Genomic DNA, 72089 nt, shown 5'->3' with positions numbered 1-72089 from the left:
TCTGCTGTCGGAGCTCCAGCTCAGCCAAACAACACACCAATCGAAGTTAGTGCCGTCCCATTTGCGATAGTTTAGTGTTGACAATGCGTCTTTCAAAGCTTCGGTGATTTTTATTTATATTTAAAACAGGGGTTAATTAGTTCTGGTTCGTTTTGGTTTAAATACGTGTAATAATTGGTAAAACGTGCGTTAATTAGTTACCAAAGGATAACAGGTATTCTCAATTTTGATAATCGAAAAGAGGCCTCGGTGCTCAAATAGGTAACACAAAATGGAAACAGAAACAAATATCGTATTTTGAACTGTCAGTTCCAAAGAAAAAAATTTCGTCAATTTACACTCTTAGAATGAAAGTAGCATCTTGTTCTATTTCCTAATGTGTCATTTGGATCACTGGTGGTTGAATATTTAGAATTTAGAAAAAACCATTCGTGCCAAACCTATTTTATATACCTCTTGGTATACCTCTTTCTTGCATCTATGTTTATTATCAGTTCTTAAAAACACAAAGAATGAAAGAAAACTTAACTGATTCTTATTGTTATGCTTATCCGAATCATTCCAGAGATCTACTTAGAAGACCTAAGTTTAGACTCAAGAGATTTGGAAGCAACTCTCCGGATCTGAAATTAAATAGTTTTACCAGGGACTTTAAGAAAGATGAGCAATAAAAAACCCACCTTACTATTGAAACGTATCTACAGCGGCATGGTTTCTACGACCGCCAATTTTTAACAATTATAAGAGCGTAAATTTCGCTAGAGTAATTTCGTTTTCTTTTTATTTGGGTCATAATATTTCCATTATGTCATGTGTTACACCTTTATATATCTAATGACTTCTCAGCCTTTCTCGTCAGTTCCTCCAATCTTAGTCCTGTCTATTATTGAATATCTCTGGATAACTTCTTTCTACCGGGTCGGATGAATGGTATTGCGATTGATTGATTTGAGGTTTATATACCTCCAAAACCTCTAATTCATTGATAGTGGTTGCTTTTAGTGTACATGTTTCAGCTCCATAAAGGAGGATAACATGTTAAAAGCCTTAGTAGTAGATCTAGGCTGTTTCGAGGTTGCGCTAAAGCTTTGCGAAACAATTCCTGACTTACTTTATTCTAGATCTTATTTCAGGTTCCAGCTGGAACATGAGAGTTGATACCACAGAAGCAAAAATTTAATAGGAATTTATAAGCGTGAAGTAAATATTAATTAGATTTATAGATATTGGACAGGATATTATGTTGTAGAAGGGCATAATGAGAATTTAAATGTACACAAATTTCTTGAACTAAAATTGCAAACGTTTCTAAAGAAATGAAACAATCAACGACATAATATGAGTTCATGCAAACGTTTATTCCTAATTAGAACTAACTGTTATTAACTAGAAAAATAAGGCACTTAAAAGCATTTCATCTATATCTTCGGGAAGCATTTACTGAACAATTTTTGCCATAATTCAACTCTTTTTGAAATGGATTTTGAATTAACGATAAATCCTCGTCAATTTTCAGGCAGGGCCATTCGTTTCGACTTTTCACTGGTTGCCAATCGACAAGCGAATTATTCAACGCTGGGCGCCATACTTCGCAAAATGGTCCACATTTTCACCAGGTTTCTTATTATTTTAATGTCGGTAGGATGATCCACTGGGCGACTCACCATCATAATCATATACGCACAATCTGCAACGTGAGATGAAACATTGCGTCAGAGTATACCAAGTTAAGGAAGATACTTAAACAGTCCTCCAGTGCTTTATCCACAGCAAACTGGTAGAAGAAAATCGGATTCGCCAATTTCTGAACTGCCAGTTTTATAAATTTTGTAATAGCAGCAACAAACATTGCGTCAAAGTATAACTGCAACAAAAAATGCTAAGATGCAAGAATTATGGCAATATAACCTTATATATGAATTCCTCACTCGATTTAAAAGATTTGTTGACTCTTTCGTATTCTTCACTGCCGGCCTCCAGTTCAAAGTAAAAAGGAATGGCTTGCACAATCAAAATTCGAGTAATACAGCGTTTCTTAACCTGGGGATCGGGATATGTAGTAAATAGGCAATAGCAACAAATTAAAACATTTTTTTGAACACTTTCATATTTTCCTATAATATATAGTTTAAATATAGGTTATTTTAAAATTAAATTTAAATTTTAGATAATCGACAAGGGTTTCTCTATTGTAACAGTTCATTTTATCCATTTTTGCATATCTTTACCAGTTTGTGAGTTACTAACTTCTTTAATTTCCCACTACATTTAGAGGGTACTAATTGGGTACTTTTTAAGCTTTCAGTAAGTTTAACATTTTTTTTACCCTATCAGGAAGATTATCTTCCAACAGTGTCACATCTTCGTTCTTAGCTTGACACACAGAGTTAGCTGTCCCTATTAAAAAGTAGATTGCTATCTCATTAGTAAAATTTGCGTTTGCTTCATAAGGCAAGGATATTAGATAGGTATGCAAAAATTCTCATAAAACATGACCATTATGTGGGTTCACCACAACTCCGGTCGAAATTTCTTCTTTCAGCATGAAAAAACGTCACATTACTGTCTGGCTTTACAATACTCCATTGTATTCTTTAAAAGCATGTAAAGGGACTTCACAAAATTGAAAAACAATGTCACGAAAACTTCAATATACGGGTATGGAAGAAGTTCCAACATTTGTTATTTAAATTTTGATTGTTTAATGGGTCAGTATAATAGGAGGTTGAGAAACGTTGGTCTAAATATAATATTATATTCTTAAATTGCAGTTGGACTGAGATATTTTCCAACACTTTCAAAGAATTTGCCTCCAATTTGATGTCTTCGTTCAGCTAATTCACAACTTCTATGTTTCCGCATCCGTATGCCCATGGGTTTAAAATTCCACTCGACTGACTAATAACCCTATGAAACAAACCCTTAGCAAGCATGGAAAGTATCTACAATTTACGTGATAATAATGTTTAAATTATAATATTGTGAATAATTTGAAATTGAGAGGAGACGGCACCAGAGCTCACTCCATTACGCCATTTCAATGAAGTGATTTTAAATAAATTTTAGTGTTTTCAGGCGTTTGCACTGTTTTGGTTACCAATGACCAATGACTACCGTTGTGCGAAGAGGATGGGAGACGGCCGAAGAAATATGGTGCTCATGTCCTGCAGTAGGGAGCTTTATGTAGTTGGAAGTGGGAACCATAATCCCACAGAGAGAATATGGGATAATAATAAACTTAGCAGTATGCCGCAACAGATTTACATGCCATAGCTATGACCTTCACCATAATTAAACCCAGTACTTCTAGTAACTGCTAGATGAGTTTTCCGGTATAGGTGTATTACACTCGAAATTTGCTTTGTTAAAATTTATTAAATGTAAGTATGAATACTATTCTTAAGTGCAATAGTTTTCCCAAAATATTCGGTCGATAATTAACACCAACAAATACCACATCTTCATCTTTCGTCAGCAAATAGTCCGCTGACCCGAATATTTCCTGATCCTAATTGCGAGTTACACTGACGAATCCTCCCCATCCGTAGAGATGAACCATTTCCGGTTTTGGTGAAATTGCTTCTGACTGAAAATGCTTAGTGCCTAGTGGCGACATTAAGATGAAGACAATCTTCTGAACCAGTTACGGTTTTGGTAAATAAGTTCATTTGATAGGATACATTTCCATTTGTGGTCGCATCTCTGACGCCCTCCCATGGTCCAGCAGGTTCCAAGGCCTATAATTTAACCGTTTAAGTAATTAACTACTGATTGCCAATCAATCAATTATCAATTGGAAATAACAAATAATGTAATAAATAAATATCAATTTAAATTTTCAATTCGGCATGTGAGATACCGAAAATAAATAAATATAAAGTTTTGTTCCTCAAACACACCGAGTTATACTTATTTTTAAATCTAGTTACACCTTGATAACAAAATTTTAACGTCAATCTTTACATTGTTAACTTCGCTTGTTGTTTCTCGTAATTCCCATATATATAGAAGGATGCCATGTACTGTAAAAAAAAAAATTATATATTTCACAATTCAAAGTTGAAAATAATAAAAAAAAAATATTCATACGAATTGAATTTTATCTTCCTACAGTTTTCTTCAGACTCAAATTTAAAATTATTTTTTTTATAACACACAAAGTTTGTCAACGAAACAAATACAAATTAACAATAGAGCTAAAGTATTATATGTGATATTTTGAATTTGTTTCCCATAAAAGAATCAGACCTGCTCTCTTTTTGCTTGTAAGCACAAGACGTCTCACAAGCCGGAATCGCTCCCCTTTCGGGTAATTGCTTATAAATGTCGCTCAAATTTATTCAATAGCAGAAAAAAACAGTGTATAAAAATAAAAAAAAAACAATGAAATGTGGTGCTTTACGAAAATGATGAAAACCTTTCAAAATATTCGGACAAAGAGTAGGCTACAAAAACGTTGATGCACGTAGTCTTAAAAACGTCAATAGTCAAAAATATCATATGTCAGTAGTAACAAATCCTGATTTTTGCTCAAATATTGAAGACTCTAAAATGGAGTGTTTTATGTCAACGGTTTTCTGCAGACAGGACTAAGAATGGGTAGAAAGGTAAAAGTGATGTTACTTTAAAAATGTCAAATTTATGTTTGGGTGCATGGAATCTGGGTAATTCAAAAAGAACTGAAGAGATTTCAGGCCGTGTAATCAGATGAATAAAAACATCATCTACATATCTTTTCTGTTTTAGAGTAATCGAGCAGAACCCGATCAAAATATTGTAGAGCTATACAACATCTCCGCCTTCATCTGGGTGTAATTTAAAATTAGTTTTCACAGAACTATTTTTAGAAGAATGCTTAAACTTTTGAGTGAGGAAAATCAACTTTTAGGGCCTTAAAGCATATAATTATTTTTCTTTGGGCCATCCTTCGTGTGTTATGGTTTTCTTTTGGTTGATAGATTACTATTATCATTATTGTAATCAATTTGTAATCAATGTTTAGACCATTTAACGGTTAAAACGAAATCATTGTTGAAAAGCGAAGCGCGTAACGATTGCGAAAACTACGTGGCTGCAGGTGAAAATGTCGCTTTGAAAACCCAGTTTATTTGTCCTGTTTCAGTTCTCTTTGCGTTTCTACGTTAAATAAGTGCTTTGAGCACAAATGCAATATAAGAAAAATTATACGTATATGTTAATATTCTTGATTCTGAAGTTGATATGATGATGATGAATCGTTGTGACAGGAATATCGTCTCAATATCAACCACACAAAGTTTTCGTTAAGATTTTTTTTTGTCTCGTCCGCCTCCACAAAAAGTACGGCTGAAATCCAATGCCTTTATAAGCATATTCAAGTTCTAAGTTGGAGTGTTTAAGTAATTTTCTTTTGCGGTTTAGATACACAAACCCGATGTACAAAACAAACAGAGAGTTATCCCCTTTGCCATAATAAAAACATTTGTTTGAGGCTCTTGTCTAAACGACGAAATAGCAAAACATATCAAATATTTATATCACACTCTAAAGCAGTATTGTCGCAGCATTATTTACTATTAGAAACTGGGTACTAAGTACTGAACATAATTTCAAAGTTTTTCGAATTGCAATAATGAAATATGTTATTCCGAAATTTCACACATTAGGCCGTCATATTTTCTAATCATTTTTTTTTATTCAGGATGTTATCTTGGAGATTGTTTCTAGGCAAACGCCTCGGATAAACTGATCGCAGACAGAAATTCGTAATTTTACGTGTAGATAATCAAGGCGGTATGACTTTGTGGAAACGGATTTGAGTTTAACATTAATTGACACTTATACTGAAATTAATAACTTTTTTACTAACACCCAAGTGTTAGACCGTTGAGCCAACATCTACGCATTCTCCTACTGGTAGATAGGTAGAATATATTATTCCTACCAATATACCGAAGCCTATTAATGCATTCCTCGTTGCTACGGAGTCAGAAGCTACTACAGCAGTAGTTTTGTGAGGTCATAATAAGCACAAATATCTAATTAAGAATTAAGAATGGAATTAAGAATCCAAAATTACTTACATATTGCTAATAATGTTAAAATAATACATGCCGCTGCAGACGTACAAGCCAATTAGAAATAGTTTGTTTTAAGAGTGAGCATGAAGTTCAACAGCAACGTAAATAAAAAAACTACCAGGCTTGCATGAAGTTGGTACCTAAACACCCAAGAAGACTCTGATCTTCGATCGTAATATTATAAAACAATAGGATAATTGAAAAATATTGGTTGGTTTTATTTACAGATCAAATAAATATTTTGTAAATCTTTACCCGTAATCTGATAACGACACGAAAAATAACGTTTGAAATCAATTGAATTCACTTTTTTATATCGGAACCGGCCTTTTCGATAAAATTTTAACTGGACAAAAGGGTATTGGAAAGTACTCATTTAGTGCAGGATAAAGGCGATATAATACATGTTTCCCCGGAATGGAATTTAAATGGACTGTTCCAAAAAATATTCGAACGATGAATGTCCGGAGGGAAGATTTCCAATAAATTCGACGAATGTGCCTCGCGTGATAAGCGAGTGAGTATACGTGAAACCATCCGGCGCGTCGCTCTGGGAGCGATACAACAGTCCGACTAAAATTTAATAAAATTAATTACCGTTACATTCATGTATATACATGGGTTAGCACAACAAAATAAAGTTTGTCCCTCAAGCGCGATTTTTGAAACACATCAATTTCAAATAAAAAATAATCGAGACTTTCAGTTAAGGACGCCAACATTTTGCTGTTAAAATTTTTACAATTCCAATATTCGGGCCTTCCGCTGTAACCAGGCCCCCTATCCTTAACGCTAAGAAGACTATCTCAAAAAATGTTACCTCATTTTTCGTAAAATATTTAATAAAAGTTGCGAGTTCTATAAAATACTAAACTAACACTATAGCCAGTGTGTCCAGTGGCCTACTCCATTTTTTTTTGTAAAAAATATAATTTTTACGATACAAATTAAAGTTATGTTTTTTTATCGATATATTTTAAATATCTACCTTAAATGTACTCCAATTTACATATTACTGTTATATTTATTAGTATTTTAGAAAATACCAACAAAATATAAATAAAGTTAAAAAATAACCAATCTTATTTCCACCAACTGCCAAACACTTTAGTCTATTTGCCTATGTTGCGTAATTTGTTTTGAGATACAAACCATACCAAAGAAACACCATGTATTTTTTAAATCGGTTAAGCTTTTATACGACTTTTAAGAAGTTATAAGAGTTTGGTAATATTTAAAAAAATTAATATAGATATTTACACTTTTTGATTGTACAATACATATATTTAAAAAATATATATTCCAGATTACAATATTGTTGTAATTCATGCCCCATATTGCTTTCTGATCAAAGACATATCCAACATTTTCATAGCTTCCTCCAATTTATTTTTTTAACACAATTTCCAAACGTAACCATGACCATTATGTATTCTGTAGTTTGTATTTTTTTCTGATAATAATAACGCATTGAAGACACTGTACATATCTTTGTATTGATACAACGGCAACCAAAAAAATTTAATTGAAATAATCCTTTAAACGAAAAGCTTATTATGTTTCCACAGCCATTAAAAGTGTTCTGTTTTCTGAATATATCATTACTAAAGTCCGGCGGCTGTATTACTGTTTGAAAGTAATATAATAAGACCAAAAATATAGTGAATTTATTCCACGTTTTAAATATTCAACAGTACCTTAACCGCAGACCTCCGCAAGGCCGTGGTAAAACCCATCCCAATTCGGCATTAGGTCTGAGATTTTTTTTGATTTGATTAAGTATTGATGCTGTGTGGTATTTTCGAATAAGTAGAAGCGTTTATTTTACCATCAGGTGATATGTATCGTTCTTAATAGTTTAATCTAAATTGCAATATGTTCGTATATATTACGGAGGTATTTGACTGTAATTCTTCCAGTAAGTACGTATTCATGTACCTGATTATCGAGCTTTGATCCTAAGAGGCTGTTTTGACTAGATAGTTCTCAGAGTAAGGGTTAGTAGGTACCTGTACGCTATTTATCATAAAGGTAAGTTTGAAAATAATCATTTTTGTCTTGTGTGCCGATTAAATTTCTTGTTGTATTTTTGTATCTCCTACCTAGTTCTTCGATTTGTTAACGACAATACTATACTCCATAAGAATTCAGATAAATATTTATTAGAATCGTACAATTAAACATTTTTTAAAGGTTCCTGTTTTTTACCACTTCAAAATGTGGAGACCGTGGAATGAGGCAGATGTCCCCCTGTTTGTTAGAAGACATGGAAAACAAAGCAGAATTTGAAGACGAAGTGGAGATGGTAGTCGAACCTAATGACAATTTAGAAGACGAACTACCTCGGCAAATAAAAACACGGATCCATTTGTCTTCGGGTGCCAAACAAATTGTTTTAAATGTTTACAATTTTATAAGAAATCCACAAGGGAAAGTAGTTGCAGCAATAAAAACAAGTGACATGACCAAGAAAGTGAGAGAAGATGCTGGCACTTCGCGAGTTTTTGAGGAACAACACGCAGATCTAATTAGGTGTATAATCTACGACTCTTATAAAGAGAATAGTGTTTTAACCCTAGAAGAACTGCATAAAAAAATACTAACAGAATTAAACACTTGTGCCAAAGTTTCGTATCGTACTTTTTTGAAGAAAATAAATTTTCGGTTCTAAACAATTAATAAAACAATAATGTATTTACACGAAACGTGGTTCGATACTCACGACACAGTAAAAAAAGGATGGTGTGATAACAGTGACAAGTGTGTACTAGACGTGCCGCCTTCACATGGAAAAGGCTTAATAATTCTTCATGCTGGGTTCAAAAATGGTTGGGTGGAAGATTCCTTATTTTTGTCTGGTAAAAACGTCAAAGATTCAAGTGTGGATTATCATGAAAACTATCGCCAAATATTATTATTGTCTTGGATAATGTCTCGTATCATTCAGCTCAAATTAGAAAAATTCCAAATACTTCTTCAAATAAAGAAGAAATTTAAGAATTTCTGCATGATAATGATATTTTGAAGACACATTTTAATAAAGACTGCAAAATCGAGTCGTTAGCAAAATAAAACGGGCATGAAATCTTGAGATTACCTCCGTATCATTGTATATTTAACCCGATTGAAATGATTTGGTCTGAGTTGAAAGCGCATATAAGAAGAAATAACACCAACATTTAGTGATGGCACCATAAACGTAATTCGGCAAGTGGTAGCTAAAATATAAGTACCAAGCTGGTCCAACTGTGAAAAATGAGTAATAAAAGAAGAAAATATTTATCCCGTGGCGAAATTGATCATTGAACTAGGTGACGACAGTAGCGAGAGTGACGATTTTTAAGTGACTGATGCTTTATTATTATTAGTGTATTTAATATTTTGTATACTAATAATGATACTGTGCAGAAATGTAATGAAATAGAACGTAATACATTTTTCCTTTGTACTAGATTTTTTATGTACATGTGCCAAGAATTGCTCGGCGAAAAAGATTGAAAACATACTTATATCCCAGTTGTTACTGTAGGTCCTGGAATGGTTACGGGTGTTCTATAAGGGGCCGCGTTTTTGGAGTAATAAACAGTAGGCAAAGTTAATCACGGGGTCGGTTGGAAAAGCACTATATTTCTGGTCGAAGTATAATGTATTTGTTTTGGGAGCACAGGTTTCTGCAGCGCCAGCAGATAGCGGCCAGTGTAATTTTGGTTAGAATCAAGTACTGCGATAGCGAAGGTACTTTGACTAAGCCTACTTCTTCAGGTTTTAATGGCATACCGGTCATCACATAGCGAACGAAGTTTATTTATTTACCTTCCTTTACTTTTTTGAATCCTTAGCGATACCGTTCCAGCCTTTTGAATTTCTTATCGGTTGGTGTGAATAGAAAAAAAAACATGTTTAACCACGCCGTGCTACCAAAAACCCGGAATAACACGAAGGCGGCGAAAACAAAACCCAAAACAATTCACACACTGTTTATTTCGTAGTTGTTTTGGAATTTATTCCCGACGCTTTCTTAGATCGTGACTGGAAATAGAAAACTCTGGCGAAATGCGGTTTCTTCTAAAAATGAAATTTAAAACAAAAAGGGTCGTCGGTTTTTCTTAAATTCCTCGCTTATGATGTAGGTTGCGTTCGCCTTTGAATTTCGGAAACTTGTATAGCAACTTGTGTATTATAAAAAATTAATACATTATTATAGTCATTCTTGGTTCATTAACTAATTTTTTGCAACTCCTGAAATCATCTGATCACTAAATTTTAAATTATAAAACCTAATCGTTTGTGATTACGATCAGATTTGCTATTCGTCTCTCTTTTTATAACTTCTACCTATACTTCACGTAAATAAATGAATTAAAACATTTTATTATTTATAACATGTACGTTATCTGAAGCCTGACACTACAGTGGTGTAAGTTTATTTAACTTTTATAATTAGTCGACATCAAACCTTCGGCACTGCACTAACACACTATAACGCGTTTTACCACAAACCGAAACTCAATTTTACGTACTCGACGCGCGTTTCGCCAACCAAGTTGGCATCTTCAAGAGAAGATTAAAACTAAACTTAATAGAACAAATGCTCTATATATATATATATATATATATATATATATATATATATATATATATATATATATATATATATATATATATATATATATATATATATATATATATATATATATATATATATATATATATATATATATATATATATATATATATATATATATATATATATATATACACATCGGGAAGTGGGAGAGGGAATTACGCACTGTTCACGCAACCAATCAGCGCGTATAGTGGGCTAAATGGGATTGGACCTCTGTCCTTGTTCAGTGCCTTATTCCCTCTCTTAACAATTTCTAAGCTTCGTAGGCATCTAATTTTCTACTATTATTTACATGTTTAACTAATTTTAAATTACTTATATCTGCCTTATGATTATTGTTCTACCAAATTTTAAATGAGCTAAATGTTCCTTAAATCTAACATTAATTGATCTTTTGGTTTGCCCTACATATGACTTGTCACAACAACATATTTCATAAATTCCCGACTTTTCAAGGGTATCTAGTTTATCCTTGGGATTCCCCAAGAGATTTTTTAATTTTGATCCGGACTGATTGACACTTCGAAGACCTGCGGCACTGAAGACTCTATCAAGTCCACTTGTATATTGGGGAGAGAAAGGAATTGAGACTACTTTTAAATTTTCCTTATCGGCTTGAAAGTCGACTTTTCCCGATAAATTGTCAAAATAGTTGCTTCGATATTTTGAGTTTTGACCATCAGTATCATAAAACCTCCTAAAAAAATGCTTCTTTTTGCAAACAGGACAACCAATACTGTTGGAGAGGATATTCCTGCTCTTTTTATAAAAGAGTTTTTGGCTCTACAATATAGTCACAAATTGCTACGCCCGCCTAGGTATTTTTAAGATTGTCATTTATAATATATAATATAAATATAACAGATGAAGCACTAATGACCGCCACTGCAGAAATACGTATGATAATTAAATTGGGCTCTTATCAACTAATTCTTAATAAATTCTTAAATAAATAAAAATTACATTTTATATTTTCACGTTTCTTTCTTGAGCATAAATTATGGTGATGGTATCAGTTAACAGTCCTGGTATATTAAACAAAAAATTCTATTGAATTGTATCAACATTTTTGTGAATTAATAATAAGAATATCTAAATATCGAATGTACGATATATAAGATATTAAAGGCACGTCTGAAAATATTTATCAATTTCTCCAACTTTGTTATATATTTAAAATAAATAAATACAAATACAAAAAGCAAGAAAAAAACTAAATTCGAATACAAAAATCTGGTAACTTCGTTTAGGATTTCCTATTTAATTTATAATAATAATAATAATATTTAGTAAACATTTTAAATGGCCTTTAACTGACGAAGAAAACGACGGCGAGACATGGAAAAAAACAATAATCGATACCTAACAATTACCGTCATTTGATATTTTTTTTATAAAGTTTATAAGTCATCAATCAATCATCTCAATTAGATTATTAACACAATTTTTTTAAATGTGTTTAATGTCTAAAGAAACATTGTTTTAAATAAATAACAGAAATATAGGGACCGTTGGGATTAGACAATGAAAACTGTTTTATAAAAAAAAATCTCAGTTTTATAAATTTTTCTCCTCTTTTCCATTTAATTTGTATTATTTACTACTGCAACTTTCTACACTAACAACGATTTATTGCTGTTATTTCGAAATCTACAACTATTTCAAATAGGCAATCTTATACTAATTCAACCTTTTTTTAAATGCAAATTACATTCCCTTTCTATAAAGACCTCAATTTCAAATATAGTCGAAGAAATCGATTTGAAGTTTAGAGCAGCCACTTTTGAAATAAAATTCAAAACATGTCAGTAACGGCAAGATTTCAGTATAGGATAATATCGAGGATATTATGGGCGATATACAGTGAATCGCAGCTTAAATAATGCAGTCACTATAACAAAAACTATGACTGACTGACTGACACTGAATTTATCTTTATTTATTTGCCAAAAAACATCTTATTGAAATTAAGTTAGTAAAGAGCCTTCTAAAAAGTGTGAATTACTTTTTGTCTTGAATATGCCTTACTTAGTTAACAATAAACAATAAATTAAATTATATGCAATATTAACATCACAGCTTAAATGATGGAAATATAATAACCGGGGTCAAAACTTATCACTTTGAAATTTACCAAGGCTTTTATTTATTACTGCAATTGTTTTTTGTTTAATTGGAAATTTTAAAACACACTTTCGTTCAGTAAAACGAATTTTTTTAAAAAATGGGTCGTCGAACTACAATTTCTGAGAAAAATTTAATTATTACTGGTCACAGAAATCGATACAGCCAAAGACACATAGCCAAAATACTAAATAAATGTCCGTCAACTGTTCAGCATATCATAGAACTTTACTGAAGCAAAAACAGGGCGTAGAAAGTCAAGGATAGCTCTAAATAAGATCTTCAATGAACGTGAGGAAAGATGGATTGTAAGAGAGGTAATGAATTATCAAAAAAAAAGTGCTCCAAAGATGTGTGTCGAGGTACAAAGACAGCTTGGAACACTGTATAACTCCGAAACAATTCGACGAATCCTGCAAAAAAAATAATTTACATAGTCGAACTGCTAGAAATAAGCATTTCATTAGCCGAAGAAATAGACGCGTCAGATTGGCATTCGCTAGAGAGCATATCGATAAAGATTTGAACTTTTAAAATTCAGTAATATTTACCGATGAGACCAAAACAAACTTATTTGGATCCGATGGAAGTATCAGATGGAGAAAGAATAAGAAAAGGTTAAAATTGAAAAATTATTATTCTTATGGGGCTGTAGGTCATCTGCAGGAGTAGGTAATAAGCATTTCATTGAAGGACATATGAACTATTGATAAAGCAACCCAATGCCCTCGCGAACCCTGAAACGCGGATATTGCGTTAGACGTGGCAAAGTCTATCGCCTCCCTTGATCACGCTGCATAGACGTGACTGACCGCCCCGACGGCGCCTGTTTTCCAGACATGCGTTGCGCGAAGCAGCCAGTCGACCGCGACCGCCCTTGATAATAGAAACGTGAAAATCGCCCCATCGCTAAACCCCCTTTAAGCCCCTTTCACTATTAATATATTCCCTTATAAGTCGGTGTCCTCTTTGGACTAGCCTCTCAAACGGTTTCTTTCGAGGAAATTTAATCTCTAATTTAACGCAAATTGTGTGTTTGTGATTAACTCGAATAAACTGATTTGTTAAACGCCTCATCTTTGTACCGTCGTCGCGTTGTGACTGAATATAGTTTGTGTTGTGTAAAATAAACCAGCCCCGCAGTATACAGTCCACACCCCCAACAAATCAACCCGTTAGATGGTGGTGAAGCAACGATACGTTTCTCCCCCATGAACCAAAATGTGTATTTGGATGTATTAAGACAGACCAGTCACCAGACTTAAATGTAATTGAAAATTTGTGGTTGACATTAAAAAACAAAGTAAATAGTGCCCCAATATCAAACACGAATGAATTAAAAGTAAAAATTACTGAAGTATGGAACACAATTTCCCAGGAGTATACTAGAAAATTAGTATGAATCAATACCTAGAAGAATACAAGCCGTTATCGATAATGAGGGAGGCCCAACTAAATATTAGCAGGAGTATTGCAAATTATGCAGTTGTTTTTCTCAATTGATTTGGTTATATTGTGTTTTGCATCATTTAAGCTGTGACGTTAAAATTGTATATAGTTTAATTAATTCTTTATTGTTAACTAAGTAAGGCAAATTTAAGACAAAAAGTAATTCACACTTTTTTACAAGGCTCTTTACTAACTTAGTTTCAAATAAATAAAGAGACATTCAAACCAGTTAGTTTTTGTTATATCGACTGCATCAATAATAAGTAATAAGTCACTGTATATATAGAGTCTAGAAAAATTCCAAAATTATTTAATATGCAGTGTGGTCTATTTAAAATAAAAAAGTTGTGGCTTATCCATGAACACAAAAACAAACTGTATATATAAGACTATAATATTTTAGTATCAGTATCAACGAATCCAAGCCATTTTTGTCTCTATGTTTTTCGATATTTGTTACAGATTCAGGGATTAGGTATCATCCCATAATAAACGGGCAAGCCTGTACCCTTCGTATATAATGTGGTCAATAAGTTTCCATATCGATGTATAGAATCTTAAGTTGGCATTACTGTTCAAGATGGCGACCGATTTAACAGCTGTCAAGTGATTTATTCTCAGTTTGGTTTGGAAATTCATCATGAATAGACTCACGCCTGAACAACGCTTGCAAATAGTGCAAAACGAGATTGCCGTTGTTCCCGATTTTCATAAGCGAATTTTTTTTAGCGATGAAGCGCACTTCTGGTTGAATGGCTACGTCAACAAACAAAACTGCCGCATTTGGAGCGAAGCTAATCCTCAAGTGTATGTCGAAACACCGTTACATCCAGAAAAACTGACTGTTTGGTGCGCTTTATGGGCTGGTATAATCATTGGTCCGTACTTCTTCAAAAATGATGATGGGCAGAACGTTACAGTCAATGTTGATCGGTATAGAGCTATGACTACTAACTCTTTCATTCCTGAATTGAATAACCATGATGTCCAGGAAATGTGGTTTCAATAAGAGGCGCAACATGTCACACAGCTCGTGCCACAATCGATTTATTGAAAGACACGTTTGGTGACCGCCTAATTTCACGTTTTGGACCTGTGAATTGGCCTCCAAGATCTTGTGATTTAACACCGCTAGACTACTTTCCGTGGGGCTATGTAAAATCATTGGTCTATGCGGATAAGCCACAAACGCTTGACCATTTGGAAGACAACATTCGCCGTGTTATTGCCGATGTACGGCCACAAATGTTGGAAACAGTCATCAAAAATTGGACGTCCAGATTGGGCTACATCCGCGCCAGCCATGGCGGTCATATGCCAGAAATCATATTTAAAATGTAATGCCACAAGATTATCTTTCGGACAAATAAAATTCATGTCAATCGAATAATCCATCGTTGTTTTATTGCAACTTAAAGTTCTATACATCGAAAAAAAAAACACTCATTATAATATTATATCGAATTATTCGGCAAACAAGTCATAATAGATCATTTTATTGTAAACCTTAGTTTTGGTTAGTTTCCAATTTTGCAAGTTGCTATAAATTCTTAAATTTATATTCGGCACTTCCAAGGCACAGGCGAACAAAAAATTTGACTGCTTTCGGTAAGCTTTACGACAGATCCGGCGATTGCAATCAAACAATGTAAGAAGCCGATTTACTTCAAATGATTAATAGTCACGGGAATTCCTTAAATTTAGTGTCGATTCCGATCTCATCTCTGTCTTAATCTAAATCCTTTGGATTGACGACTCCCGCGTCTGCATAAATGGAAAACGGAGTGGGTAAATCCTTTACGGGATTTTGTTTTTCTTTTTGAATACACTATAAATTTTGCTGAAAATGAATCCCTTTGCCACTTGAAGGAATTTAAAACAAATATATTTTTATTTGACCTCCTAATAAAATATTAAACATCTTGACTAGTCTTTTCGGGCATAGGATGGAGGGATTGACAAAGAAAAACGTATAATAGAAACTACGTACACAATAAACCAACTAAATCTTACATAGAATACTTAAGTTTTATTTTTATTTATTAGGCCTATGACATAATGACCTCAAACCAACCAACGCAACGCAATCTTATGTTTTTTCTTTCTTCCTCCGAACGAAAATTATTTGTTGAAATTGTTGAGAGAAAAATGACATTCAGTCCTAAGTACTTTGACTTGTGGTGTCAATGTTGAAATTTGACAGAAATTTCAATAAACCTTAAAATTTGGTATGCAGGAAGACACCCCAAATCAATAATTGCAAAAAGACATTTAAAGAAATTGAAAGATTTCAAGTGACCTTGCAAATTTCAATAATAGGTATGCACTAAGTCAAGGTTGAAAAAATGTCAATATCAATGAAAAAAGAACCTAAATATAATTTTTTATTACTGCTTCAAAATAAAATTTAAGGGTAGGTGTTAAATTAGATAGTTTTTTTAAACTAAAAATATCTAGTAATACGTTATGATTTTTTTTTTGCAATTTACTTTTTATAACCCTCCAAAGTTATAGAAAAAAAAACAATTAATTTTTTTATAGGTGTGATTTAAATTTACAACGAAGACAGCTCAGAGACCGAAGTGATCTATTATTACTACCAGAAACTAGCTTTAAAACTCTTTATAGAATGTCCAGAAAGTTGGACTACTTTGTCAAATTGGACCTCACATGAAAGATGCCGAAAGGACAACAGCTATTCCTAGATTCTAAGGGTGAATAAATATGAAGAACAAACCTTGAAATAATAATTTTTAAATATTTTAGTTTTTCGTGTCACTAAATTTTTTGTATCGTACCAAAAGGATTGGGCAAGACTTTTAACAAGCATGCATCAGACTTCTATCAGCCGATGTTTGTCAGACCTTATAGTTGGGGTTGGTCAGAATAACAGAAGAACCGCCAGAAGCAATTGTAAGTAACTGTCCATAAAATATTGGAATATTGGAAATGGATAGTTTTCCTAGTGTAATAAGACGTATTGATGAAACTCGCATAGTCATAATTGTTCAATAAATTGAAAACCCTGAAATGCCTGGAGTTATGTCTTATTGTAGGAAACAATATTCTAGTTTAAGTTCGAATAGAAAGCAACAAACAAGATCTGTCCATTATTCTCCAATATGGCAGACTTCAAGAATAAGAAGTCATCCTGAAAATTATTTTATGGAAAAAAACTAATCAAAACTTGGCAGACGACGTACTTATTAGGGAAGCTTAATTTTTCATTTTAAGATCATTAATTAGTAATCATAAAGAGCAGCAAAATTATTTACTCTTGTGCATTGATTGATTAGAAAATTTTATGTTGAAAATTTTTTTTATTATCCATTATGTTTTTAGAAGATTACGATGACCAAGAAGATTATGAAAATTTGGTTGGTGGAAGATTACTTAAACCGAATAGAAATAGAGTAGTGGAAAATTACTGTTTTTGAATAATGAATTACCGACCCATTTTAATTATAAATGATATAATGATATGATAAATTTTAATTTACATATCACATAAATAAAAATTCATATGATTTTTATTAAATTTATATTTATAAAAATCTTTTATTTTAATACACTGGTGATAAGATTTGGCATTGCTTTATTTAAAATATGGAGATTGTTTTCTATCGCACTTGAACTTCTTCGAATAAATTTCGCTTTGTGGTACAAAATTTGGGAAATCAATCAAATTACATTGTATTACAAAATATTAATGATTTCATACAATGTTTTCTGCATCTTTTTCCAAAATTCTTTGTTTTTAAATTTTTATAAGCACAGGTTTGCACTGTTGCCCTTTTCGTTTCAGTAAACTGAATCTGGAATATAAAATGATAATCTCAAAACAACTTTTTTCCTTATAATTTATTACCCAACCTCCTTCCACCCTTCTGTTTTCTTAATAACCCCTCCCATCATTGGGAATTTGTTCCCATGCCTGTTTTTTTTTTTTTTGTTCAGGGTGCCTTTAACAAATCATATGCAATTTTCTTTTGTAATAAGGTCTATAAGCATTTTATACTGGTCACTAGTTGCTTTTTTAGGAGACATCTGCAAAAACGCTAAAAGTATAATCATTAGGTCACACACACATTAGGGTTTAATTTTGACGACCACAACCCCAGCGAATTAAATTAATTTGATTATATGCCATCGGAATTGAACGATAAACATAACATACTTCATTTTCTGCACTTACCTTTGGAATCTTTCGATTTATTATTTGGGCAATCGTAAAATAAAAATGTTCATCACAGTAAATGAAACAAAAAGATTTTTTTATTTCAATGTTCTTATCTCGAGGCTCATTACAACATACCAATTTCTTTCAATGATGAAATGAAAGTTAATATTTATTGAAATAATTTCAACATTGACATTAAACTCGACGTACTTATTCCATTGCCCCTATTGTAGAGGAGAGTCGATGTATTTGTCGGTTATCCAAACGAGAAACGATTGGCAAAGCGTTACTTATCAGCGAAAAACAATTTCACCATGTAAATCAAGGCAAAGAGTAATTCATTGAAATATCCCGTTGTCTCAAGTATTTCGATGTAGGAATATTGATTGTTGTTTAGCAAAGGCAACTCATAAAATTGATTGTTTAATCTCTAACTTTTTAGAAAATTGTGGATTTGTTCCATTTACTACACATGGCAATTAATAAGACATTTTCAAAGTTGTGGATAATACTCTTCGAATAACTTTCCCCATAGTTCTGAGGTCTGAGAAAACGGATTGTCAATCAGCGTTAACTCTTCGTCAATTTTGAGACATTTGAAATTTTGCGGATCCTTCGCTGCCTCCCAATTAGCCGGCGAGCCGTCAAGGGTAGGTGTACCGTCCCTAGCGAAATTAGTCCACATTTCCACAATATTTCTCATGATTTTTATGTCAGCCGGTTCATGCGCTACGTTGCCTTTACCCATCAAAATGTATGGTATGTCAGAACCATAAGATGTTCCTCTGCCTGCGAAAATGGTAAGTTAATTTATTATAAATGAAGAAATGGAAACTGAAAGAAAATGGAAAAGCAGTGAGGGCTACAGTTTCAACGATTGGAATTCCAAAGGTATACATCTGGACTTCAATTCAATTCAATTAGCCATTTAAATAAGTATTTCTTTACGATATCGCAACTAGTAAAATTTGTTAATAACTGGAACGAACAGGGATGGACAACTTTTTTCGTTCTTTCATGAGAAATTTTGAAACTGACCTTAAAGAGAAATTACCCTAAAGCGAGGTATTTCGGACTTCTATTATATTTATCATGTATCTAAAGTCGTCCTCCTAAGGTCTTCGCTGTTTTCCATAGTAAAAAACGCAATTTATAAAATTTTGTAATAACTTCTCTCTCTACCAGGAGTGGTGACCCTTGAGATTTCTGTCGAAGTCTTCTAGTCGAAGGATGCGATTCACTACCGACTTGTTAATTTATTATGCAGCAACAACTTTCATACAGTCCACTATTACGAACGATATACTTGAATTAAAAAATTGACCACTTCGAGCCGGATATTTAAGCTAATAGATTTAATAAATCACCATATTGCCCATTAAAAATTATAGTTTCGTTTCAGACAAGTTAATTTCAAAAGCATGTACAAATATTTCAAAACTTTTTCTAATCTTTCAATATTCCATTTCTTTCGTTGTAATCTTTTGGTACTTTAGCCCGTGTCCGTGTGGCTTTGCAAGCAATAATACTTTGCAATTTATTACACTTCATTACAAATTATAAAATAAAAGGGATATTTAGCTGTACAATTAAATTGTGATACAAAATATATCCCTCAATTGTGCCTTCCTTATGATAATTTGAAGGAAAAGTACGAAAAACTCGAAGTTCTTCTAAACTAAATTCTTATGTTGGTGACATCAGGTAATATTCAAGATAAAGTGCAATGATTAATTTTATTATGAATCAGTTGAAATTTATCATAAAATTTGTTCAATAGAATCTAGCGGAAAACTCTATTTTTTATTTATTTCGGAAACTTATTCGCTGTAGAAAATTGCCAAAATAAATTTTTTGGCACAGCAACGGCAATTTGCGCGATCACCAGATACGCCGCGCCGATGGGTCAAAGGGATAAAGAAACGAGAACTAGCAGTACGCCACGATACAGCGCAGAGGGTGTTACCACAAGTACAAAATACTTCGCGACATTTTAACTTTACTTTGTTTGATCATGTAGTTAGTAGTTTAGAGTAAATAGGAACTCGGGGTGTCCTTTAACGAACAATAAATAGGTCATTAGGAAAGATAGAGTGAAGCGTGGTGACAAGGCATTGAGGCAAAAACTTAAACCAGATAGGCAAAACGCGCGTCCACAGCGATGTATAAGTTGTGATGATGTATCCATTCCATGACTTACAAATTTTATCGGAAAAATCACATTCTAATTCTACATTCTACATTCTAATTCTAACGAAACGAAAATATCGTGCCAAAAATGCGAGAATAAGCTTGCTATATCTATGTGCGATCCGGATTACTCAAAACAAAAAAACTAATCGAGAAACAAGATAACCACGTTCATTGTTCAACGACCAGTATGTAAGTGCAATTAATGTACCCCAAATTTATTTTGATCCATTAGCAGCCCATCCAGAAACGATCCAGTAGGTAATTAAAAGCTTTATTATCGACTTTCATCTTGCGGACGTGGGTTCAAATGAATGAATTATTTAGGAATATCTGTATTAACAGAGCCAATTGGTATTGGAAAATTGTAAGTGGAAAGGTGAAAAAATTAACGGAATTCTTAAGAGCAGCACAATATTTGACTGGTCAATTCATGGAGAAAGTAACGACCAAAACTTGGCAGTAAATTGTGTGAATTCGCTACCTGTTAAAGTAGCAGAAAATACCGACAGTGCAGTTGACATAAAACAATTTTGAAATTTAGAATCGATTAGGTTAAGTCATAATTAATTAATAGAATATGACAAAACCGTACCAGAGAATTTAGAAAATGATTGTGCAGAATGAGTACAAAAATGAAGCAACAGTGACAAAATTTATTACATGCCACACAAATCTGGATCATAGAAATGACTTAGATATCTAAAGTTCGTTGTGTATTTGATGCATCGACGCATATCGACAGATGCTTATCTTTGAATGACACATTATTACAATGTGAAGATTTGGTACCTTTGCTGTTAAGTATACTAATGAATTTCTGAATGATCAAAAAACCGGATGGATAGTGGACATAGAACTCAAATCTTAGCATCAGCGCATAAAGCATTTCTACAAATTGAACTTAATGAGAACTGCAAATTACAAGATTACCGTAGATTGTTGAATGGAGGATGAAACGAGTAACTTTTGGTGTCAAAAAACATTTAACTTCATAATTGTCGGATTTTCAACCGTTTGCTGAAGTGCTTCTATGATCCTTCTGGACGACAGCCACAGCGTGAATTTTGCACAGCAAATATACAATCAAGCTAAACAGATTATGTCGATGACAAACACGAACTTAAAAAAATGGCCAACCAAAAATACTACTTCCAGAAATTTGGACCAAAAATTTGATTTGGACGAAATTTTGCCCGAAAATTTGGCTAAACCATGGATCGAATGGACTAACGATCTGTTACCAATTTGGTCAAGGAATTTGATTGAAGATTGTTAATGCTATATCGATCTTCACATATTTTCCAATGCTAGCTCAAAAGCATATGGAGCAGTGACTTATTTGAAAACAATCACGTACGAAAATAACAGGCGAATACACACATGCTAAAAAATAGGGTAGCGCCAATTAATGAATAAGTGAAAAAAGTTTGACGCGACCTAGGTTAGAACTCATTGGAGCTCTGTGTGTTGCAAAATTTCAACCTCAAAATTCGAATCGATTCTTAGGTATTGTGGACAGACTCAAAAATAACTTTGCATTGGAATAATAGAAAAGCAAAAAATGGAAGCCGTACATATCCCATCGGGTGTCTGAAATACAAAAATTGACACGGTCCAGCTCAAGAAAACTGTGCTGACCTATTGACAAAGGGAGTGAAGGCGAAAAGTTTGATGAATGTACAAACATGGAACTTTGGACCTGCGTGGTTCCTCAAAAATGACCACAAATGGCCTAAAAATGACATTCAAGTAACTACAGAGGAAGTATCTGCCTATGCTATACAAACTGACATCGCAAACGATCTTCGCAACACCATTTTCGGTTTCCAAATGTACAGCAACTTAGACAAGTGTTTGAGGATTACATGTTATATCTTTTGATTTGTAAACAAAAGATTCATAAAGAAAAGTCAATAACCATTACGGAAATGCAAGAAAGCGAAAATTATTGGCTGAAAGTGACGACGAAATAAAGTCTTTAAAAGCTTGTAACAAGTAAAAATCCAGTTCCAAGCTTGAAACCCCTTTTTTCGATGAACACGAATGTTTAGGGCTAGGAGGAATAATTTTACCTAAAGCATATTCTTTGATTGATCAGCTTATTTGGAGCTCACATGTGAAAAAAAAATCATGGAAGAGTCAGCTTAACAATGACTATTTTAAGAGCAAAATATTGGATAATACATTTTAGGCAACCAGTTAAGACAATTTTACGTAATTGTTTAAAGTGTCGAAAATTAGGAGGTAACCATGCAAGCGAATAATTTGCTCAAGGTGGCTTTTACTTGATGAAAATCCATTTATCAAAATAAATAAGAACTAAATTATATATTGTGTTGTCGAAACAATTGTCATGTAAAAATATATAATTTCGTGAAAATCTGAACTTTTAGTTCTTATTTATTTTGAACATTTTGCTCCTTTACCGAGAAACCGCTTACAGGAAGCTTCACCGTTTCAAAGGAACGGCTCAAAGAGAGAAAGGGAAGTAAACTAGCAACTAGGAAGTAAACGATACAGCGCAGAGGGAGTTAGGACGAGTACAAAATACATCGCGACATTTAAACCTTGCTATGCATGTAGTTAGTGATTTAGAGTAGAGTGATTTCTAGACACTCCACATTTACGAAAATTTTCAGTTTGTCAAACGTTGAGAAATTTAAATAGTTAGGTTATTAGGAAATATACAGTTAAGCGTGGTGACAAGGTATTGAGGCAAGGATTTAAATCTGAATCAGCCTTTTACGAGTTACTGCACAGTTACATTACGGCCCTATGATGGAATATTTTTATATTTGCTTTTGATAACTTGATCAGCAAAACGCGCGTCCATAGCGATGCACTAATTGTGATAATGTATCCGTTCAATGACTTATAAATATGTGACGCTTTGAAATTGGAAACGCCTTGGAGAACATTGTCCAAGTTATAGTGTAATTGTGAATGTAAATTGTAGGATAGTCTTCAATTGATTTCTTACCGAGTTCAAATTTCAGGTTGACCATTTTTCCCAACATATCTGCAAATTGTCTTTCGACTGCGAATTGATAACAAAAGACAGGATTTTTCGACGACTCAAGCACCAGTTTGATAAACTCCGTTATGCCTGCTACGAACATTGCATCAGAGTACAGCTGAAACAAAAAGGAGAATTTTTAGATTTTATTATATAAATATTATTTGATAAATAACACTCACACACAACAGCTTTGTAGGTAATAAATAAAAAATATCAGGGGTACAATGTTAGAATCATATAAGACCTGTCTCGCCTTCATCAAATAGCATCTAAAATTTTCAAATAAATAGCACATTTTACATTTATTTGCAACGCATTAATCTATATCAAAATTTGAAGCAGAAGTAATTTCGAGACCAATTCAACAAGGGTCTGGGATGCATAGTAATAAATAGTGAGTGGGATCCAGATCAGCATGCGACGACCACTTTCTTTAAACTGAAAACACATATTTACACATAAACTAAAAATGGTTGTTTTTTAAGTTATGAATGCGTAGATATTCAAAGCTAGCTTCAAGAACGAAACTGAAGGTTTTGAAATTAAGGAAAAATAGATTGCCTACTTTGAACATATACGCGTGAACCATTTTTTTGCTCCTTGCTCACCCCAAAAAGGTCCGGTTTGGTTAGAGAGGGTAGAATAAGAAAAAAAAGAGTGTAGGCTATCCAAAACTTACAAACACTTCAACAAGCTGCAATCTGTTGTATAATCTGACAAGACGGAAGGCGTCTATCCAGGAATTTGCATGAGACTCGAAGTAGGAATATGTTGCATTTATTGCTAAGAAAAGACAAATTTTAAAGGCATTTCAATGTGTAAATATCGACACAATTATTAAATCTGTTAAAATAGGTCCTACTAATATAATCACGAACGTCACACATTGGATACTTTTGAAGCAGAAAATTTGATGGATGATTTCTGTGAACTTTTTAGATCCGGCTAATATTACATTTAAAAGTTTTAAATCTTGAACATATGAACAAAATAATCCGTTTTCCGGTGGGTAGAACTGTTTAAAAATGATGACAAAAATGCGGAAAAACTTACATCGGAAAATTCATTGACAACATCATAAAGTTTTTCCACGGGCGTTTTCATCAATACCCTCAAAGCCTCTTTTTCAGTACTGACTGATTCACCCAGTTTTTCAGCTACCTCGATTGCATTCTTTGACCCCCATGCCCAAGGGTTCAACACGCTACCGGACTGACTTATTGCTTTGTGAAACAGACCCTTAGAAAGCGGCGATATTATCTATAAGGAATATATTTAAGATCAAAATGCATTTAGCTGTGTGCAATATTAGTAACAAATAATTTATATTATCATGATCAAGGTGCCGAATGTCAGAACAGCGTCTCAAATAACTTGCTAACATTAGAAACAATTGCTTCTGTCAATGGTCAGGCATGTCTGAGACTCCAGATTCGACAGGGTCTTATACATTCTGTATCTAAGTATCTAATTTGAGTACAACAAAAAATTACATTTCGTAGTTTCTTGCATCTCTCCCATATCTATTACGATTCTAAATAACAGTTTCACAAATATCACTTTTCGTGACATTTACTTATTATTTTAATTTTAGTTTAGAAAAATTGCACTATATAACATAGCTTTGCCTAATTTTTACTAAAGGGTGTTCAATTTTTTATTCAATTTTATATAATTTTCACAATTAACTGTCACTTTCTCCATCCGAGACGTATGTGCAGTTTTTTGTTTACATGCCACCTTTAGATAAGATTTCAAAAATCCTACATTTATATTAATTGGTAGATCTCGTGTCCTGCATTCATGAGCCAGTTTCCTGATATTGTCCTGATGATATAGTGATAGACAAAACATATAGCACAAAGTTAATAATTACTAATAGAACTGCTACATTTTGGCAGCAGAATATCCATTGCCTTTAGCACATCTTGAACCAGGTCAGAGCAAATGAGCAGCTCTGTCGTAGACTTTCAGATGTCCATAGTACCCCATCTGAGCTACACGAAGTTCCGTCTACAATTTACGCTTTACAGAGAAATACCGAGAAATATTGATACCGTTAACATTATTTTTAACAGCCAAATCTTTTCCAAATCGTTTAGAATTTTGTCAGTCGATTGCCAACTATCAAAACATTTTCGACAAAGTTTTATGGTTTGGCGAGGCAATAATGTTTTCAAGGAGATAAAGCTTTAAACACTGTAATAAGTAATAAGTTGTACGAATGTGTAAGTTACCTTGTGTAAGATAGCTAATTTCAATGTTCCCTGCGAATTTATTATTAACACATTTTCAGAATATATTGTCAATAGGTATTTCTTATAACCGATTTTTCTTAATATATGGTCAATGGCAAGAAGGCTCTGTATTTTGTGTGCCTTGAGAATTTATTACTAACACTTTTTCATAATATATCTTCAATGAGTATTTATTATAAACAGGTTTTCGAAATATATGGTGAATGGAAATAAGGCTCGTATTTTTACCATGTAGTCTTACAAATCTAGATCGTAAGGCAAACCCCGGTTTACTTGGTTAAATTGAGCTGCAATGGTTATATTTGTTTTTAATCCTACGTAACAGTCAATAGTTAAAAAAAAAGCATAAACACCAGAATGCGAAGGCATTCTACAAAATTTGAATGAAAGTGTATGTTGACTAATTAATGATGCCAATCAAATATAGCCAACATCTAGCCCCGCATTGTCAAAGACATTGTAAAGTGTAATAGTAATAAAGTAAGATGTACCCAGAATTGATAGTCGATAATTAACTCCCACGAAAACCACGTCTTGCGTCATCAAATACTGAGGAGTGCCAAAGTACTCATATTCTTGATTGCCGCTTCCAACCGTAAATCCACCCCCATGTAAGTGGACCAAAACAGGCTTGGCTGGAAGCCCGTCCGAAGGCAAATTTCGGGTTCAGATAAAGACAATCTTCGGAACCTATCACCGTCTTGCTTATTGAATTGCCTTGACAGCACATATTCCCATCTTCAGTTGCATCTCGCACACCTTGCCACTATTCTGGTGGTTGCGGAGCCTACAATTAATTTCTTAGATTTTTAAAATAATTTCCATATTAAATGAAGCGGCATATAGGGATGCCACAGAATCAGACAAACTTTCTAACGAATGTTTACAAAAAAAAAAGCAGAAAATCTTTTATATTGTCAAGACACTTAAATAATTTAAATTTTATAAAATAAACGTTAAACTGGTGATACGCCTCAAAAATCAATGATTCGTTGTACAATACAATGTGCGCATCGCGCTATTTAAAACTGATAATGATAAATTTTGTCACAATTTTGATAGTCACTTTAATGGCGATTTTGAATTTATGCGAGCGAAGCGAGTGTTTAATAAACGAGTGATTAAAAAAATTTATCAATGTGTTTTTGGGCACATTTTTTGATGTTGCCAGAACTCTCAAATTAATGGACTCTAGTTGAAGCAACAAGAACGTTCGAAGTGATTCGCGACAGTCAGTAACGAAGCTGAAGTTACACTATTCGCAGGATTAATTCGTGCATAATTGGCTATTTTAGAGTAGGGAGTAAAAATTTTTCTTTTCATGAAAGTATCAGAGTCAGACTGATGAAACTAACTGAAATTTGGACAACTCATCACCATATACCAGTCATGGAGAGTTTAAATTGTTCCTCGGACTCAATTCATTGAGCTCTTAGTGCTCTTACTCGACTGCCACCTAGTGGTGCGCAGCTGGTTAGGAATTGGGAATGAACTGGAGTTTCCTCCTCTTATAAAAACAGCCCGCATGTGTTGTAGTCGCTTAACCTCATGATATACAGGTCCCTTCTCAGATAGCAGTTGTAGCAACGTTCTTGATCTGAGAGACTGAGAGCCTACTTTTAGTCCCGAGGCGTAGAGGGTCTTGCAATTAGAACCCCCGACTGCCTCAGCATCGGTAAAATGTCCCAGAGCCTCACTCTTCATCACGCTGTTTGCTATTTCGACACCGCCGCGTCCCTAGCCAATCCGTCTGCCATTTCGTTGGCCTCAATAGCCACAGGAGCAGATACCCAGACCAGATTGACAGAATTATATTCCTCCAGTTTTGTCAATGTTTTTAGGCAATCGAGTAGCAATCTTGAGCACACCTCCATAGTGGTAAGAGCCCGGTCAATCGCTCGACTGTCGCTGCAAATTTATCGTAGTACCCTCTGTTTAGGTTGTCGTGAGCACACACCAATATCCCCCTTCCTACATTTTAAATCAAAAATATTTCTAAACTACGTCCTCCATATATATCAGAAAGTCCTCGAAAAAGGCTGTCTGGTAATTCCGTCAATGAATATCGACTCTGTCCTCGAGCTAAATACTGCACGAACGAGTTCCTTTAAAAGCAGACACTAAAAACCATATCTCCCATTTTAGTTATGATTTATGGAAATTCAGACAGCCATGTTTCAAAATGTATTAAGAAATCGATTGAAAAATTGAAATTTAAAAGGCTACACGCCACGCAACCAAATTTTTAGAGAGGTCATTTACCCGGTCCCTGAATAAAATCGTTCACCTTCTCAACTTATTCTCAGAGGGTTTCATTTAAGTAGATATTTAAACATTTTATACACCCGTAAGGAAGATTTGATTATTTTTTCATTTTATTTCGAATAACATTTGAATAAACACAAAGAATTTGAAGTAATGAGGAATTAACAGTCTATTACATAAATACCTACAGAATTTTGTGAATTCGGAAGTTTTCAGGTGCAGTAAAATAAGCAACGGCTTAAATTTTAAATCCCTTTGTTGAAATGTTCTTAATATTTTGAATCACCTTTCGAGTACATCATAAAGTGTCTCACTCGAAACAAAATAGAAGAAATTTTGGGAATAAATCTGTGCAGTTTGAACCAATGCAGTTGAGACCAATTTCAAACAATATATAGACCACAAATTACTGAAACATGGAACAAAAATTTCTAGAAAATCCTGCAAACAAAAAGAAATAATATAGGGGACAAGTTTGCAAATGATTTAATTAGTATCGAGAAAATGCGGTAATTTAAAATCAGCAATTGAAAATGAAATGAATGTTGATTAAATTTTGATTCGGGGTAACTTTTTCGTTTTTAAAGATACCAAAATAAATACAAAAATTCATTGTAGAAAAATTAGGTGCACAGAACTCCCAATGATAATGTAGTGCAACTTCGGTAAATAATTAAAGTGGCAATCAGTTAAGAGACTATTAATAAATGCCAAGAATCGTAGCATTTTACAGACGGGAGTTGAAAAACTTTAACCGTACTTGTTGCATAATATTGTACATTGAATAAGTTCTAAACCTTTTTTATTGAAATTATTGCGGGACACGTCATTAAAATAGATGGAAAATTTAGTCCCTAAACAGGTGAATTTAAAAAAAAAGCTATAATTAGAATGTCGTTATATTTTGAAATTTTAACTTCTAGGAATTTCGGTGTTTGGAAACTATGTTGATTTTAATCACTAGTTTTTCATGTACATTAGGTGTTACAATTATTTGATGCGATTTACTATTTACGATTTCGTCTAAAATTTGAATTCCGTAATTTGTTGATCACTATTTGAATGCGCTGTAGAGTTAACTTCTGAAATAACAGGGTCTTTGAGAAATTTGAGTCGGGTTAGGTCGGTTTTCGTGGGGTGCAATAGTCATTCGATTCTCGTCAATAACATTTTCGGATAGATGTCTTAAATATTCGATTATATCTTGATTTGTATTTCCGGGTTCGTTTAAAGTACTTTCGAGAGCGTTAATCGCGTTAATAGCTTAATCGCGACAACACATCTGCGTTTATAAATTATCTCGTAGTCAAATTCTTTAGGGCGAAGTCGCCAGCGTACTATTTTTGTATTAGGTTCGTTTAGATTAACGAGCCATGCTAAAGGTCGATATAAATTTTAAATTTCTTTCTGCATAAGTAGGGTTTAAATAATTTCAGGCTATTGCCACTTGTAGAATATTTAGTTTTAAGGGTTCCAGAAGCATATGCCACGAGTTTATCATTTGGTAGGTTCTCCTGGGACAATACTGCTCCGTTTTGCAAATTTGCTAGCATAGGTGGTTAGATTGAATGGTTTATGAAAATTTGAGTATTGGTGAATTCATTAATATCCTTTTACACGTTTCAAACGATTGTATAAATTGTGGAGAAAGAATGACCTTTGATTCCTTTTTTAAGCACACTGTGAGAAGTTTGGTAAGCTTTGGAATTTTTTTTATGAATCGTTGGTAATAACCTAACCTAAAAAACTAATCCTAAACCTAAAAAGCTTTTAATTTCTCTCTAAGTGGTTGGTATTGGAAAATGTTTTATTGCATGAACTTTATTAGGGTTGAACTTAACGCCATCGAGAGTAATAACATGACCAAGATATTCTTTCTTGAGAAATTCAGATTATTCTAATTGTACTTTTAGAGTTGCTTTCCTTAATCGGTTAAAAATTTGTCGAAGTAGTAATGTTCCTCAAGTGAAACTGAGAATATAATTATAAAGATAAATTGAACCGATCTCAATATACAATTCCCTAAGAATGATGTCCATTACCCTTTGAAAGATGGTTCTTTTAGAGTGAAAATGACTATGAGGGGTAGAAAATCCCGTTTTAGGAATATCTTTGGGATCTACTTCAATCTGACGCAAGATCCATTGTTGTAAAATAATTGAATTTACCTAGTTTATCGAGAATATCTATACATGTGGAATCGGGTAGCTGTCATTAATGGTTTTTTCGTTTAATACACGGTAGTTTATGACCATGCGCCATTTTATTTTTCCTGGTGTGTCCGCTTTCCTAGGGACGATCCAAATGGGGCTAGGCCAAGGTGAATCTAAATGATCTATTAAACCTTGCTCAAGCATCTAATTCATTATTAATTATTATTAATTATATTAATTATTTCTTCGCAATGAATTTCGGGAAAACGATAACTTTTAGTATAAATGGAAGTGTCATCCTTTAGTTTAATTTTACGTTTTACTTCATTTTTATTTTCACAATTAAAGTGACTCAGTTTTAGATTTTTTTAAATTTTGTTTTAGAATGTTATCTTGTTCTGGGCTTAAATAATTATTTGATATTTCCATTTTTTTACAAAATTTATATCGGTTACTTTAAGTTTTTCAATTTTCATGGGTTTGTTAAAGCTCATTTTTACAGGTTCTTCATTAGAGTTTGTAGCCATTGTGAACACAAAATAAGTTTTAACCTTTACCAAGGCTCTTGGAATTTCTATGCTTTTTCGTAAATTTACATAGTCTAAAATACCTAGACTGTTTAATTGACTTACAGGAACTTTTATTATTTTTTGTGATCTACCTGGCATAGTTACAGAGATTTAAAAGTTTTTAATTGGTTGTAGATTAGTTGAAGGTATTTCCGTTTTTGTCGTCCTTAAAATTCTTTTATTAAAGTAAATACTTGCGTATATTCCGGCATATTTTTCGGAAATTTTAAAAAGATATACTTTTATAATTTCTTTAGTATTAAAAATTGATGAATGAATGAATGAAGAATTCGAGAGTCTATAGAAATTTATAAACAACCTAACAATATTAACCGTGACTCAGATCTCTACCAGTCACTAATATGGGAATCAGTCATCCGAGACGGTGCTTATGCCCCTCATTTAGCTCCGCCCCCAAACAATATATAAGCAGGTACAGAGTAAAATACGAGCCAGTTTCGGTCAAGCTCTGAAGAAGCCAACAGGATAATTGGCGAAATGTCAGCAAGTTGGATTCAGCTAAAACAGACGCAGGAGGAATCCAGAAGTTTTGTAAAAAATATTACAGTAGCCTGTGAAAGTGTCTTTGAACAATTAACAAGCCTGCATGTGATGTTTTCATAAAGAAGTTCTCGAGAGTGATACTAGATTTAAAGTTTGTATTTTTAAGCAATTTGTGTGTTTATGAAAGATTTAGAACTACCTGTATCTATAAGAAAATAAGCATTAATTTCAGGGATATGAATAAATGGAAAATCGAATTTTTGATGGCTTACGTCAATTACATTCCTAATTTGGTCATGGTTTATTATATCTGGATGGTGGTAGAAGTACCCATAACAAATTTTGTTTTTCTTAGACTTCCTTAGATTCATTGAAACCGTAGTATTGGTTTGGATTAACAGGATAATCCGGGTAGCTTGAGTCAAAATCGATTTCATATAGAACAATGGAATAATCTACATCGTAGTCTTAGTTTCCAGGTTGTTGAGAGGCTTGTTCTTGTAGAAGTTAATTCATTTGATGTACTTTCGTTATTTTTAACTGATTGGCAGAACCATTCTTAGGCTACGCATTTAGGTTTAGGAACGACATTAGTGTTTTCTGAACTTGTTTCCATGGGTTCTGGTCGATTATTTTTTTAAACATTTTCATTTCTCAACATCGCGCTTGCACGTTCATTAGCGAAAAATTGATGTTGTTGAGGGGGCATAATATGTTTTTTCCAATTATTTGTTTTCCGTTCGGATTACAAGGAAAATTATTATAAGATGCATTTTGAGGTGACCTAAAAATTGGTCTGTAATTAAAAAAAAATTGTGTAGATATTTGAGGAATATGGTTCAAAAAGGGTCTAAAGTTGGTATAAACTTGATTCATTCTTTCTTGAGGTTAATATGATATATTTGCTAGGTTATTGTTTTAAAATATATGAAGTTTTCTTCCTCGGTGACATCAGAGAGTGCTTAGTCTAAATTTTAGTTCGTAGGTCGTTGATAAAAGTTTTTAATGCAAAATCATCGTAATGTCTTATTTTTATATTCCTTTCTGCAACTTCTTGAGGTTTTGAAATTTATTTTGAAAATAAAAGACTTCTGCCATCTTGAATGCGCATGGCGAATTGGATAGCAGTTTGTGTTTTTAAAGGTTTGCTAAGAATTTAGTTCAGTCCGACTACAAATTAAATTTGCCACTCACCGCAAAGCTTAGTTTTAATTGCGTCTAGGATTATTATTATAGCAATGTTAGCCTGATTGATTACACTCCAATAAACTAATAAAAGGTTCTCATAAGATGTGGTGAATCTAATTAACAATTTTTGATTGCCATCGAATGGTGCGACATTGTTAAACGTTTACTACTTTGAATGTCGTCTAAATTAATATTTAAAAAATTTTGAATTAATTGGTCAACACTTTCGTAGGGCATAAAAGTCTGTGACTAATTAGCATATATCTACAATTACTGAACTAACATGATGCAAGGGTGGAAAAATGAAATGTAGGTCTTATTGCTTGCAAATGCGATTTTATTACAAGCAAAATACAAACAATTTTTTAGCTAAAATTCAAATTACGTTTTGCAAACGATTCGCTGCTGTTGGTGAACTTTTAGAGAAACGATTGACCTTCCTAATAGACTCGGACAAACGATTGACCTTCCAAATAGACTCGGAAAAACGATTGACCTTCCTAATAGACTCGATCCATCAGCCTCATACATTGTGTGCGAAAAGTAGTCCAGAACTGTTGGGCTGACATGTTTCCGCGCAGCGCAGGAAATTGGCAAGTCAACTGACCAACTTAAGTTTCCAAAGAGAAAAAATCAAGCACTCTTATAATTAAACTTCAAGCGGAGGAACAAAGAACGCGGAAAAAACATCGGAGGCCGCAGAAGTACGTCGAGTAGTGAGAAGAACGAAACACTTCCCTTTACCATGGACCAAAATTACAAACAATTCGTTTATCCTAAACGCTGTGAATGATTCGAAAATATCAATATTTCTATAACAAAGTTAAAAAAATAGAAAGCCTAAGGTATTTTCTCCAGAGCAACAAGGCAATACTGCAGAATGTCAGAACTGCATCACTGCATAAAGAGGCAATGGATATACATAAAAAAGAAAAAGGAGAGTTGTCCCTTTTTTTATTAGTGGAAGACCTGATAGATCGCCAAGATTTATTTTAAATTTAAAACAACCGATTTATAAAACATCCTCATCTTAAGTTAGAAAAGTATCCAATAGTTCAGTAATTAGTTTTACAAATTGCTTACCAAAGTTTTAAATCCCGTATCACCCATTTAACACTTTAAGATGTACATATCTTGTCGATATTCTTATCTTAAACGAATGAACAAAGTTACGGCTTCTCAGAAGTGGAAATATTTTGTTATTATTTTTAATTCCATTGATTTGTCGTTGTTTTTACAATTGGATAAAACTATTAAAACTCTAAGTCTCTTATTATGAATTAGTAAAATGATTCACGGTCAAATTAGAGACTTCACCAACTCATTTGTCCGGCCGCACCGTCGTTAGAAAGACAAATGTCTCCTGTTTTATTGGGCCAACATACTAATTGCTGGATTAAATCATTCGAAGGTCAAGTTATATTTTCAACAGGCGATTTTGAAATATTCAATGACGAAGCTTTAACAACTGGTTGGCGAGCATTCGCTAGGCGAAAAAACACCCAATTTTTGGCCATAGTCTAATTCTAAAGAGCACATAAAAATTTGAGACCTTTGGGCTGCCCTTTGAAACTCAAAATATTTTGCAACACAATGTGCAATTGCTCAATACTGTTTCGATGGACAAACACTACAGCATATTGATCCTACAGATATTGGGCGGGGCATGCATATGCCGATAATGCAGGAACTTATTAATCAACTATTAAAAAGTTGAGGTCCATCCACCAGCGCATGCCGAGATTTAAAATGTCGATTTTAATCAATGACCTTGTGGCATTCAAGAACCAACATGGCCGCTAGCAGATCGTCAATAAATTTGGATGCGGTATTTTAACGGAAGCATTTTCCCAAAATATACATAAATCTCGTTAAAAGTTTTGGGAAAACGAGTGAAGTGTTGAGATATCGCTATTTAGAAAGATAATCGATGTTTAGTCATCATATTTAACCGTAAAAGGCTACTATATTATCTAATAGCTATCACTACAACAATATCAAACTTGAATCTAATGGGGAGAGTGAAATATGAACACCTGAATCATATTACAATCATGATTTGAAACTGGAATGATAATGTTGAAGCTGATACCGAGTCTCGTTTCCTACACATTAAAACTGGATTTGAATTGAGTTCGGTTGCTTTCAATTGAACTTGGACCATTTTGCTGCTAAACTAAAGCTAATGTTTAAAGTATGTGTTGTAGCATAAAGATCCAGACTGTTGCGCACTGGATATATTGTCAATACGATAGATTATTTCTTTTACACTTTTGCTCCTTTGCTTTAAACAAAATAATTTTAGAAAATAATCAGGATTATTAGCTGTACCATAGTGGCCTCCACAGACGTGGATCACTTTAAGTAGATTATGTGTTCTGAAATAGTTTTTCTGAAGCCTTCAACAATAGCTCTCCTGTTTTCGTTAACCGATGAAGGGTTTTTCCTGAAGCACAAATGCACCTGGGATCCTACTCTAGTTTTAACACTCTTAGATGGCAAAAATAGGCAAAAATATAGAAGCATTATCACTTCCGGAATTAACATTAAGGGTAGCAACTCTCAATTCAGACTTTAGCGACAACGAACTATAACGATATTAGATTTATGATTTAAGAAATGTTAAAAGCTTCACATCCCAATATTTCTCTCATTTTCTTTTTTCACTAAGGAAACAGAGCTTTGTATAGCTTCTACTTGGTCGCGTTATCCTGAAATCATAAAGCCTTTTCGATCGGAACATAACAAACGGTTGTTTTTAACTTTTAAAAAACCGACCCATTCTGCCTCGTTCCAAGCAATGGATCAATGGGTAACAAGACACAACAAGACAGGCTATGACATCCGCAGCCGCTCGTGGCGGAATGAATGTTGGCAGGCTGAACGCTAAAATCGAATGTTTTGCAACAGATTGGTAGCACCCAAACTTAACTTGGCTGAGGTTTTCTCCAATTACAAAACACCCGAGCATCCACCAGATTTATTTACCATAATTTGGTTTTTGTGTCTTTTTTTTATATATATTTCCTAAATCAAAAATTACTTTCATAATAGATGCATTATATTTTGTAACTTAAGTTCTTCCAACTTGGAATAAATAATGCAGGTATTTTGGCTTAGAAACTTTTGACAGTGTTGTTCGTTTTGTGTTTTTTCTGGTTATTATGCAATACATGCGTTTAATTTTATGTTTTTTGATTTCAAACACTATTTAGACAGTTATTTTACTTTAAAGAGTGTGTTGTATATTGGTTGCCGGGATTGGGTAAGTACTCGGTGAAAAAAATAAAAATCTTTACACGTTGCCGACACTATCACTGACGTGAATATATTGAACTTTCTTAAGTTAAGTCCTTAAATTATCTTTTATTTATAGGTTGTAATAAAATAAAAATCAGCTAGCTATTCTTGCCAAGTGCAGAAAATATAAAATGTGTTATATAATAGTAATCAGAAGAACGTGTTCTATTGAATACCGAAAAAAATATGCAGGGTGTTCTCATGCTGATCTGATCTGAGAAAATTGTGAGTTTTTTTGTTTTTTATGTACCTTGATATTTTTAAAACAAAAAAGTTACAATCCAAATGTTATCAAGATAAATTGAACGCATAAATAAATACATAATATTTTAAGTTAGGAAAGACAGAAAAAGTGTATGGTGAAATTTTTCCGAAAGCTCTACAATTAACTTAATTCATTGCCAGGTATATTGTTATCTTGCTTTTTTAAAAAATTGTGAGTTTACTGTGCCAAGTGGAAATACCTGCCGCGGAATACACTGATATCTCGTTGTTTTTGTCCTTACATGACTTGACAATTTGAGTTTAATTAATAAGACGTCCGCTCCTGGGAAACAAAATATTATTTGTCTCTCTCAGATTCCGTAATTGTTTTTTTTTCTACTCCCTTATGAAAAATATCCCATTATATACCGATATAGCATGCGGAAAGTGTCATTTTACCATGTCAGTTTCGTTTCACACGGATCCGAGCCACTTCGGACATGTCCGGCATATTATAATCGGATGTTTCCGGAGATTTTACCGGACGACTTGAATTTTGACGTTCGTCAATTCTGACGGTCATGTTAGTGAAATGTATTCGTGTTATTTCCAAAAAATGTACCCAAAATCTAGCGGTCATAGAAAAAGTATAGTATGCAACAGGTTTGCTAAACTTTTTAAGTCACCGTTACCGTAAGTCAAATAAATGCCTTTTTGTATAATATACTATTTTCACATCTGCTTTCATATACATAAATTAGGTTTAAATTCCATGCAAACTGTAAAAATCAATAGAGATCTAAGGGGGAGAAACAAATCAGTTTTGCGCCATACGGTCTTCTGCTAAATCGGACATTACCCACCTTGAATCTTAGATCTTCGAGTGGTGGTTTCGCAAATGGAATTCCCAAAAATGTGTAGTACGTACTTCCGTCGAAATCCTTGTCCACTTTGCCACGTAATTTGCCTTGCTTCACAGTTACTACCGGTTCACTCATCCTACCGCACAATCGATTTCCAACACATAACATGCGAGCCGACCAGATAGATTTATTTAAAGGCAGTGCCGGACTTTGATAAACCAACGTTTATTTGATAAATTATGTTTAAATAAATCCCTCCGAATTTCCTTTAAATTTAACTCTGGCCAATTTTAAATAGAATAGTTCATATAAATATATCATAAAATCATCTTCCAAGCAATATCGAAATTAACATTTTAAAAAATCATCATACTAACCTAGTTAGAGACACGATAATTGTGCCGATGTAAATAATTTAAATACTTGCGCATTCGCCTTTTTTTATTATAAATTAGGAACCGTCTGCTGCATGGTTACAGATAAGATTGGACAAGGGAAATTTGCGATTTCAGTCATTGCAAACCGAAATATTTTGTTTCCATCCTTGTGCGCTGTACAAAACAAATACATACAATCTCAAGTGAATTCCTAAAACGATAGCAGTGACAGTACGCGTTTAGCAGATACATTCATCAGTTACCTAATACACTATAGCCGCGCACCACGAAGCAATCCCCAGCTCAGTCGGGCATTAAGTAACCGTTATCATCAATATACAACTCGGTGCTCGTGTGAATTACCTAGTGTACCTACTAGTCACCCCCAAACTACCCTGCCCTGCAAGCAGAACCTCCTGGACTGGACTGAAATTTCATCCACGACGCGGCATTCCCGGCTAATACGTGACAACTTTCTCTACTTCCCCTACACCGTGGATGTTTCAGCAGCATCAACTGGGGGCCAATAATTCGTTGTTGCCGATCTACAATTATGATGGAGAATAGGAAAATCCACATCCTCTAGATATTTTTCATTCACTCAAAATTCGTTAACTCTCTCGGATAGCTCGGATGTTCAGACGTTCGGTGTAAACGACTCCGACAGTCTCGTAGCGCTTTTGCCCTACTTTTACAATACCGCTCTCTTCTGTTTGTTTAGATCACCTGACGTACGTCAGCGTCATTATTTACGGGCATCAACCACTTCGGCCGTTTTCGATACTTTAATCACGAGTTTGGGAGTCGTGTTCTTTGGGAAAAATGTCCCCGAAAACTATTAGTCGTAGGAAAAGTATAGTATACGACACATGCATAAACTACTCACGGGTTTAATTTGGTACCATATACTACATACTAAATACATACACAATACAAATATACGAGAATGGTAAAATATAGCTGCCTAAATGCTAGTTGCCGGAGTACCCACCGCAGTGTGAGGTTTTCTGACTTCTGGACGCGTTTTTTGATTTGCTGCTTTCCATTCGCCGACCCGACTACTTGACCTTAATTCATCATTAGGCTGCTTTAGTCCAGTCTCAAAGATAAATTAACTGTTTCCAATCATCGATATTAGGGAGGAAAATACAACAGTCAGTTCTGCACCAATCAGCGAACTTTTCGTAGTCCCCAAGGGGTAGCGCGAATAACTTCATGCCTAACATATAATTTACGATGAAAAAATGCATCTAGCATTCGCATAATGCTAGAGTTGCCATCCCTCATACTCCTCCTCCTAGATGGTGAATCGATACAGTTTAAGGACTGCATTTCAATCATCATCATCACAGGTCCTCATGAAATAGAAGTTTTGGTAGTGACATAAACGGATTGCTATTAATCCGTGTTAATTTAACCTCTCAAGAATCCTACTAATCAATCACATGTTCCATTCTTGGAGAATATTTTCAAACGACCATTGAAGAATGTCGAAATGTCTAAATAGAAAAAATTACACTCTGGATGATTCTAACATTCAACTAAGAAATAATAGCTTTTATCATTGACACTATCAGTTAAATAGGGACAATACAAATACTAGAGCTTCAAAGTAGCGAATTAAAAATATGTAAGGTGTCGACATCAGACGGCGTTCCTGCAACTGATGCTCGTTCTCTATTTCTGTTGTTCTTTAATTTCAATTCGATTCGAGCCCAACGGGTTTTAAAGTGTTCGTTTTGTTGCGCCAACGAAGCTACCCCCAGGTGAAGCGACCACCAACCTGCTGTTGAAGTTGGTGCCGTCCCATTTGCGATAGTTTGTAGATTCTGCCACTCCATACCACTAGTTTCTACAATGCGTTTTTATGAGTTTTATTTATTACTGCAGTCGACTAAATTAGTTAAATTAGTATTCTGAATTTTGATAACCGGAAGAAGCCCTATTTTAAAAAAATTGCTTGTTTGCTCTGAGTTTTTAGATATACAAAGAACAAAAGGAAACTTTAGCGCAAATTCTGGTTGCCATGCTTATCCGATTAGTTCCGGAGATCTGGTTAGCAGAGCAATAAAGCAATTCCCTAAATTATATACCGTGATACCGTTATATCCTAATCTAGTGTTGAATATCTCTGTTAAAAACCTTAGTAGTAGATCGAGGCTGATTCAGAAGTTACACAGAAGCTTTACGAAACAATTTCTGGCTTACTTTATAACAAGAGAGTTCATACCACACAATAAAGCATAATTTAATACGAATTTATAATGGTGAAGTAAATATTAATTGGATTTTTAGATATCGGACAGAAGATTAAGTTGTAGACATGAAGAAGAAATTAAACAGTCAACCGTATATTTTGTGTTCATGAAAACTTTTATTCCTAATATAGCTTCGGGTAATAGTTGCTGAACAATTCTTGCCATAATTCAACACTCTTTTGGAATGGATTTTGAACTAACGATAAATTCTCGTCAATTTTTAGACACGGCAGTTCGTTTGGGCTTTTCACTGGTTGCCAATCGACTAGCGAGCTATCCAACGTTGGTGCGCCATATTTGGCAAAATTGGTCCACATTTTCACCAGGTTTCTCATTATTTTTATGTCGGTAGGATCACTCACTGGGTGACCCACCAGCATAAACATATAAGCACAATCTGCAGCGTGAGATGCACCTTTTCCTAAAACCGGTGTTCGTTTCAGTTATCAACCAGTCTTTTGCACTTAAAAAGTAGTTAAAAACAGTCAAAGTAATTTTTACCTGGTTCATATTTCAAGTTAAGCAAAATACCTAAACAGTCGGCCAATTCCCTATCTACAGCAAACTGGTAGAAGAAAATCGGATTCGCCGACTTCTGAACTGCCAGTTTAATAAATTCTGTAATACCAGCAACAAACATTGCGTCAGAGTATAACTGCAATCAAAAACATGCTAAGATGAAAGAATTACTTATATGGCAATATCTACCTTATAAATGAAACCATCACGCGACTCGTATCCGTCGTAAAACGCTTTGAAAGATTTGTTGACTCTTTCGTATTCTTCAGTGCCGGGCTTCAGGTGAAAGTACCAAGGAATGCCTTGCTCAATGCAACTTTGAGATTGTTTAAACGTATCAAACCTCCAGCCTTCTTCAGACGTGCAACCCACTATCATTGGCACTTGGTTAAACTCACCCGACTTTAAAACTTCTAAGGGATGCTTAGATAAAAACGCTGTTGGGCTGGATTTTTCTATTACAGGAGAGAACGGTCTTCTTGCTCTCATCTCCAAGAGGTCCTAAAATTACATACCGTGCGACAAAATTCGCATAATACAACGTTTCTCAATCTGTTGCTTTGCTATGATAAATATAGGATATTTTAAAATTAAATTTAAATTTTAGTTAATCGAAAAGGATTTCCTCCATTGTTTTTGTCCCATTTTGGATATCTTTACCAGTTTCTGAATTACTAACTTCTTTAATGTCCCACTACATTTGGAGGGTATTAATTGGGTACTTTTTAAGATTTCAATAAGTTTAACATTTTTTTAACTAATTAGGAAGTTTATCTTCCAATAGTGTCTTATCTTCGTTCTTAACTTGATGCACAGAGGTAGCTGTCATTCATAAAAAGCAGATTGCTCTCTCATTAGTAAAATTTGCGTTTGCATCTTGAGGCAACGACACTAGACAGGTATTCAAAAATTCTCACAAAAAATTAAAATGATGCGGCAACTCCCGCCTAAATTTCTTCTTTCAGCATGAAAAAACGTCACATTACAATACTCCATTGTATTCCTCGTAAGCATGTAAAGGGACCTTTAAAAATTAAAAATTATATCACGAAAGACTTCAATTTAAACTATACAAGCCACAAAGATAGATTTTTGATTGTTTAATGGGTCAGCATAACAGAAGGTTGAGAAACGTTGGTCGCAATATAATATTACATCCTTAAATTGTAGTTGGGTTTTATATAGTTCTTCGATTGAGATATTTTGTAGAACTTCCAAAGCATCCGCCTCGAATTTTACGCCTTGGTTCAGCTTTTTCGCAGCATCTATGGCGTTGTTTCGGCATCCCCATGCCCATGGGTTTAAAATTCCACCCGACTGACTAATAGCCTTATGAAACAAACCCTTAGAAAGCGGTGATAGTATCTACAATTTACGTGATAACAATATATTTAGTATAATAGTGTGACTGACTTGAAATTGAACGGAGGCTCCACCAGCGCTCACTCCAAATATAGTAACGTTGTTGGGATCACCGTTGAAAAAAGCGATGTTTTCTTGTACCCACTTTAATCCGAGAACTTGATCTTTTAGGCCAGCATTACCGGGAACATCGAGTGACTCATCTTCCAGGCTAAGGAAACCTGCAAAAATTCTAAATTAATCAGAAAATTTCAATCACATGGACCATTAGACCAATTCAATGAGTGATTTTAGATCAATTCTGGTGTTTTCAACAGTTTGCGCCGCTTTAAAATCCTGATCAATGACTACCGTTGTGCTAGGAGAATGGAGAAACGGCAGACAAATTTCCTGCCGCAGGAAGCTTCATGTAGTTGGAAGTGGGAATCAAAATCCCACACATAGACCATGGGAAAATGATATATAGGGTGTTTTTTTCGATGTATAGAACTGTAAGTTGGCCTTACTGTTCAAGATGGCGACCGATTTAACAGCTGTTAAGTGTAAGGCGTAGATTCGTCGAGTGGGCCCAAAACGAGATTGCCGTTGTTCCCGATTTTCATAAGCGAATTTTGTTTAGCGATGAAGCGCACTTCTGGTTGAATGGCTACGTCAACAAACAAAACTGTCGCATTTGTTTTTTGTTACATCCAGAAAAACTGACTGTTTGGTGCGCTTTATGGGCTGGTGGAATCATTGGTCCGTACTTCTTCAAAAACGATGATGGCCAGAACGTTACAGTCAATGGTGGTCGGTATAGAGCTATGATTGCTAACTCTTTCATTCCTGAATTGAATAATCATGATGACTAGGAGATGTGGTTTCAACAAAACGGCGCAACATGTCACACAGCTCGTGCCACAATCGATTTATTGAAAGACACGTTTGGTGACTGCCTAATTTCACGTTTTGGACCTGTGAATTGGCCTCCAAGATCTTGTGATTGAACACCGGTAGACTACTTTCTGTGGGGCTATGTAAAGTCATTGGTCTATGCGGATAAGCCACAAACGCTTGACCATTTGGAAGACAACATTCGCCGTGTTATTGCCGATATACGGCCACAAATGTTGGAAAAAGCCATCGAAAATTGGACGTCCAGATTGGACCACATCCGCGCCAGCCGTGGCGCTCATATGCCAGAAATCATATTTAAAATGTAATGCCACAAGATTATCTTTCGGATAAATAAAATTCATGTCAATCGAATAATCCATCGTTGTTTTATTGCAACTTAAAGTTCTATACATCGAAAAAAAACACCCCTTACTTAGGAGTGTGTCGCAACAGATCTACTAACCAACTAACCAAGTACTTCTAGCAATTGCTAGATGTGTTTTCAAGACATTTTCAACTGTTTTGAATTATAGAATATTTACCCAAACGCATTGCGTATAGGCATATTACACTCGAAATTTAGAGATTTTTGATTTATTAGAATTCATGAAATATTAAGATGAAAACTATACTTAAGCGCGTTGGCTTACCCAAAATACCGAGTCGATAATTAACACCTACAAATACCACATCTTCCGTTAGCAAGTAGTCGGCTGACCCGAACATTTCCTGATCCTGATTGCCCGTTCCGCTGACGAATCCACCTCCATGGAGATGAACCATTACCGGTCTTGGTGAAATTTCTTCTGACGGAAGGTGCTTAGTAGCGACATTAAGATAAAGACAATCTTCTGAACCAGATACGGTCTTGGTAAGTATGTTCATTTGATAGCATATATTTCCATCTGTGGTCGCATCTCTGACGTCCTCCCATGGTCCAGCAGGTTCCGGAGCCTAAATCGACAATTGTGTGTTTAGCCTTGGTCCATTATGTATTTAACCGTTTAAGTAATTAACCGCTGATGCGTATTTTTGTCGTGCCGTGAAGCGTTAGACGTTTACCTTTGTTTGTAGAAGTACGAAACGTATATTTTAAAGTATGTTTTAACAATTATGAATAATAAATAATTTTTTATTTGGCATGTGGGATAGCGAATATGAACAAATATAAGGTTTTCTTCGCTAAACAAATCGAGCAATACGTATGTTTAAATCTAGTCACAACTTAAAAAACCATAAATGTTGCCTACCTTAAATCTTAAATTTCCAATAGGTGGTTTAGCGAATGGTATACCCAAAAACTTGTAATAATTGTTTCCATCGAAATCTTTTGCAATTTTGCCTCGCAAAATGCCCTGCTTGACCGTAACAATCGGCTCAGTCATTTTGTCGCGGCTAACTGGCTCGAAAACAACAAAATTACTTAATTTATTATAAATTCCAGTTGCATTCAGTATCGGACTCGAAAGATTTTCGTCATATCCCTATAGCGTTCGTTCTTTGTTGATAAACAAACTATAACTTTGCCGTATTATTGATTGCATTTGTTGCATTATTGGTTAGTTTTCTTAACGTGAAATTGATATACCTGATTGTTTTCTGTAATGTCTGTTTTCATATAATATAACTTTTCGAAAGGCAGAGAATTCCTATATAACAAAACTGCCATACACTAACGCAAAAGAATGAGAAAGAAGAGTGCGAAAAAATTTTTATCGAAACATTTTCGCAAGTATCAACAGGAATCAGTACAAATGAGGAAGTCGTTAACAAGTTCAGTGCACAAATGGCGCGGTACTCTTAGCATACACTAATGGAGAATGAACAAAGTCGTGTGGGTATTTGCCATAGTTTGATTTAACTTTTAATAATATGAAAGAAACTAAATCTTTAGTAATCAACCAATTAATCAAACTTAATAATTATCATCTCAGTTAAAGGGATAGAAAGTTCTGCGGCAAGTCGATCAAATAAAATATCTTGAGTGTGCTCTAACAAAAAATTGGGACAGTCAACATGAAATGAGATCACGACTTGAGCAGCTCTGGTCTCTTAAGAATTACACTTCTGAGTTTTTCCTGTTCTTCTGTGTGGTATTGAGGCCTAAACTACTTACATAAGGATAATGGAGCGTTTGCAAGGTTTTGAAATGGATTCTTACAGAGTCATATTGAGAGTTTAATGGAAGGGGAAAAATTTTTGCTGACTTCAAAATAGTCTCAGGCTTCCACAAAAACACCGAAATCATTAAAAAAGAGAAAGTTAGATAAGGTTAAATAACCTGGGAGGTTGTTTTAGCATGAACCCCAGCTTACCATTTGACCTAGCATGTGAATGTGAATGTAAATGTGACAAGGGACTTAAGAAGAACAAGTGTAGGGTACAGCAGTTATATTGACGCAAATATTTCTTCTTTTTCGTAATATAGCGAGATTCTATCATGTATGGTTAAATATGAGTAGTCGCTAGAGAAGATTTCGCCATTTATAAACTTTAAATAAAATTAAAAAAATAATATTTGTCATTTGAAATTTGAAAATATTAATACGAATTAAATTTTCTTAAAACAATGTCTGCTTTCCTTTAGAATCAAATTTAAAAACTAATATAAAGTTTTTCAGCGAAACAGATATTAATTACCAATAAAGCTAAAGTATTATACGTGATATTCATATTTTACTTTTCGAAATATATAAACAAATTCTACGGAATTATCAAAAATTCCAGTCCTGCCAATTTATGAGACATTTTAAAATTTGGTCCGGCGGTTTTGGGACGTCTTGCATTATACAGTTTATGGTACATTTTTTAAAGAGGATATTGCTTCTTTATTTCCATTATTTTATAGTAACATTTAATTCTTTCCTGCTGTGTTATAAAATTGCTTTTTATTTTCTACTGACACATTCTTAATCCGCTACTGAGATTATTACTTTTTCTTGCCGATGTCCTAGAAAAACAATTGTTTGCACAACTTCATACGTATGCACGTATTTTTTAATTAACCCAAATATGTGGTGCTGCAAAATATAAGAAAATCTAAATCGATTTCAATTAAATAAACACGTTTGAAAGTGAACTTCCGGTTATATCAAATTTACTGTGGTTAGCTCAATCTTAATTTAACTGGGGTTGTTAATATGTCATTGGGGCACATATAAACACTTATGAGTATTAAATCATAAAATTGCTATCCACAGAATAAATCATAAATATTGTTACGTTCTCAAATGAATTTTTAGGTTCGTCAAACGGGATTAACCAGAACTAACGGAACTCGAAATATATTTCTTCCAAATCTATGAAGGCAGTAACTGTTTATATACTATTGACCAACACACTGCTAATAATTTATCTATTATTTTATATAAGTTGATTATTGCATATTTATTCGCTCATTATTCAAGTTATTCTCTGTATAGACGGCATTCTCCTACACCCGCACAATCAAATTTCTTGGATTTGGTTCGCCAGTCACAAAATGTTCAATATCCTATTATTCGCAATTATGGTTTAAGAGTTTAATACCCTTAGCTTCTAATTGGAACTGGAATTTCTTATTCTTATTATATTAATTAACGCTTCCTAACCAAAACAAAGTTAGGTGCCTTACTAAATAATTTAACTTAGATCAGTGGTGTTGTTCCTTATGCAAATCTATAGACCTCAAAATTTGACCTAAGTAAATTTTTCAAATAAACTTACTCCACTTTTGATATCATTTTCAATCTGTTCACCTTTACCAACGGCTGTTCTCTCTTGCTTCTAAACCGAAAATGCCTCACAACCTGGGTTGGGTGATAACTTATAATCGCCGCACAATATTATTCGATAGAATAAAAAACAGTGTGCAAAAATAAGTTAAAAAACATATAACATTTCATATGTTTTTTAACTTATTTTTGCACAATATGCTTCACAAAAATGAACAAGTTTCAAAATAAACGAAAAATAGTAGGCTACAAAATCGTTAATGCATGATCAACTAAAAATGGAGGAGTTTGTGGATGTAGTGCGTCAGCTGAGAATTAAATAGATAGATATTATTTAAACGCAAATTAGATGCTCAGTACATTATTTATATATTTATGGTTTGTGGGTATTTTCCTTCTAAATTCAAAATTAATAGAGTTCTACCGCTCTTGAAGAAAGGTGATCCAAACAATGTCGATAATTACCGTCCTATTAGCATTGTTCCTTTATTCGGAAAGGTAATGGAGAGAATTCTAAAACACAGATTGATCTATTATTTTGAAAAATATAAATTGTTGAGCCAAGATCAGTTTGGTTACAGGGCTGAACATTCAACAACAAAGGCATTATTAAAGGTCTTGGAGAGTGTCGTCGAGGGTTCTGATGCGGGCTTGCACAGTATCATAACACTGTGCGACTTGTCCAAGGCCTTCGACTGCGTCTCTCGTGACATTCTATTGACAAAATTAGGACACTATGGCATAAGGGGTGTGCCTTTAAAACTTCTCGAAAATTATCTTAAAAATAGGTCCCAGCTGGTTTATTTTAATAACGAACTTTCAAATGCTAAAGAACTAAAATTTGGAGTACCGCGAGGTTCCATTTTCCGCTGTTGTTTGTTGTTTACGTGTGTAAACAACAAACAACGATGTCGCGGATGACACAACATTTATTACTTCTAGTACCAGCATTGAAACTCTATCCATTACTTCAAAGAACGTTTTAGATTTAGCTGAAAAATGGTTTATTGCCAATAATCTTCTTTTAAACAAAGATAAAACCCTTCTTCTTCTTCTTCCTCTTTTAGAATGCGTATCGCCTGTTTAGTTCCGGTTTCCTCCTCGTCTAAGCAACTCTTGCGAGGTTGACTGCCAACTATCTCGCCAACGTTTAGGTGGTCGTCCAGTAGGTCTTCTGCCATGGGGTACGTTGTTGCGAATTATTATGGCCATTCTGTCGGGGCCCATTCTACTGACATGCTGGTTCCATTCTCTTCTTCTTTGCCTTATCCATCGGACAACGTCATTTGTTTGTCACTTTTCTCTCATGTCTACATTTCTCTGTCTGTCCCTCAATGTGTATCCAGTTATCATTCTTAAGGTCTTCATTTCAGTAGTTCGTAGGATTCTCTTTGTTACTGATGTTTCAGCTCTGGTTTCCGCACCATATGTCATCACTGATCGTACGCAGGTTTTGTATATTCTTGACTTACATTCTGCACTCAAATGTTTGTTTTTCCATATGGGATATTTAAGATATCCTGATATTGTGGCAGCTTTATTGGCTTGTTTCCTTACTTCTTCTTCCAGGAATCCAGAGCTTGTAATTTTGCATCCCAAATTTTGCAACTCTGCCTGGGGCAGCTGTGGGTGGAGTGAGTAGCTCACAGTTGTCACTGCCGGTCCCAAGCCCGGATAAAGGAGGAGGGTTCTTAGGTAAGTCTAGCAACCTACATAAGGTAAAACACTCACATGCTCAAAGCACCGGTAATACAGCCTCGGAAAGATAAAACCCAAACGTTAAAAATACCTACCAATTCGAGGTTGGCAGAGGGAAACGGTGTAAAGCTTTTGGGTCTCAGTTTGGATGACAAATTATCGTGGTCACAACATACCGATGAACTCTCTAGAACTATATCTAGTTTAATATTTTTGATACGAAGACTTCGATCCTACATAAACTTTGGCACCCTTAAAATTTGTTATTTTGCACTCCATCATTCAAAAATTTCTTATGCAGTTCCCTTATGGGGACACAGTACCGCAGCACAGATCATCTTTAGATTGAAAAAGAGAGCAGTTAGGGTTACGCGTGGTTTGCATTATCGGGCCCACTGCAGGCCCCTCTTTCTGAGACACAGAATTATGCCCTTGCCGTGCACAATTATTTATTTTACTGTAATAGAAATTCATCATAAAAAATCAAATTTGCCATCCACCAGTAAAAACCACTCTTATAATTTAAGATTTGATTTGATCACTAATCCGCTACATAAGTTCACGAAATGTGTTTCTAATTCCTTGAATTACGCTGAGTATAATAAACTGCCTACACCTGTCAAAATGCTCTCCAACACAAAATTTAAAACAACAATAAAAGAATACCTGCCAGAAGGATACCTTGATAGCAATTTTTGTTTTCGACAAAAAAGGAATTAAACGTACTTTATGAAATGTATATTACTTCTTTTAGTGTTTTTATCTTTGTCTCTTCGTTCTTTTTTTTGTATTTAAAATGTATTGTTATTTATATTTGTTGTTATATTGTAACGTAGTGTTTATATCTAATTGTTTTACTTTTTATTCTTAAACTGTATTTTTAATATTGTACAATATTATTACTCTGACTTGCTATAATGTACTTTGTACCAAAAATAGTTAACAATAAATCTATCTATCTATCTATCTACAAACCAATTCCCACAAACGCAGTCTATTTTGAAAAGTTAATTTTGAAGTTTTTTACTGTTATCAATTTCGTTGCAAATAGAATCAAATTGTTGGTCAACAGGACTCCCAAATCTTTAATATAGTAAACCCTATTGAAAAAGTAGTGCTCAATTTATAAACGAAATGTGATTTTTGAAGTCCCAGTCACAATCTGATATTAATCCTATTTTAAAAAAGTCATCAGCTTAACAATGTCCGAAGCATAATTTCATATTGTTAAAGCAAGTTAGGAACAAGCGAGGGTCAAGACGAAAACCATGTGGTACTTCGATATCTCTCTGAACAAGATTACAAGAGAGCCATTTAGCCTTTAAGATGGTAGGAGTCAAATCACCTCTCATAATCTTAATGTGAAGTTACGATATTAAGTTCTGGGAGCTATTTGTCTGTGCCAATAATCGTGATAGTCTAATTAAAAACCAACTCTTTAAAAAAAATACAAAAAAAATCTTGCTTTTTTTCGTTCACTCTTTGTGTAATCTCGTTTGTTTGTTTCCTGGAAATAGAAATAATTGCTATATATTTCGTATATCGTCACAATACTTTTAGTTCAAAAGCACACATACGGAGTACTTGAATTCCTTTTCAAACCGCCTGGTCAAAGCGATTCTTGCATGCTCACACAGTATTTGCGTTTTCTTCCCTTTTTCCGGCAAATTGTTTTCTCGGTGTTTTCGTGCCTCTCCGGCTCCTTTGAGACTTTGGATTCAAGTGAAACGTCAGGCTTATTGGAATACTTTGACCGCTTGCTTTTTGTTTTGTTTTTTGATTGCTTTAACCGAAATCCCATTTTTGCATTGTTTACATTTATTATTTTTTATTTCCATGTTATGTCAATTTCCAGTTGTTAAAAAAAAACATATTTTTGAATAACTTTTTTAATAAAGCTAATTTTATAAAAATATAGTTTCTATTGTAATATAAATTAAAGGAATATCGCCTTATTTGGACATATCTAGCCGCTATTGCTGTTGGAGATTGTGTAAGTTGTGAAGATAAATTACAGTGGGCAGGTAAAATTAATTTATAAAAATAAAATTCCAAAGATACGAAAGATTTAAGGAAAAAAGATAAATCACAGAGATTTCTATGTTGGAAATTTAACGTTCGGTCCATCAATTTGCTCCAGAGCTACAAATAATTAATCGGTATTGAGAAAACTGACTGGTCTGCACAGGTTGCAGTGAAGTTAGTCAGCAGAATAGCTCCGATTGTTTTATTTTTATTGAAATGAACAAGGTATGAGCACCAGTCAAAAGCAGCCTTATAAGCGATTCTCCAAAAAGTTGGAACAAATCCTCGAAGAGAGGAATATGGGAGAGCTTTGAGGTAGTCTGTAGTACTAGTAAGACTAACTGTCACGATCAGATTTTTGATCCCTCCAGCATTAAACTTAGACCTAGTTTGAAGTGCGTTATTTTACGGAGGAAGTTTTGAGACTCTAATTTTTCAGCATGCCAGAGATCGACAGTATTTTTCTTGATCATGTTCCATATATTATGATTTTCAGATTGGATTAGCTCCGATAATAGAGGCCAGCGTATCTGCCGATTAGCAATAAATAGTCAACATGAGCAGTGATTCTACGAGGACAGTTTTGCTCCTCGGGTTGCTTATTTCGATTTCCTCATAATATGGATACAAAAGGGCCTCTGAACACCTTCCTACACTTTTTGAGTACCATATTTGATTTTGATCAGAATTAGTTGTTTTTCTACCAGCATTCTTGTACAAAGCTCGAAGACATGCACTTCCGCCTGGAATTCACCAAATCAAATCAGATTTTTATCCGTCTACGAATATTCCATGTAAATGTCGACTCACACACCTTCTGTAGTTTTGAAGCCGTCTGTGAATCAAAGCTGTCGTTGCCATTAGGTCAGTGCTGTTCTGGGCACACTCGTCCCTACTTAACTGATTTACTTCGTAGGGGAGATTTGGCATATGTTAAATATGTATTTTAGCACCGTTTCTACCAGCTGACTGGATTTTATAACAGCAACTCTCTAGTATAGTCTGTATAGGAGTGCTTTTTCTGCAGTCTGAGGATCTTGTCTAGAAGCCCCTTATTCCGCCGCCAGGCATTATGATATATATAATCTACAGTCATACATCTGTTTCGATCACAATCCCTATATCTTGCCTTCGATTTGTGCACGGTAATATTTCGTTTTTCTACATTGCACCTTCAATATGAAAGTTCCATTTGAGCGTTTTATCAATGATGACTCCCAGGTTGTTCACAGAAGTGTACCACCGCCGTTTGACCAGGCCGTTCTACCAACATCATGTATATAAATAGTATCATCCATCAGTAGTATCCACAGGAAGGGAGCTCTGCTCCCTGGGGACACTCCGCGGCCATCCTAAACTTAGCTGCCTAATGCCCCATGGTAGTGATAGCTTAGGATGTCAGTTTAATCTGGTTTTAATATGAAACGCTAATTAATTGGCTCTCCAATTTATATTATCTTCTGTTTACATTCCCAACACACAACACAACGAAAAAATCCATTGGGACATTAGCGAAATAATTGCATGTCAAAATTGTCGTTTTTCTAAAACTCACTGGCTCGAGCGGCAAATACACGAATATCCACTGTGACATTTGACAGTGCCGAAAAACGGCAATGTAGAAACATATTGTTCAAGTGTTATTGAAAGTTATATTGGATATGTTATGCTTGTTCACTCCGTGTACCCCGAGTCACTCCGTATACACTCGATTCGTTCTAGTATTGCTATTTGACATATAAGATACCATAGTGGCCCAACTAACGTAAAATGTGATGCGTCGATCCCCAACTGACTGAGTTGTGGAATTGTCTTCATTTTTCTCGAAAATTAATTAATTTTTATAAGGACCCAACATCAATCTCTGAAATCCGAACATATAGGAAACGCCGAGCGAAGAAATTACTACAGTCCGTGCAGAGGCGTCAATATCTCCGTACGCTTTTCGTATTTTTGTGATAAAAATGCCCACCCACTGCAACATTTGTGTTTCTAGTCAAAACTGTAAGGAAAAGAATGTGCTGTGCCTTCAATACTTTGTTTATTCACGAAATTACAGCAAATGTGGCAAATATAGAGAAACTGAAATGCCTATATATTTTTCATTTAACAAACTGGAAAATAGACCTACACAAATATTTACATTTCAATTTACTAAACAGAATTGCCTACATTTTTAGGTACACTTAAATAGCTACAGGAAGGATATTTGGGTAATATGTGTTAATTAAAGGAATATAAGAAAATAATTAAGCTACAAGTTGAATTTTTACTAGAACAAGCATAAGAAATACCCCTTGTCAACTACAAATCATTGTAAAAATCAGTATTGGAAAGTTTTCATTTGTCATCGCGCTTAGCGAAAACGAAATTGCCTTTCTATTGTACAAAAAACTACAGAAATTATTACCGCAAAAAAGTGGGGAATTACCAAAATCAGTTGAGCTGCAACAGGAAGAATTGAAAGAATATATCTGCAGGAAATTTTTCGGAAGTACCAGAAATTTTTGGCAGCTATTCACAATTTGGGATATTGTACTTATAGGCTCGGCAGGTAAGTGAATACTGGAGTAAAAACACATACAATTTGACACTGATTAAAGAGAAACAGGTACTATCAAAAACTACCTTGGTGGATTCGGGACAATTTGAGTAGAATATGCACAACTTAGGAAGAAGAAATCTTGATTGGTCGGTCAGTTTTTGAAACTAATTTAAGGCACAGGAACATATTGTCAACAAGCAAAGTATAGCTGACTTAAATTTTGTTTCGAATTTACAGTTTATGAAATTTTTACTATAGTTATTCTACTAATAATTGACAATATTTTAATGTATTATAACTGAATTTTTGTTATTGCTTTCATCTCCTCTTTTGCAATTTCAAAAGGTGGTAATCCTCTCAGATCAAGTAATATGAGTTCCGTATTGTAAAACAAATATTAGTATGCCCTTAAAAAGTGTAGCATATTTTTTTAAATTTTTTCATTATGTTTATAAGGAATAATGTATTTTATTCTTTTCAATTATGGCCTTATTAATTACTTAATCCATTTATTCATTTATATTTTTACATTGTGTTTGTTCTTTTAATGTTGGGCACTATATCTTCCGTGAGCTTCAAAATGAGTTAATAAAGCACTATATAAAATAGTAATATAATTAAACAATCATGTCTACAAAACCACAGTCTTGAGTGTGTATCTAGATTTTTTTAATAGGACATTTTCCTTTTAGACTTAAATGTAAGTTTACACTTTTAAAACATTCCGAGCATTTCTGGAAAGGTAACTTATTTTAGTCATCTTTTTTTTTTTGAAGCTTGTTTTTGAAATTGTGATACAATAAACAATGTAGCTAAACTTTCTGCAAAAATGTTCTTACCATAAATATGTTTTCGGGGTGTATAAGAAGCATCCATTTTCCCAATATTAGAAACGAGAGAAATGAGGATGTTTCTTTGAAAGACCAAATAAAATATACTAATTATATTAATTTATTAATTCTCCAAAACTAACTTGTTTCATAATAGTCTTTAATTTTCTTTGTTATGTTTTCCAATAGCTACAATTTTTTAAACAAATTGTCCATCGGCACTTTTCATAATTATATATTTACTAGACTTGCAGTGAAGGAATGAGCGTTCGGTCTATAGGATCTACTTCTTGACCATTTTTTCCACTTAGATTTTTCTTGTTACTTGTTGTGGTTTCGGTTTCCTTTAGAAATTAAATTGATTTATTAATGTAGGGAACTTTTTCAATATTTGTGTTGGATATTAGTAATAAAAAACTTTTAAGAAGCTCATCAGGGACAATTATTTGAAATATACTTAGATGTATAAATCATATCCGTGTTTTCTAAAGTATTTATAATTAAAAAAGGACACCTGACTTCTGCAAAGTTTTCTTTTTTTTTTCGATTACATTGACTTCTTCAATATCCTCGTCGTTCAGATATATGTTTTGTGAAACTAAACATAGGCACAAATATTAAATTATTATTCATTACTAAACACACAAAAGACTAGTTCTCTTCGGGAAATACACAAACAATAAAAAACCAAAACTGTTTGACATTTATGTTTGATGTTCTGCCTCAGGAGTTTCGGATGGTTTACTATCTATTAACTCCGAACTCACGTGACAAAAAACAACTACTCCTACTCCGAACCAGCACTGTTTTGATTAGACGAACTCACCTATTATAGACGGCCTGGCAAAAAGAGTAATGGCAGGGTATATCTATTAATTCATTGCACAGAGTGACTAAGTTTATATCAATTTAAATCAATGATATCGCTAACTTTTCCTTTAATGTCGAATCTCATAACGAAATCTCGAACAAACAAATAAAAATTATGAAATGTCAAAGCAACGTGTAATATTATAAACTAAACACAATTGTGTGGCACCACCAGATTTTAAATATTTAAAATTAGTTTTTTCCGAAAGCTACCACTAATTAGCCAAATGGAAAATACTAGTACCTAAACAAATTATGACAAAAATGTTGCAAGAAAGCAAAAACCTTAAAATTAACGAACATTCGTCTTTCAGGAGACATATGAATACCAAATTCTTCACCATTTTACTACCTGCATATCTTTAACAGAATAAATAGTTACGTATTTAGTAAATTGTGAACTTCCTGTGCAGATAGATTAATATTTTTAAGTGATGTATATACTTGAATTCCGAAAGAACAGTTTCAATAAAAATAGGATTATTTTGGCATATTTGCCTTGCCTTAGGTAGCCATGAAACCTGGAAGCAATCTCATAACATACCGTTAATTTCCTTATTCACGAGTTTCTTGAGGCATAAGAGGAACGGAACTAAGCGTATTTTTGGAGAGGAGTAACTTTACTTTGTCTACCTACGTCCTTGGGAAACTATTAGGATACTGCGCCCAAAAATTTCATCTTATCACTAGGACAAATGTGATAGAAAAAAACATTTTACTGGAGCCATGTTCCGAACCAAAAACCGCCAAATATGGATAATATTATATAAAAGTAATCAAAATGTAACTTTGAAGTGAAAGATACAATATTCTAAAAACTATTCTACATGAAATATGATGCTGCTACTTTTTCATAGAAGGGGCAACGTCGCATAGCTGAAAACATTTTAACGAATCAACCTGAATATACAACTTCATTCAAATTTAAACAATATGCCGTTTAGTAAATAGAACATTCCCAGTGGTATCTAATACCAATATCTTTATATATTGGAGAAATAGTAAAAATTAATTTTTTTCTTGTGTTACTTGAGAAGAGAGTAAGTTTAAGAACATTTATATTTCCACTTTTTCTCAGCTATACGAGGACGCTTTCAGATTTAACATGTAAGGTAAATATCAACTTCAGTGCAAAATATTATTTTTAGAATAATGAAAACCAAATATTCAAATCAGAAACTTTGTCTCAAATTAATGATTCTCGTATATACTATAGATTCCGATATCCTAAAGATAGGGTCGAATTTGGTAACAAAATTAGTTACTTCATTTAGATAACAACTTTTAAAGAAACACTACCATATGACTTTTTTTCGCGTTTTCTTTAATTTCTTTAATTGGAACACTTTGAACAGATGTGATTTTCAACACTCAATGGGGGCAGTAATCTGGTTATATTTAACAAAGAGAAAATTTTGGGTTATTGTAAAAAAAAAGTGATGCAAGTTTTCAATACAAAAAAAGCGACCAGATTTATAAAAAATGCTCCATCATTGTTTTAGTTAATAGTATGATCAATACCCAGATCAATGTTTTACTGAGATGTCCGGTACATTGATAAATAGGTTTCTCATTAGCATTAGGTTTAGGATCCGGCTGTACAAAAGTTCCGGACTTATCAATTTTTAGTTTTCATTTTTAAAAATGTATTTGGAAATGATTATCTATTAGTGTTATAAATTCAAGAATATCGAAAACTAGTATAATAATGCAGTAGTTTAAGTTTAGGCAATAATTTTACAATTTAAGATCATATTTTGTATACAGTTTTTTCCAGAAATCCGTACTGTCCGCAAAGGGATTGCTCTGAAACTTTAATTCTTCATCGATTATTAAACAACTCAGATTCTCTGGATCTGTCACCGGGTCCCAGTTCGTTGGTTGGTCCTTGATCGTTGGTCTACCATCCTTGGCAAAATTCGTCCACATTTTCAAAACGTTACGCATAATTTTTACATCATTGGGTGACTTTATTAAAGGCGGTTTTTTACCAAAAATATATAAACCATCGATTCCGTGAAACGCGCCTTTGCCTTTGGCAAAGTCTTGCTTACTCCTTAGAGCTTCATCTAAATTTTCCAAGACGCTCGAAGCTGCAAACTGATAGAAAAACACAGGATTCTGAGATGCTTTTGCAGTTAATCTAGCAAATTCTGTAACTGCCCCGACAAACATGGCATCCGAATACAGCTAAAATAGCGATTAAATGAAAACGACGTCCTTTTCGGCAAATCAAAGAAACTGGAATTACCTTGAAGACAAACCCATCAACAGCATCGCGGTGACCATAAAAATCTATAAATTCTTTCCTGACTTTCTCATATTCTTCACTATCTGATTTCAGATCAAAGTACCAAGGTATGCCCTGTTCTATAGATGATTTTCCTTTACGGACGGTGATCACAGTCAAAGATTCTTCAGTCGTACAACCGATGATTAACGGTACCCGATTGAACTCTCCAGCCTTGAGCAATTCCACTGGGTGTTTATCTAAAAATGCCTCTGGGCTGGGTGTCTCTATCACGGGAGAAAACGGCCTTCGGTATCTGCTATCTTCAATATTCTAAAATAATGATTTCTTTTAGCTAAATCTACTACTTGTTGCATAAGCTTACGTCCTCCAATTTGCTTTGGGCTTCAAACAACTCTTCGACTGGCACCCGTCTCAGTATCTCCAAAGCTTCTTTCTCAGTTTTTACGCTCTCGCCCAATTTTTCGGCCGCTAGTATTGCATTTTTCGATCCCCAAGCCCATGGACTTAAAACTGAACCGCTTTGGGTAATCGCTCGATGAAAGAGCCCTCTGGATAAAGGAGACAGAAGCTGCGAATTCATCGTAAATTAAGCTACGTCATAAAAGTTAAACAAATTCTTATGCAAAGGCATGTACCTGAAACTGAACGGCAGCTCCTCCAGCACTTATTCCGAATATTGTCACATTTTTTGGATCCCCGTTGAACGCCGCAATGTTTTCTTGAATCCATTTTAATGCTAGAACTTGATCCTTAAGTCCCGCATTTCCGGGTACCTCTAAGGAAGGATCTTCCATGCTAAGAAATCCTTTTAAATGGAAAAAAATACAATTAGGTTTCCTTCAACACCTAATCATCGACTATTTAATTGATTACCACGAGTCGCTAACCTAAATATATTTGAAACATTTTGAGAGGCCATAAAGTGCTTGTTAAAGTCTCTTCCTTAAACATGAAGGCTCTGAAGACAAATATTTCAAATAATTTTTGAAACTGTGACGAACAAAAAATTTTCAAATTCAAAGTACACAAAACACTATTTTTGTTTACGAATGCGGGCGTCTCGTAGAGCTTGCATGTAACTGTAATATTTTTTAGTCCTAATTTCTCAATTTCAACGATTTCAAGCCAAAACGGACTGGACTGCAAAAGAATTAAGACCTTTTTAACTGATAGGTGTCTCTACTCAGTAGATGATTTTTTTTTAATGTATTTTTTAAATGTATTGTTTAAACACTGTATTTTAATGTGATGTGACGTGCTTGATATACCCATATATGTGTTATATGTAGTATCGAAAAGCGAAATAAATATCTATCTATCTATCTATTTATCTTTTAGTCGCTAGAATGCACCGTGTTATATTAAAACTTTTTTTTCAACGCCTCCAGTAACGGCATCTTAATGAATTAATTAATTGATTCTCATATTTTCTTATCAACGCTAGTGATGCCCTGTTTTTAAAAAGATGGTAGTTTAGGGATTATCTTTTACCAATATCGCAGGTGGCGAAAAAGATATGGAGTTGCTATTTTTTCTCACTTTTCAAGATTTTTTTATTGCTGTTTTAGGTTAAAAAATACCCACAGGTAAAAAGGTCTATAAGATGCAGAGTTAAAAATAATATCACAACTTTCAAAATTTTCAAAAAAAAGACAAGATATCTAAGAAACTATAGTTCCGCTCTGTCTCACGATTTTGGGCTCTTAAGGTCATTATTTCCGGAATTTCAAATGAGCAAGTTAATGACAACTTCCGGCACAATCAACATTGAAATATTTTGAATTCTATGTCTTTTCTAACCTAGAAGATGTCTACCGACCCTAAGAAACAATGTCTGGTTCAAATAGTTAGCTAGACTTTTCAATTTTATTCATTGCTTACACTCAAGAACCCTTTACAAAAAATCTCTTCTCACCCAAAATTCCTAAACGGTAATTAAATCCCACGAACACAACGTCCTGTGTCATAATCATTTCCGGTGACTCAGCAATGGGTCCTTCTTGGTTTCCTGAGCCTATCGTAAACGCTCCTCCATGGATATGGACCAGAACTGGTTTAGGCGTTATTCCAGGTCCAGGAAGTTCTCTTGTAGCAACATTAAGGTAAAGGCAGTCTTCGGAACCGTTAGCCGGAGTTGCGATTTGGCCTGAATATTGGTTTATTTGGTAACATACATTTCCATCTTTGGTTGCGTCTCTTACATCATCCCAAGGATCTATTGGTTGGGGCGCCTGAAATGTTCTTCGGAATTTTTACATTGACAAATTTAATTCATAGTTTTATTAAGAATACACAAAGGAGAAGACGATATGAATATTTTAGACACAACTAGCTAACTAGGGCAGTTATTTTAATTTGGTTTTAGTTAATTTACCAATTGACACAGAATATAAAATATATTAAAATCCAAAATAATGCTATTTATGACTGTGAACTACTATATCAGACCCATATTAGTCTTCGACCCCATATTCCTTTCGAAATTTTTAATGGAAGGTGATACGCTATGTTTTATTTTTTTAAAATAATAAGTAATATTAAACAGTTTCATCAAAAACATGATATGTACCTGACAAACTGCGAGGAATAATAGTACATTATGCAATAAGTGCGGTAAACGGCATTTGACTCACGAATTTATTTAACACGAGCGGAGTGCAGCGAAGCAAGTTTTTAATAAACGAGTGAGTTAAAACAACAACACACAACAACACAAATACATTCACTGACATGACCGTCAGAATTGACAAACTTCAAAATTCAAAGCGTGGGAAATATCTCCGAAAACATCCGTGCGGTAAAATCCCGGAAATGTCCGAAGTGGCTCGGAATCGTGGAAAACGAAACTGACGTGGTAAAGTGACGCTTTCCGCACGCTAGATCGGTGTGTAATTAGATATTTTACAGAGGGGAATACAAAAAAAAAATATAATATAAAAGATATTTTTGGAATGATCGTGATCTTGTAAATATTTTAGCCAGGTTGTCTTCTTCAACATTAGCCCTATCTCTGAAAAGAAAGTAGTGGGGAGAGTTCCAACAGTTTCGTCATATTAATCATCGAATGAGTGAAAAAATACATTCATTCATTCTTTTTTTACGTAGTTAAACTAAAATATGAATAAATGAATTTAAAACTAAAAAAATAATTTTGGAGCGCGTTTGCACTTCACATATTGTTATTAATTAACGTTAGTTTTCCAAATAAACGATAATTTATTTTTTATAATGCCAAACAATAATTTGAATCGAAATTAAATTATTTATTTAAATTATTTTTTTTTATTTATTATTTATTTTTGTTACTTTTGAACTTCGAAGTCCAAATACATCCGGACTCGTTTTCAAATATTATCCCCTAATTTTTCATTCAAAATTAAGTTTAGGAACTAACTGGCTTGTTGGTTAATTTTAAAATTTTAATTAATATTGAAGTATTTAAGTAGTAAAATGTGGAAAACCATTTACGAAACAAATAAAACATATCCTTTTACAAAAGCTAATTCATTCTTATTATCGAACTTGCCACGAAAACAATTTTGTTAATATCTGACAAAACGATACTCATTTTAAATTCAACCAATATTTGTATTGTCCTACGGTGATTAAGTATGTTACATTATTTAAACAAAGCAAGTTCATAGCAATCCAGAAGATTATTTTAATAAATATTTTACTTCTTATATACTTCAAAGATTATTAAAATTAGTTTTCAGCAACTCAATTAGTTTTAGTTAGAAAATTAAGTATATCAAAATGTCAACTCCTGAATAATTTTGTGGACTTCCAAAGAATTGCAAAAAAGATAATAAGTATAAATTAGATACTTTATATTTGTTGTCCACCCTAATTCTGCCTTCTAAGTTCTTTTATACCAGGTGTGAGCAAACTTTAAGAAAACACGTAAAAGGGTACGAGACAAACGAACACAAACACCGAAACTTCAAGAAGCAAAGATAATGTAAGTATAAGTATAAAAATAAGGAAGCAGGAGAAATTCCAATTTACCTTAAACCTCAGTTCTCCGATTGGAGGTTTGGCATACGGAATGCCCAAAAACCTATAGTAATTGTCTCCGTCAAAATTTTTTTTAACTGCACCAAGCAGTTTACCATGTTTGATGGCCACTACGGGAGCAGTCATTGTTTTCGGCAACTGTTCGGTAATTACTTTACAAAATGGTTTTATATACTACAGTTTATCTTATCTGCTATAAAATGCGCAATCAGCGCGGTTGACAATGCATTCCTAAATTATTTTAAATTGAGGATTATGACTCAATTACCTTTTTTTTATATTCCGATAATTTCTAAATTTGTTCCAATATTAATGGGAACATTCCTTTAGGCAACCCTTTTTTTCATGATCTATAGCGACATGCCAAGAAGTATAAGACTGGCTAATAGTGAAATGAATAGACTGATTTCAAGGGAACCTTCTATTACATAATCCACTAAAACGTAGCCAAAGTCAAATTATCAATGGTGGAGAATAATTAAACTGGGAAAAATATCATAAAGGCAGAATAGGGAGAATATGACCTCCATTAATTTGAAATAAATTGTATATCATGTATATTTTGTTAATTTTGTCAACTGGGCAGTGCGTCCGGTCATATTTCTTATACCAACAACCGGCTCAGGGTTTATTCTGATATTTTATTCCTTTAATTTAATAGAAGATCCTGGTTAAATTTGGTTTAATATATTATCAAAATTAAAATTTCGTTTAATTTATTTTTACATTTTTTACATTCATTCTAGTATCTACGGTCATTATTTTTGATGGGATAACAATTGGCAAACAGCTCTCTAGAGTAAAATAATGAGAATTCCCGTCAGCTCAACGGTATCGGTTATAGGCGTAGGTAAGTAGGCTTCGTTGTTATTTTTAACAATTTACTCTTACATGATGATATTACCTCTTCTCATTCCTTTGTGATATAGTAATTTACTGACAAAGCAATTAATACTTGCCGTAGCACTTTTATAGGTATATTAGTATATAGTTTGCCTCATCATGGCGATTTTCACAAGAACCTTGTTCCCGAATGATGCAGTTCGAAAATCCGCCGTTTTTAAATTATTGCAGGAAAGAAAGTAGAACCTTCCAAGAAAAGCAGGCCAGTAAAAACCCTCGATGAAGACACCAAAAGCGTAATTCAAAGAAAAGTTTTCTTGAAAAATCTGTCAACGATTATTAAGATGCCTTCAAGAAAAAATAAGATTCTAATAATCGTCCAGGTCCATTTCAGTCCTCCAAGATGACATGAAATCACTCCAATTCCCCCTTGGTACAAGAAATTATAAACTGATTAGCTATCAAAAATATTGAATTTGATTATAATAATAATAATAATAAAGAGCCTTTATTCGGTTTCGACAGAGATATCTTACAAAAATATATAACTGTGGGGGCGGCATCCAACATAGTTGTTCTCATGCAACCCCCTAAAACGAGTATATGACACAATTTATAAAATAAAATATAGCAAATAAATTATATAGACATTCATTCAAAATGGTAGACACTGCTAGAGTGAATTCAAAAAAGGAATACGTATATACAATTTGATAGTTACTAGTTTTATAATCGGCCTCTATTATGATAAATGTATTGCTTAAGTTTTTGTTTGAATGAAGTTAGCGAGGTGATTGATCTCAGTTGGAGAGGGAGTTTGTTGTAAGCCTTGATAGCATTGTACGTAAAACCGCGCTGACACTGTGCTGAAGTATGTTTGGGAACGGTAAACAGCCCCTTATGGCGAGTATTAACCGAATGAATATCTGATCCACGAGTAAGTTTGTCAAAAAGATACGTCGGATTTTGGAGAGATATTACTTTTTTATTTAATTATTATTTAGTTTATTTATTTAATTATTGAAATGGGCTGTGGAAGATATAGCAGAAAAATGTAATACAAGTTACGCACATTGTGAACTAAATTCTATATAACTTATAGGGATGTTAAGATACTGTTTGATGAAACTATTGAGAAAATAAAATCAAAGTACTCGCGAAAACCAATCCACTATGTCATTAAAAAAGAGGAGAAGGTGTGGAACTCGATGATAGTTCTTCAGATGACGAAGACAGGCAGAAAAGGGAATGGCGCATTCGAAATGTTGTTCCGTCGAAAATTTAGAATCCAGAATCGACACTTTACAAATTGAAAACATCATGGGCATTTTGTTACAGATGATATAAACCGATATTTAAAACAACACACTTCTTCGTTAAGTTTTTGTCAATAATCAGAGTATCCAATTGTATTACCACGCAATTTATTTTTAAGCGAAAATTTTGAAACGTTTTTCAAAAGGAATGATGGAAAATTCAATGTTTACGTTTTCCAAAATATTTTCAGTTATTTAAACAAAATCAAAAATAAACTAAAAGGTTTCATAAATCCCGCTTGTCTAACCACCTGTATTGAACTTATTTGTTTTTCACGTTTCAACAGGATATAAACGAGAAAACGAATTATAAAGTAATCAATATTGCGTTTTAATAACATTTAGTCACACTCAGGAGAGATAAATAATCGAATAGGAGTCTGATACCAGGATATTATGAATCACGCACGTCGAACAAAATTATCTAATCTGTAAGAGTTTTTAACTGTCGTCTTGTGCCTTCCAGAACAATGTGCTACACAAATCAAATTGTAAATTCCCGAAAAGTTACCTGACACTGAGTGGCAATTTTGATAAGTGACAATAGTGCAGTATATTACCAAAACTAAACCAGTGAAATTGCCGCGAAGTGTATACAAACAAAAAAATAAACTTTCAAATTAGGCAACTATGGAGATATTACAAAGATGTATTCATAGGCTTCATGAAATACCAAAAGGCAATTGAACTGAGGTGACTTTTACTTGATGAAAATCTATTTATCAAAATAAATAAGAACTAAAAGTTCAGATTTTCACGAAATTATATATTATGACATGACAATTGTTTCGACAACACCCTGTCTTTATCAAATGTAATATTTACAAACTACCTGCTACTATATATACCGAAAAATGACCATAAAACCTTAATTAATGTTGTTGCGAGAATTTAAGTTCCATAAAGGAGAGGTATTTAAATCTAATTGATCGTTAAGCAATACATTTGAATGTCTCATTTTGTTAATCTCCATGGCTTCGAATAAATTTAATTTTCTACTTTTTGTGGCTGTGTGTAATATATCAAAATTGTCTTCAAAAATGTGTTTTTCTGTGTTTAAGTGTGTAGCATAATTAGAATCTAGACTAATGTTTTTAAACGCTCTTATATGTTCGTTAATGCGTTTCTTGAAGGATCTACCTATTTGTCCAATATAAATTTTAGAACAAGATTTTGGACATTTCGATTTATTGTTTTTTAAATATTTTCCTATTGTGTTGTTAGTTCTGAAAGCTATTTTTAAACCACATTTTGACAAATGTTTTGAAACTTTTTCGCCAGGTTCTCCTATGTATGTAATTGTTTTAAATTGTTCGTGTTCTGTATCTGGTTTCGGATAAATAGATAAAATTATAAATAAAAAACAAATAAAGACAACAGTAAACTCTCTACCCACTTTAAAATTTTTCCTTATTTCAATCTGTAAAATCGTCTTCCACAATATTTCGTTGTTATTTTCAGAAACTACGTCTACATTTTGCCTCAAACATACATGCTCTTTCGTTAAGATTAAAATAGCAAAAAAAGTTTAATTATGTTCCCTGATTATTCGCTGTGGGAAACAAACAGCCGAACACTGCATTTCGTTCTCTAATGAACTCTGGCTCTTTTCACTTTGTTTCGGTGCTCGTATGTTTGCTGGAAATAATAGTTGATGTAGACTATTGTCAATTTAATTTAGCAGCCACTTCAAGCACGTATCAAATTTCGTAAGGAGGCTTGTGGTAATTTGCTTCTGTATCCTTGACATTTTTCGTCAAACGCCCAACCTATACGAAGAAATAGTTGCTACCGCCAACACAGAAGCAAATTACCACAAGCTTCCTTACGCAAATCGGTTGTTATATAGGGCTAATAGTTTTGCGATTTTTGAACTTTTTCTCGAAATCTGGAATAAAAAATTGTAAGCATGGACGACTAAGCTTGCCATTTTCAAATTATCAGAAATCTAATAGATGTAATAAAAATTATAAGGGAGTAAAAAATAAGTAACAAAAATAAAAATTTACCAAAATCGGTGGCTATCGCTCCACAATAGTTTTCTTGTTCTTTTGTTAATGTATCTTCGCTAAATGTAACCCAAGAAACACAAACGAATTGAAAATGTTAAATCGAAATTATAGTTTGCTATATGTATAATTTTTTTACCTTTTCAGACTATAACAAATACATTCGGGTTACTGTCGACATCTGGAGGCCCCAACCATCTAAAAACGTCCAAAACCAGTAAAATATATAAAATGCTTTACACCTCAAGATATAGATTACTCATTTCCAACTGGTGAATACGTTTTGTCAGTTTCTTGCAGAGGGCGCCACCAGAAGCGAAGTCGCGAATGTCGCGGCGGATTCTGGCCGTTAGTTTATCGCTTATGTTTTAAACTCGACCGCTCAAAAAAGATGTCGCCACGGTATCATCACTGGTTGCGTCAATGCTTCAAACTCTTCAATCCTCCGCCTTGATAAGGGCTAAACTCCGTCTAATAATTGTATATCACATATTTTTGTTGGCCGCGTCACTAAATTGGCCTAATTTTTCTATAACCATTTTACAAGACCAAATACAATAATATGTTTTATAGATGTGCAGAGCTTCTCATAAAAAGAAATTCTAATACTTTAAGAAAGTCATTGAGGTTGATTGGTTCTCAGTGTTTAATTTACCATTATTTGAACAAAAGTTGGAAGATTTTTAGATTGTTTTATACATAAATTATTAAACTTACATAGAACAAATACACCAACTTATCTACATCAATCAGAGATTGATTCGTTTGGTTCAGCTTAGATTTTAAAACATTGTTGAAATATTCTTTGTTAGTAGAGTGCGGTCGATCACACAATTGTGATTTGGGGCTCAGTCAAAATTATGAAAAAGTCGAACGGGTCAAGAAGATGATATTTGAATTTTTGGTTATTTATATTTCAAATCCCATGGTTCAAAAGCTTATACGTTATGGCCAAACTTGATTTATCCTTTAGCAAGGAAGGAGCAAAAAATAGCCAAAACTAAAGAAAAAAATCCTTTAATTTACTCCTTGCTTCTTTTAAACAGACTTATCCAGATATTTATCAAGTTTAGGAGCCCTCAAATCAGGGCCCTATCAACGTCACAATTGATATAATAATATATATTACATTGATATAATGAAAGTAAATCAAAATTCAGGAAATCATGACTTTAAATGTATTTTACGGAGTAAAAGAGTAAAAAGAGAACTATGTTATCCATGTTTGCTAGTTCCATGGCTGATTGTATTTGTAAAGCAAATACGAGAAGTAATGTTTCTCTAAGATTCTACAGTTTATTGTAGTTTAGATATAAAAGATCTTATTTATTTGGAAATTGCGCTACGCTACTGATTTTAAGATCTCTCTGCCTTTCGAAGATGACGCAATCATTATGTTAAAAACTACTATGAAAATGGAGAAAGTAGAAGAACGTTGGCAGGTCATTCACGGAAAATACTGTTTCAATTTAACTCCATTCCAAACTTGTAACAAGTCATATTTAAACAACATAGTAATAATATTTACAATTTGAACGTACAGCTAACGGCTTTTCGAAAATTTTTCTTTTCAATGTTATTTAATTATTAGGGCTAGAAAGTTTTAACCTGAATTTAATTAGGAAATGTCTTCAAATATCCGTCCCTTAACAAGTGTCAAACATTACAAGCGATAAGGGGATGAGAGGAAATATTAAGTTTTTGGTTTCCCGAATGATAAAAAATATATTTTCCTTCCGCGTTATTACAAAATTAAATGTTAAGATAAAAAAAAGAAAAAATTCGTAAAAATATAAAACGAATATTAAGTTAATTTTAAGAGGCAGATGGTAGCTGGTAAAATCATAACGATTTCGTTCCCGAGCAATGAAGCAAGCATGAAAATTTATTGCAAATGGCATACAAATTGATAATCAATTTCCAAAAACCAAATGTTGTATTAAGGGGTATTTTTCTGCTTTGGCGGTTCAACCGCAAAACCAACTTAGAGAGCTGTTACGGATAATTTGTTATTTTATCTTTAATACACCACTGAGCCGCCTCGCCCCAAGTACTAAAAAGTAATTATTTTAAATAATGGGTGCAGCGTTTAATAGCATATCATTTTGCCCCATAAAAATCGCGTATTTGTGAATTAATCTATAGTGATTCAAACACCACGCACATTGTAATTTTACGTTGTTACTTTACGCACTATTAACAACGGCTGGTTGATTGCAGTGGCGCGCAGATTTTAGGTATTCTAAACAAAGTTAACAACTCTGTTATATACGGGGTGAGTCATAATTAATGTCTTAAGTGGATATATTAAACACCAAAATATTATGATTGAGCAAAGTGCTTTAAACAACTGTCTTGCTTTTTGAAATACAGGGCGTTTATATTTTAAATTCTTAATTTTCTCATTAATTGGGACGATTTATATAGTATAATAATATAAATTTATAGGTTTACGCTATAATTGAAAAATGAAAATCCGAAAACTATTTAATTTTTCATGGAAACGGTATTCTTGTTTAGGCTCTCTAACTTTGCCGGTTTTTGACTTATTTGCCTTTACTGCTACTCTTATAACAATATATAGAAGATTTACCCATAAATACATCAGCGCTGATTGTATGGCAGCAAGACGGTGCCCCTCACAATGTTGTGCAAGTTCAAAATTTTCTCAACATAGAATATCCCAGGGGTTGATAGGAAACAGGGGAACTATGGATTGGCCAGCCAACAGCCCCGACTTAACTTTAATGGATTTTTTCTTTTTGGGACACATAAAAAATCACGTGCACAAAAATCGTTGTAATAATCTCGTGGAACTTCGGCAAAGGATTTCAGAGGCAATCAGTTAAGAGACAATCCGGCAAAGTTACTAAATGCAAGACATCATACAATTAGAGTGTATGAGAAATCTGTTCAGGAAAATAGTGGTCACATATATTTAGAATAGTTAAAGAATTTTTTACTTTAGTGTATCTTGTTATTTTTAGTGTTTTTGTTCTACTTTAATTTGTACATAATTATTGATGCAGGTACATAAATATGATGCAGGCTTATATGTCAGAAAATTGAAAATTGATACGTACCTTGGAAAAAAAATTGGCTACTAACCCTACATTTTGGTTTTTAGTTTACCTTGATATCTCTAAAACGAAAGAAATGAAGAAACTGCCGCACACTTATTATACCAATGTAAACGCTTATCGACAGTGTGCTTTTCGCTAATGCTAAAGCTGTCTGATCGGTAAGGCGAATCTAAATAAAACTTTATAGCTATGGAAGAAATCAAAACAGAATATTTGGGTGGCAGTGGGCATGCCACGGACTCTATCAATTTATAATCTGTAATCTGTACCCAGATTTCAAGATTTGATCTTTTCATCTCTAATATTTGTAGGACATTTTATAGCTGTCTTCAAATAGATAAGTGCCGGTAATCCCTGCCAGAATGAGTGAGTTTCTTCTGATATCCACGCTTTGATCACATAACTTATCGATTGGTAGAGCGTCCTTGTTCCCCTGTTCGTTAGGTTAGTTATTTCTTTGGGTTCTAACCTATCAGACACAGATATGTATATCATCGTTGGATCAAGTTTCTTTCTTACTGCTACAGAAGTGAACTTAAAAGTACCTAACGTTATATATTTTTAAGCTACTCTATCATCTGATAAACTAGGACGAGGTTTGGGTAAGAATTTTTTTTAGGGAATAGGTATAGTACGCTATACATTAATTGCTTCACTCCTTAATTGTCTAAATATTAATAATGACATTCCAATTATCAAGTGTTGAAAAGCAAAATAATAGGTAGTAACAATAAAGCAGAGACATTTAAACTGCATTCAATACAACCGAAAATATAATATTAATTATTAACTGGAGCTAATTTTAATTCTAGATATAACGTCTTTTCAAAAACATTCCAAATTCTAAATTTGCTACGCAGATTTTGGTAACTATAGGAGATACGGAAAATTTACTAGCACAATTCACAAATTCAAAAAATGTTTAATCTGAATACTGTTAAACGCTGATATTAGCAACTTTGATCCTCGTATCTCAGATGGTTGGCAAGATCCCAGTAGTGTGGTTCGGCTTTGAATTTCCCAATATAAGAATATTTGATAGACTTGAAACCAACCTAATTTTGGATTTTTTTCACATATGTCCGCCAAAGACGTATAATAAACCGTGTCGGGAAATTGGTGAAATTAATTTTTTGGCAACAGTTATAACAATTGCTACCAAAAATAGTATAAAAATGCAATTTTTTTTTCAAATTAATGTCCACACATTAATAACAGAAAAATAAATAAGTATTCGAGGCGCGGGAAATATCTCAGAAATCAACTAGAAGCTGTAACAATACAGGGCTACATCTACAACAGAATTTCAATAACCTCCAAAACTACACATTTCGGAATACTGCAGCGCCAAATATCTCGCCGGCATTTTTATTAGTTTAAAAGTATAGCTAAATTACAAAATTAACTCAATATACGTTGACCTCTTGCTACTATTTAGTCAAACAATACACATAAATTAAGAAATAGTTATTTTTAATGTATAGAGTTTTAACCTCGATTCCAAATGCATCTTGTACTACGTCCGCTTTTGGTTTTTGTGAGAAAACTGATTTTTTGAAACTGAAAACTTATTTTTGGATGTTGCTGAAAACGCCGTAATACCGTCAAGTTTGAGAAGAACGTGGCGGAAATCCAAAGTGTCACTTTATGTGTATTTAAAGAAAACGAAAACGTGTTTCATAGGCAGGTATACTTATTTTCTTGCTTTGTTTAGTATTATATATATATTGTGACTTTCCAAGCAGCAGCAGCGAATGTGGTTTGCTGAATTTAACTATTTATAATGTAATTATAAGTTTTATTATTTCCTTCCACCTTACCATAGACACCATTTATTATGGACAACAGTCACCCCACTAGTCTGTTTAAATGCTAATATTTGCGTCCTTCATGCTTTTTTATTTGCCTTTGATAAACACTAATAGTTAGTATTTTTCGAACGTAGGTTTTGATAAATATTGCTGTATAATATGCGGAAATATGATTAACGCCAAAACGTTCCCCAAAATCACTCAAAAACTAAATCAAAGGAGCGCTGACAAATTACAGTTTAAATTGGCAGCGTCAAGAGCAACATGCGATTTATGTCAAATGTTGCCCGTGTGGGAATCGAGCCAAAATAGAAGTGCGTTAAAATAAATTCCCGGAATATTTATTTTTCCGTTGTGAAAATTATATTAAATTCCTATTAGTCTTTTCTAGTGGTATATCGCTTAGTTTTGTTTGGTATCTTCCATTAACTGGTTATTCAGGTTTTAACAATGAGTGATAAATAAGTATATTTCAGCAACAGAAACATAGATTTGGTATTGTACAGCACAATTTTGTGTATAAGTCACAACATAGATTTACTAGACCAACAATTCTTTTAATTTAAAAGCATCCATGGACATTGGTCCAAGATACAATGTGTCCCAGGTTCGCTTCCCTATACAGAGACCCCCCTTCTATTAGACCTACAGCAAAGGTTAAATAGAAAAAGTTTCAGAGGGAACTTAGTGCATTTGGTAGCCGGTTTCAGATTTACGATAGGTCAATTGGATTGGGAAATATCGGCGAAAAACCGAAAATGATGGATTTCGTTTTTCGACAGAAAATCCAAATTTAATCAATACTTACTTACTTAGAACAACCTACAAGTAGAAAAAGAAAATCGAGACAAAACAATTTACAAGTAGTGTAATGTAAAATCTAATTATGTTAGTAACTGGTTGTTGATTTACAGATTTGCAAAATGACGTCCTTTTGCGTGGAGACATTTTTGGAAACTGGTGGCTGCTTTTCATACAACCCTAGCAAATGTATTTCCGCCAATAATTCTAAATGTGTCTAAAACTCTTCTTCTCAGGATTTCAGTAATATTGGGAGGATCACGTTCATAGACTTCATTCTTTATGTGACCCCAAAAAAGAAATCTAAGGCGGAAAGGTCAGGTGATCTAGGAGATTAGGATATTAAACCATTTAATGAAGTAGTTCTTCTAAACTCGTCTTCTGTTCGAGTACAAGTGCAAATACCGCTACCATGTATTTTTTTTTAATCTGAACAGAGAATACCGGCCATTTTCAAAAGGTTTAGACAATTTGATTATTACATTTATGATTTTAAGTCAGAGCCCTCTTTAGATGGAAAAATGGTGACAAATGAGGGGTACAGGAAAAAAAGGGGCTCACTATGACCGTGAGTCTTTAGGATCTACAAACTCGGTTCACTCCTGTCGCTGATCCCAAGACCATAAGAGCAAGACTGGAACAAACAATTTGTAAAATGTCCACTTTCAGGGTGTCTCTTATATTTCGGAGTAAAAAGGTGCAATTTACTATCGAGGTGTAATCCTAGGAACTAGTCGAATCGAGTTGCTACATTGCCGTAATTTTTCTGGAAAGTTGATTAATTATTATAAGAGCGGAACATCAATCTATGAAATCCGAACATAATTGGAAACGCCGGGTAATTACTATGTCGCAGAACAGTCTGTGCCCTAAGCCATTGTTGTACAATTTGTACAATTTGTGCTTTCAATACTTTCTTCTTTCACGACGTTACAGCAAATGCGGCAAATATGAGGATCTAATAGGATCTTAGAGAAACAGTGACGCCTATATATTTGACATTTAAGAAACTGGAAGGTAGTTCAATTTTTACTAGAACAAGCATGAGAAATATCCCTTGTCAATTACTGTCTATGGAAGGTGCTTCTGCAACACTTTTTCACTTAAATGTTTCATATGCGATATCTAGCATCTCAAAGTTATTTCAATGGAGGTAAAACCTATGAGTTAATGAAAACTAACGCTTTACGCCGATTTACAAAAAAAAATAGCTTACGTAAAAAATACATGTACAAATTGCATCGTATCTACAGGGCTTGAAGAACAAAGACGCCAAATTAATTACAGAATTATATCGACGCCGAAGTCGTTGAGAAAGCACATAAAAATCAGTCAGTACAGATCGTCGATGTTTGGATGCGACATTTTTATGGCACCGGCCATGGCCATGTTGTTTGTTGAAAGCCGCAAAGTCTTATGGGTCCCACGTCAAAATTTATCATTAGAGCTGCCATTGGTTAAAAACGAACTTTTAGACCTTCCCAAAAAAAATTTACATAGTTGCTTCATGAGTTCCCGTACTGTCAGCATAGGAAGGGCCTCTATAATAGCTTTTCCAAAAGGACGCCGTTGTCGACAGTGTCGAATGCACTGCTCATGTCAAAAAGTGTGTGCTGAAGAGCCATAGACAATGGACAAATCTTTAGGAGACTAATTGCACACGTAATTCTGATCCCCGCCAATTTGTCATTTACATCTCTTACAAGCAGTTATCTAAAAAGAAACAAGAATAATTTGTTGTTCACATTTAAAGAAGTCTGTACTGAGCTAGATCTTTAATTAGTGACTTCTGCGGGGTTCCCTACTTTTTTAATTATCGTTCAAATACATAAAGTTTACTTGTCAGCTACGTACTGCTAATACCAGGCATCTTAAAATAACTTCTGATGGAGTGGATGGATCTCATTAAAATCGATGGATCTCGATA

General features: G+C 33.7%; 2 protein-coding genes across 2 annotated transcripts; both read right to left on the bottom strand.

Moving 5' to 3' along the window:
* Positions 1–14801: 14801 nt before the first annotated feature.
* On the bottom strand, positions 14802–37187 carry LOC132697337 (uncharacterized). Its single transcript, XM_060662761.1, has 3 exons — positions 36956–37187; positions 23613–23766; positions 14802–19228 (listed from the first exon to the last, which is right to left on the bottom strand). The coding sequence occupies exons 1-3, from the start codon at positions 37121–37123 to the stop codon at positions 18933–18935; spliced, it is 618 nt and encodes a 205-aa protein (XP_060518744.1). The 5' UTR covers positions 37124–37187; the 3' UTR covers positions 14802–18932.
* Positions 37188–37218: 31 nt separating this feature from the next.
* On the bottom strand, positions 37219–60427 carry LOC132708568 (uncharacterized). The gene is made up of 17 exons (XM_060680991.1): positions 60291–60427; positions 58198–58513; positions 56918–57087; positions 56644–56850; positions 56280–56591; positions 55770–56218; positions 47618–47769; positions 47102–47234; positions 43936–43996; positions 43598–43831; positions 42998–43301; positions 41523–41692; positions 41265–41474; positions 40299–40610; positions 40092–40245; positions 37596–40011; positions 37219–37543 (listed from the first exon to the last, which is right to left on the bottom strand). Exons 1-16 carry the CDS (start codon positions 60423–60425, stop codon positions 39713–39715), a joined length of 3618 nt encoding a protein of 1205 aa, XP_060536974.1. The 5' UTR covers positions 60426–60427; the 3' UTR covers positions 37219–37543; positions 37596–39712.
* Between the last annotated feature and the right edge of the window lie 11662 nt (positions 60428–72089).

Source organism: Cylas formicarius, unplaced genomic scaffold (genome assembly GCF_029955315.1).
Source record: "Cylas formicarius isolate icCylForm1 unplaced genomic scaffold, icCylForm1.1 PGA_scaffold_10__41_contigs__length_53128322, whole genome shotgun sequence".
NCBI lineage: Eukaryota > Metazoa > Arthropoda > Insecta > Coleoptera > Brentidae > Cylas > Cylas formicarius.
This window is presented reverse-complemented; position numbering and strand designations above follow the sequence as displayed.

Excerpts from the sequence above, each read along its gene's own strand:
- LOC132708568 (XM_060680991.1), bottom strand. The coding sequence starts at position 60,425 with ATGACTGCTCCCGTAGTGGCCATCAAACATGGTAAACTGCTTGGTGCA. Across the intron at positions 57,088-58,197 it reads TTACCGTTTAGGAATTTTGG|GATTTCTTAGCATGGAAGAT; the intron begins GTGAGAAGAGAT and ends TCCATTTAAAAG. Across the intron at positions 40,246-40,298 it reads GTGATGGTTTCATTTATAAG|TTATACTCTGACGCAATGTT; the intron begins GTAGATATTGCC and ends TTTTGATTGCAG.
- LOC132697337 (XM_060662761.1), bottom strand. The coding sequence starts at position 37,123 with ATGTTATGTGTTGGAAATCGATTGTGCGGTAGGATGAGTGAACCGGTA. Across the intron at positions 23,767-36,955 it reads TCGAAGATCTAAGATTCAAG|CTGTACTCTGATGCAATGTT; the intron begins GTGGGTAATGTC and ends TTTTTGTTTCAG. Across the intron at positions 19,229-23,612 it reads CAACCTGAAATTTGAACTCG|GCAGAGGAACATCTTATGGT; the intron begins GTAAGAAATCAA and ends CCATTTTCGCAG.